We start from the raw sequence: 53,968 nt of genomic DNA, 5'->3' as shown, positions 1-53,968 counted from the left end.
ATACACACGCGTCGGGTGCGTGTGAAACGCTTTTTGGCACCTTCCCTTTAGTGTTCAGACCAGTGCGAGTGGAGCGTAAAGGGACACGCACGTGTCGTGTAGGGGTTTTTTTTCGGGAACTATTCTTTTTTTTTCGATGAGGGCGAAAGAAAGGGCTCCTGTGAGTGGTGAAGTGTTTCCAAGTTGCAATTAAACCGCCTGCGTTTTGCTTTCTGTTTGGCCGTTGCGTACATGGAGACGCCCAGTTTCTGGTGTTGTGGAAGTGTTGGCCGCAGTTGGTGAAGAATGAAAAGTGTTTACTTTCACGTGCCACTCGCACAGAAGAGGGCTGCCGTCGCGCTAGTGTGCGTGTGTTAAAACGTCAGCGGCAAACGACAGGTTGTGCAGTTCGTTATGTTTCCTGGAACCACCGAGTAAGCACCGTCGTACAGTTAATTTTGACAGTTTTTCCAATGTGTGTGTGTGTTGCGGGTGGAACACCTTGCAAGTTGGTGTACGTTTAAGTTGATCTAGGTTGGTGTTTGAGAAGCACGTTTTTCTATGAAAGAAAGAGAGGGGAGTAGGAGCGAAGAATGGGGGGGTATGAAGTAGAAGAAATAGGAGAATGACGTTTCGTACTTTCTATGTGCCAACACCCCCTCCCAGGTGTTTTTTTTTCTATCCTTTTTTGCTCACTTCCTTATTGCGAAGGGATGAACGAACTCGTGGCATAAAGTGGACGTTTCCCGTACGACGTGCACGCTTTTACTGATTGCGATTTTCCTTTGTTTTTCCTTTTCGTCCAACTCTCCAAGGAGGACCATTTACTGTGGTACCGCTTGGTTAGTGGATCCTTTTTTTCCCCGAAACAAAAGCTTATCGCCGTGTCGCATCAACTTTTCATCCCCTATTCGGCATAAACAGAGCAAGCCATGGTATACGGCACAGTAATTTGCAAAGTAAGCCAGTATGTTGTTACTGCGTTGCCTTACCTTTCCCGAAGGGTTCACTGGAGTTGCTGCTTCCTCCAGCTGGCCACGCGCTCGGTACATTGACCTCGAATTGTTCGAGTTCAAGCGGTGGAGCAATATTTATTTTATCGACGGACCCGAAACTCGAAGCGAAGACAGAGTGCAAACAGCGCGTTTCGCATACGGTGGTACACGCACGCACACAAACCACAATGGGAGGGAGGGAGAAGGAAATAAAAATAAAAAAAAAACACGTACAGACTCCACGCACAACGCACGCGGCCCACAGATGAGCTAATCACGCCGTACGGGCCTGCCTGCCTAGATCAAGATGAGAATCATTACGTTTTTATTCTACGCTTCCGTCATACCAGCTGGCCGGGCTATTATTTGGGCAAACGTCGATTCTTTGGCACACTGTTGTCCTTTTTCACCGTCGCGCATGTTTTAGTTGTAGGGTTTTTTTTATCTTTTGTGTGTGTGTTTTTTTTTGCGAGGAGATATTGACGTTGGGGAAATATTGGAGATGGATTAGCAATTGATGAAGCAACAACGCACCGTACCATTTCGCTGGGAGCCACGAGCTTGCTCCCATTTGTGTGTCCGTCTTTTTTGCGGCACCATCGCGTGTGTACAATCTGTTTTTCCGGTGCGCTTTTCACCTCCCCCCGCGCGATAGTTAATAGCTTTTTTATATCTTTCGTACACCGAGGCCGGTGACGTGCGCGGGTTACGCACGCCAGATCATTCCCACTTTTGGTAGCCGGACCTTTAGGCCGGCCACGAACGGGGTCCGGCAGGGGGGCCGTCAAGGACTTATGGGTTGGGTATGTATGCAGATGTTGTGTTTGTGTGTTTTCTTTTTCAACAGAACATGAAATAGATAGGAACGGTTGCCTTTCGGCATGTAATAATTGATTGCCGTGAGGGTTAAAAGGGGATTATGTACGACCGGAATCGTGTTTGATGTCTTCAGTTTGTTGCTTCTGCTGCTGATCGCTATTATGACACGTCTATTGACTTACTTAAATCGTTAAGGGAATGATGTTTTTAAATATTTTTTTTATTAACACATCGTGAAGCCTTTCTAATTCAATAATTGCGTCCCACTAACATTATACAGTGCGCAACGTAATTATACGAGCAACTGTTATTTTATTGAGAACATTAAAAACCCGTAAAAATAATTAAAACGTAGTATGTAAATAATGAAATACAAGGATTTCTTTTAATTTGTTCTCGTCTTTTCCAAATAGTATTACATATTTTGTATCAAAGCGATAAATGTTCTTGTATGTAATTTAATTACACAATCTGCAAAAAGCATCTTTTTTCTGTAAAATCGAAAAATAAACAAAAGTTCGTGTAGAAATATAAATCTATTTCGAGGAACTCTCATAAATTGTTGAACTCACTCTCTGCACTCTCTGGACTCTGTGCTTATCATGATTTTTTCCAAAAATATTTTGTTGGAAATTTCATTTTATTATAATTCTACGCAACATGGGAGGAAAAACATTATGTTTTGTGATCCAATGTTTTATTATTTTGCTTTTTTATGTATTTTTTTAGGACTGGAAGTGTTGAAGATTTTAATATTTTAATATTAGGCCAATGGTTGGTCAAAAACAAACTTTAATATTCTGCAACGGTTTATTATCAATTTGTGAGAGAAACACGTTTGATTGCAATTTCAAATGCTTACATAAGCTTTTGCTTATAAAAACCGCGTGTCCCTTACCCTAACCTTGCTTCCTTCCCTGCCCTTCCTGGACAGAGTTGATGCAGTTCCATTTCTGGAGTGTTAAAACATCTTTGCCGAAGCGGTGCAGCAGTGGCGAAAAAAAAGGAACACATAAAACTCTACCCAATTCTCACCCAATTTTTGCTTCCTTACCTAAGTCCCACACACTCACTCACTGTCTGTTACGGTGCGATGCAGGCATTCGTTGATTTTTAGTTTGGTTGCTCCATTCTCACTTTGTGCACCCCGGCACCGTTCGGCCCCCTCGGCCAGGTCGCTTTTGCCTCCCGAAACCTTTACACAGCTAGTCGGCCGCGGCGTGGAACACCGAAGCACAACCGTCTGTCGTCAACAATCCGTGGCGACGAAACCGATTCGCCTGCGCGTACGAAGCATGCTTGCATAGTAAATAAGGCATTGCCACCCCCGACTCACGTGCCGGAGGGGAGGTCAGAGGGTGCAACCCATCGACATAAACGTCGAAGGAAAGAAAACAAAAAAGAACTCAAAGCAAAAAGGGCCCTACCCCTCTCGGCCCCCCATTCGGTCTACCAACACCGAACGGCCTCTCCGTTTGTGTCGGGTGTGCGCCACCCAGAGTTCAGCTTTTATTCGGCGACCGGCATTTGATGGACGTTCAGTTGACGGGAAAGCTTCCATCGAGCAGGACGCATCGTGTGGCGCTCTCGGGTTTTGTTGGTGCTGTACTGATGTGTCCAACGTTTCTTCCAAAACTGGTGCAGCGTGACGGGCCAGCTCTGCAAGAGTAGTGTGAAGTGAACGTTTACATAGTGACAACCCTTTTTCCCAAGCAACACAATCGTGCTGAAAACCCTGAAAAGTCTGTCGGATGATCTGGCGTAGGTTCAAAGACATTAGGCCAAAATCGCATTAGGTTCGCCCTTTGATAAAGGGACCAGACCCGTCGTTCCATTCGGGAGGACTCGCGTTCTGCCACCTTTTTTTGGTATGTAAATGACAGGCAACGGTTTTAATGAATCTAGCCCAAGTCTAGCACGAGTTTGTACGCTAATAATCGTCAGGAAAGCCGCTGATTGCTCACTGCTTTGTGTCGTGCTCTAAACATATTGTGTGTTCGTGTATGTCCAGAACAGAACGTTCCACCGGGAATACGGTGTTATCGGTAAGCGACAATTTGGGTCAGTAAGTGTATGTTTTCGATGGATCAAAAGCTCACCCTAATGATGCCAAAAAAAAGACCCTTCCCCTTAATGCCTTCCGAGTTGAATAACCTTCTGATCGTTTAGTTAATGATTGGCGGCATGAAACCTGACTCACCTGAATGCCTTCCGCGTATTTTAACCACTCCTGAGCCCTCCCTTCAGTCACTGCAATCCCCCGGACAGCTTCGAAGCACTACAAATTGCGATTAATGTTATCATTATTAAACATCATTAAGCAATGCGTGCCGTGTCAGCTCCCCACCGACAGCTGCAACTAAAGCACCGAAACAGTGCTGTGTGAAAATTTCTGCACTGATTCAATCACCGTACACGATCGTGACATCCGACACCCCCCCGGTGGAGGTGTGATAAATGAGTGCGTTAATTCAATTAACAAACTATGGTCCGGTCGAATGCGACCCATTAGCATATGCTTCTATGCTGTGCCGTGTCCCGTGACAGGTCGCTCGAAACATAAGCTCGGTCGGACAATAGTGTATCATATTTAGGTTCGGATTCAAGTTCGCTAGCACCGGATGTGTCCATCTTTTATCGGTTTTGTGTTACACAATCGTGTATTTTTTTGTAACGAAAGACTATTAGGGGATTGTTAATAGTAATTTGCGTGGTTAAAAGAACGATATCGGACACCGAGTCGGTATATCCACCCAATATAAGACCCGTACTAAGCTGTTTACACGTTGCTGTTAAGCTTCAGATAAGGGAAAGTGATAAAAAGGTGTATAAATGGTGTTTTTATGGTTTATTTAATTCGTAAACTCGCTTCTCACTCGGATACCTGCATTATCAGCCTAAAAGTTCAGTGCCTTTCTTTGTGTCTTATTTCGTGTCATATCGTAATCATAAATTTCGCACATTTTATTTATTTCTTCTCATAACACCAAACTTTGCACACATTTATCATACAGAAGCAATGCTCCTCAACCAGTCTCGAAGTCGAGCAAAGCAAGCTTTTTTTTGCTCCTGTGCTGTCAAATCGTTGCAGTAAGATAAAACTGAAGAAATTATGAACGCCAGTGCTTTTAGTTGATGCAGACAAGTAATTTGGGGCAACTTTATTCTTTCGCCCTTTTATTATTCTGCACTCGGATGTTTTGCCTTTGATGCTCTCTCTTTTCCAGTGGTATGATGAATTTTAATTTCACCGAAAAGTGTTTCAACTTGCGCTTGGAACACACTGCGCCCACAATGTGCACTGGTGGTTTTACTGCACTTAGTCATGCAAATGCCTGTTGCACTGTCTGGATGTACCCCGTGCGTTAATTAAAACTCCTGCATGCAACAGTACATTTATCCGTAATGTTACGATATGCTTTTGGTTGAATGCATTTAACTCCAGCTAAACTCAGCTCTGTAGCACATACGCATACCTAAATTATTGTATCGTATTGAGTTATTATAAAATGTATAAATTATATAAGCTTAAAAATTTAAAGAAAAGCATAAGCATAAGCTTCAAAACATTAAGATCTTCACGATTTGCAATTATCCTTCCAAGTACTGCCCAAATTGTGGCAATATACATTGAAAAACAAGTCTTAGTAAACGCGATTATATTCGGAATGTCATCTTATTTCAAACAACATTTCATATTCTGCATAATGAATTCATGATCCTACAGTGCGTATCATAACTATACGAGCAGTTATCATTGTCATATAAACCATTGTTTTAATTTAGTTGAATGTATGCTTTTGAAAATTCCCCTAACTTGCTTGATAAGTTAAGTGCAGAAAAGGGACCCAACTATCTAACTTCGAAGTATAAACAATTTTACTTCCGGAATTTACTACGCGGAAATTCGAAATACGCAAAGATAGCGTATCTTGTGGAATGCCTGTACACGACATTGCTTGTTGAGATAACCAATAAAAACACATGATACTTCTGGCAATTCTAATGCTGAGCACATTGATCTGCTCCTATAGTTATGTTACACACTGTATATATCATACATATCTTCGCAATATTCAAAACGCTGAGCCAACCGCTTGGAAAATAATCAATGAATAATAAACAGCAGCACAGATTCGACGTAATGTAATTGAAACCTTCGTCAAGCGTGTTCCAACTGTGCTTTAAATCCTTGTTACTTTATACGTGGCCGGGACACAGTAAATCCTCCGAATTTTACGACACGAGGGCAAATGTTAGCAACCATGTGGCACTTCCTGAACTATGTTTCGACACATGCCTTCCTGGATGCCACTCACAACGGGCCGAAATCGATACGAAATTGACCCCTTCGCCCTCCCCTGGTGTGATAAAACAAGGCACCCTCAGAAAACTAGCCCCCATAAATAAAATTCTCCTTTTACCTGTGGTTTTTCTCCGGAAAAACTTGCGCCCTGTTCAACCTTGCAACGGTCGGCCCGAAAGCCGGTGTGGCGGTTTGTTGCTAACCAAATCCTAGAACCCCCCACACACACACTGTTCCTGCCTGATCCCGTAATGTTGTGTAGCAAAAAAACCGCGTGGAACATTGCTACCGGACCGGACCCAAAACCACACCGGAGGCCGGGTGTACTCATTACTCTATGAACGATGTAAATACTGTCCCCTTTCGGGCTTGCGCCTCAAAGGGAAAGCACAGCGCACCCACCTTCCACACAGCCAAGCAAGAGGAATCGATAAGGCGTAACACGTCCAGCACCAGTCGCAAGTCTTACCGAGTTTTGCAGCCGGTGTATTACATAACTGGGGAAAAATTACGCCACACGCTGCCACACGCTTCTGTGCCAACGGTACGAACAGAACGGATCCGATGACGCCAATGCCCGCCCAGAATGGGCCGGAAAGTGAAAGTGAAAAACAAGGTGAAAATTGCTTCCCTACCGTGGAAATGGTTGAGCAGGGAAATCGACCCGTACCGCGCAACCTTATGCGTTTAAACCACCCGTTCTGGTACGATAGCTGGGTCTGGCCGGGAACGGAAATAGCATCAGCAACCGAACAGATCCTGCCAGTGATACACCACGCGTCGACGGCATTAACCTTTTTGCGAAACATGTGACCGGTCTGCAGACAAAAGGTTTTGCTATCAGGATCATCATGCATTCACCATTATCTTCGTCGTTGCTGGGTCAGAATTTTCCATTCACAGACAATCGTGTTTTTTTCCTGTAAGGTTTTCATTCTGTAACACCGACAAGACAGTGAAATGGCATCCAGGGTTCGATTTTCTTTTGTTTTTATTTTTCCCCCGTTCGACCCTCCAAACCACCCAGGACCTGGCGCGTGAAGAGCTATCATATGTTTTTTTTTTTTGGGAAGGGTCGTAAAATTATACCACGTTTGCACACGCGGGACACCGTGTGGAGCAACGTTTCGGCAACATTGACCTAGTTTTCCACCCCAAAATGACCGGGCGGGAATAAAACCCACCCTCCTTCTTCGAGAGGCTTATATACTTTTACGCGTTTATTGTTGATTCGCGGCGTTCGAAGAAGGATTGCACACGCACGTTATCCTGCGGGAACCTTCGGGATCCGAATTCCAGCGGAGTTTTCAACATTCGTAACACGCAAAATGGGACGTTGCTTCAAGCGGTTGGTTTCGGTTCGGTTGCTGTGGGTTCATTCATATTCAAGGTCCGTCGCCTTGCAACAGCGACCTGGCGTTATGGAGGTCGGTTTCGTGCATGACTTAAAAGCGACATGTTGCGTAGCGAAGAAGCATAACCGTCAATTTATAATCTTCCTAATTCCGTTTGATGGAGCGGATCATTCCGTGGTAATGTGGGGCGTTCTGGGAGTCTCGAGCAATGAAACAATCTGGGTAGATTGTTGGAAATAGCAACGAGTTTGTGAGGTGTTTTTTTTTCCAAGAACTGTAAAAGAAAAGTGTGCTTATCGCACTCTTACAACCCAAACAACTTTCCCGGTAATATAATATAATCAAATAATTATGTCAATACTTACAATCACATTAATGACCGTCCGTCCGACCAACCGTCTAGGTTGTGGATTCGAAGTAATCTTTCATCAAGCAATAACAACAGAACGCAATGCCGTAATTATGGTTTCTGGTCGTTTCATGTTCAGATTACAGTTCCAAGAATGGAGCTTTTGGGAATTTACAAGCAGGTAACAGAGAATTCCAACTAGAAAACAACTGAAAATCAATATGTGGCCCTCAAGTTATGCAAAATCGTGTGCTGATCAGACTTTGCATTTTGATGAAAGTGTGAACAATTTGATTTTACGTCTTTCATTCTTAAAACGAAGGTTTAGGCGTTCAAAATAAATTAATTCTTCAATGATTTCCCAACAGTTATTTTAAAACCGTGCGATACCAAACATTTCTGTCTGAATACACAGTAGCATTATTACAACACGGTAGGCTGTGATTGCGAATTCGCCGCGTGAAGACAGTTAGTAAGACAAACCAGACGAGTACAGTTGGTCATAAAACCCGTAGCTGAGTATCTCTGTGATTAAAGCACACAGCCAAAACTAAAATGGCCGATCACGTAACGCACGAAGCAGCGGCAAGTTCCCCGTCGGTTCCATCGCCCGCGAACGAACCTTCGGCGGGGAGAACTGAAGCCTCCCTATTGCATCAAATATCTGTCATCGAGAAGCGCATCAAGGAAATTGAATTGGAGCAATCGGCCACGGCGAACCCAACTCCGCCGAACATTCAGGCCAAGCTGTACGCGTTGCGCAAGATCCAGCTGGATGTTGTTGACCTGGAGGTAAAGTTCCACTACAAGGCACACGCGATGGAAGTCGAATATCAGTCGGAGTTTACCGAATGTCAACGAAAGATTGCACGGATCGTCAATGGGGAGGATGTGCCCGAACTGCTGGAAGCGAATCCCGCCCCGAACGATGCGGCCGATCAACCGAAAGGGATACCGGAGTTTTGGTTGACCGTGCTGAAATCCAGCTTGCTCGACCACTTGATTCAGCCGGCGGATGAACCGGTGCTGAAACAGCTGCAGGATATACGCGTCCTGCTCGTGAATGAACCGGAGGCCGGGTTTGAGCTACAGTTTCACTTCGGCAGTAACGATTACTTCACGAACGAGGTGCTCACCAAGCAGTACTTCCTGCGCTGCGCACCCAATCCGGATGCACCGGCCAGGTTTAACGGGTTCGAAATCTACCACTGCAAAGGCTGCACCATCGACTGGAAGCCGGAACACAATCTGACGTTGACGCCGGGGAATTCGTTCTTTGATTTTTTCAATCCCGAAACGTTGTACAATGGCGACTACGATGCGGACTTTAACGAAGCGATACTGGAGTGCGATTTCCAGTACGGGTACCACATCAAGGAGACGATAGTTCCCCGGGCGGTGTTTCTGTTTCTCAAGGAAAGCACACATCTTGAACAAGGAGGACATTTTGCGTGCTGCTGTGATCGATGTGTTTACGTCGAATGTATGGATGATTTAATGGTCAATCCGTCCCTCAACGTGGAGAACGACGGAGATGGGTCGAAGCATGAATCAAGCACTGGGGCAGAGGTTGATGCGACACAGGACGACTAGGAACTAGTGTGTCGTGGTGTACTCTTGGTGTAAGATATCTTCAGCTTCTTTAGAACAAATTTTATGTAAAAATTGTAAAACATTTATAAGAATATTTGCAGAAAAATATGTACGAAATATATCTAGTTATTTAACGATGTGCCCCTATCTAAGTTCTCAGCTAAAGCAACAGCCATTCCTAGGTGTGGCAACAAGTTCCATATTTCAAACTTCCACGTTAATGACGGGTACCCTCATCAATGAATAAAAGCTACCGACTGTCACATTGCAACTTTCTCCCCCCAAACATCCGGTGGAGTGCCGCTCAGTACTACAGAGTGCGCGAGTGCAATCAAGCAATGTGCAGCGAAGCATTCAGTGGACACTATTGTAGAGGAAGTTCACACGCCACTCCCCAAAACACCGGTCCTACGCTCGTCCATTCGGGGCGGATGGGCGAACCATGAATCAATGCAAGACGTCCAGCGCTCGTACGTGATACGGTCAGTTCTCAGCTGCCGTATGTAGGCCATTGTGTCAGCCGGCCCATTGCAGAATGAATGGAACCCGGAAAGTGCAACCCGAATGTGTGCTGAATAGACGTAATCCCATTTGTGGGCGTTGTTTTGTTTGCGAAAAGATCCGGCTGTTCCGGGGTGATGGCGGTCGGTGTATTGGTGGAACCTTCGCTAGGTCGCCGATTACGTTTGGCCGTGCAAAGAAGCTCACGCATTCCGTGTCGTAAGTTTTTGCCGGGTCGAAAGTGCGTATTTCTACGAAGCCTCAAAGTGACGTTTTAAGATGCTAAGAACGCATTGAGGTCAGGAAAAAATGTATAGGAAATTGTTTAAAACCGAGTCTTTCAGAACTCTTTTTACGTTGTTCTATCGATCACACATCAAAGCTGTTATAGTCTTACAAATCTAGAACTCTTCAGTTCAGATAGATATCTTCAACTATTTAAGGAATTGTGATAACTTTAATTTATTCCTAGTTGCAAGGGACTTCAATTATACTCCATTTGCAAGAGAAATAGTCAAACTTAAGGAATTCCTTGTAACAAACTAATTTAATACTATAACTCTCCTGTTCCTATATAGATCTTCAACTATTCAAGGAATTGTGATAACTTGAATTATGTTCTAATTTCTAGGGGAGTAGTCAAACTTAGGGCATACCTTAACATACAAATTTTATACTAAAAATTAAATACAATTCCTACATCCATAATTTTCTTCTAGGCTTAACGACCTTCTAGGCTTAACGACAGGTCATGCCTGATATTTCTGGCCTACTAGACTTATTTACGTAGCCTAGACATAGACTAGGTTGGTCCGAATGGGATATTGGACCGGACTTGTCGTACGAAGACCGACGCCACTACCAAAACACCTTCAACCCGCAATCTTCTTTATTGTGCAAATATGTTCAATAAAATGTCCAATAACACTTCTGGTATGTCCATTGCCATCAACTCGCGTTTTGGAGGCAATCCACAGGATTCCCAAATCGATTCATTGGTGCTAGTAACACTTTCTTCTCGTAATCATACTTTATCTGTTTAATGATATCAAATATTACCAACCAACAAAAAACCGGTTTACCATCGGGTTGCCCAGTGGTAGAGGATAAAAGGTACAACATAGACGGTAGATTTCACGATCCTTTTCCCATACAAAACTTTCATACACGGTCACGATTGTGTTCACCGATGGTCCCAAATGAGTCTGCATAATTTATCATCTTTATCGCCGGTCTCATACGACGGCGTTTGCTGGTCGGTAGTTTCGCTGTGGATGAGCGTATCGAACACATGTTACGTCTCGTGCAATCATCCAGTTTATCATTCTACAATTCCATCACCTCCCACCAATTCCATCCGCACGATCTCCCTGTTGTCTTGTTCCTGCACTTGTCCTAGCTGCTACACATCAACCCGCTCTCCAAACGGCTCCGTAGCGATTCATTTTTATTATCTGTTTTGTTTATTTCTTTTCTTTCCGAAATAGAATCGGTCATCACGGTTAGTGCTCAACGGTTGTGTTTGTGTGCGTGTGTGTGTTTTTTCCACCCCATACAACTCCTCATCTAATGCATGCGAACATAAGTAGTTGAATACGGGTGGATACGGCAAGTTTTGTGTTTTCCCATCCAACCCAGCCGGGTTGACGTCAGTGGCGCGTGAAGTGAAGTGTCGAAAGACCGTGTCCACGGGTAGGATAGTTGGGATAGAGGCCAGATCTCGTAGCGCCTCGTGTCCAGCTATCCGGCGCGTCGCCAACGGCCCGTTCGCGACGGTGGAAGTTTCGTACCGAACGCGCGCCTGTGCGTAACGCCAGTAAAAGTGGATCGATCCTGCGCCTCAGCGGCTTCCGCGGCGGGTTCACCCACAGCTTCCCTGCACAGCTGCACCAAGTTAGTCCGATGCTCGCGACCTGCCTCGACGGACGTGCCGGATACAGCGAGCGTAGAGTTAGAACACCCCGAGCGCCTTCCAGTCGTCCCGACCGGGCGGTCCACAGCCTGCCAGCAGCAGCCTAAGCTTGCCATCGCACAGCTAGCATCGCTTGCTTCGATCAGTACTGCTGCCACCGCTACGCAACAGATCATAACCACCACCGTCGTCAACGACACCAGCCAGCAGGGCATTGCAGCAGGCGATTCTCGAAATCAGCAACCGCTACAAACAACCGGTGACGACCACGGAAGCTGCTCAAACGCTGCCCAACTGCAACCGGAAGTGTCTTGTTCGACCGCACAGCAACCTTCCGCTAGGGCCACCTCGCCGACACCTTCCACCTCGACGGCAGTTGCGGCTCCGCGCCGAATATGCACCTTGAAGGTGAAAATCTTTCTCATCAAGCATCTTTCTAAGCTGGTAGCGTGCAACAAGAAAATGTTCCTGCCCGTCAAATCGAACACGTAAGTTTGTCCCTCTGTTTTTTTTTTTTTGGTTTTGGTTTTGCTGTTCTCATGGACAAGTATGACGTCTAGACGATGTGAAGTGCGCGCGATAGCTCGCAGGCACTACTGGGACCACTTGAAGCACGCTGCACCAACTTCAAAGGGATGGTATCGTTGATCTGCATCATACGACGAATCAGAGGGCCATTTTTATGTCGATTTTTAACAGAATTATATTACACGAAGCACGTCCTTCAATTGCAGATGGTTGTTAAGTTTAGTAGACAACTCGGTGAATAAAATTTCCACATTTTTATCAGCCATTTCGTGCAGATCTCATGATATGTGATGGCAAAGGGAAGCAATTTGAAAATTGCCTTTAAAATGAGATTTATGTGCGAAATCTCATTTCCTTTTTTCGACTTTCTCTTCTGATGTTGATGATGATGCTGAAATGGCCTTTAGAGACTTAGATTCCTAAGGAATTCTGAGAAAGTGGATAGAAAATTCCGTTCAATCCACCTCCATTTGTGAAATGGGTAAACTGTGTGGTGGAAATACACGGGTGGTAATAAATAAATAATTCCTTTTGATATTTCTTACTATAAAAACGCGTGCTTTTAATAACCCCTGGAAGTGGTCGTATACTTGATGTATTTGGAATTGGAACATTTTTCTATTATTGAGATTGAAGTTATCATAAAGGAAATATTCATAGGATTTTGAAGCAATAATTGGTGTGCTTATGTGAACAACGTGTGGAATTTGATTCTAAATTGTTTAAGTCTCCGAGGCGTGAAATTCGTAAATGTTGGGATCAGCTATAGCCCATCCCTCATGAAATTCTTCCTCAAGAACTTTACTAGTTCTATTTTATTGTCTAAAATAAGGCATAGTAGCGGCTTCTTCCAGTTTTTTCCATCGGATCAAATGCTATAATCGACTATTTTGTTATGTGTTTGCAAAAGAAGTTTTATGGTAACTAATAAAACTAATATTCTATTCTGTCTTAAATGAGGTCGAAAAAAGTACTTCATGCATCACAAATTGTTTAATTTCTAGACATAACTTTCAAACATATGCAAAACTAGTAAATGATATGGTTTGTTTTCTAAATAATATTTATTCTACAAACTGTTCATAACACTCTACGAGTATTCTGAAAGTTTAACCTTTTATTGTTACTCTGATTCCATGCTTTGTAATACAGCGAGATAAGAGTATGAGAGCTTCATAATCTGGAAATAGGAATAAAATTTATTAAACGTAAATTAACAATTAAAAAACAAAACATGCCTTCATAAATTTAATGCCGTACCTGTAAAAAGGTGTGTAAATTCAATGTTACCTGCAGCACACTACCCACCTTAATGTGAACATCTTTTAATGTCCTGAAAAAAAAGAAATTAATTATCCTTGGTAATTAAGTTCTGCTAGAAACACCTCACATTTGCATGAAGAAAATGATAGCCTGACTGGTGAGCTTATCGAACCGAAAGTAGTTGGAAAATCCCACAAACTCCGTAAACTTATCCGTCTGCAAATGAACGCATTTTAAAATCGATCCTCAACCGATCAATCGATCTGCCCGCATTCGTGTTACGTACCGTGTAGGAGATTTCGTTTCCAACATAGCAAAATATAAACACCTGAGAAGTCATCACCAGCAGATAGAACGCACACCCAAGCAGATCGGCCATCGTGACCTCGTCCCCGGTGGCTTGCAGCAGTGTCATGCAAATGATAATTACCGAGGCGCACACTTGTGCAAAAATGGATCCCTGGAAAATGTCCTGCACTTCATCGCTGAAGCTTTGGTGAACATGAACAGAACTGTTTGTAACTCATTCCATCCCGAAAAGCACACTGCGAGAGAGTCCTTACCACAGGATATCCTTGTGGAATAGTACACACTCAGTCACTTCGGCGTACGTCTTCCCATACACTTTCGAGTGATAATTGATTCGCCTTCTCATCTCTTTCCATTCGTCATCAGTTGTTGCCGTGTCTATGAGAAACAGACGTTCTGGAGGTACTTCATGTCCTATCTAAAGTATTGCAATATGATTTTAGGAAAATTAAACCTTTAAAGTTAAACATTGCGTAGACCCTTTTACCTTCTTCACCATACTGCCAAGACGCACTATTTGTCCATTTACGTGCAACATCAAGCCGGAAAACATGGTGTCGGTGGAGAAGTTGTACGTCGCACTCATGACAATCCCGATCGTTTGATAGAGGAACAACACTCCGTACACGGTGTCCGAACGATGATAGTCCACCGGGAACCAGGCCGGAACGGGTAGTCGACGATCTTTGTCGAACGCGGGTGAAACCACCCACATGATGATGGTAAAGATGGCAACGAACATGAGAAAGATCATCAGCCAAAATACACCACTCATCGACCGTAGTACAGGCCTAGTTTGAGGAATAGCTTGCAGTTAGTTCCAACTTTTTCCAGATCCATCTTTTCACCTCATTACCCGTATTCTTCTTGCTGCTTCGGATGGTACAGTGTGCAGTTAAGTTTGCGCAAGCATGCCTGAATGCGGGATATGTTGTAATTAAACTTCTCCAGCTTGTAGATCAGTGTAACCTGTGTCATCAGCACAAACAGCGCATTAGCAATGTCCTGCAAGAGAAAGAACGCAAGTGAACTCTGAAACGCTGCGAAGCACAGCTTCACCACTCTCACATTGATATCCTTCACGTCCTTGAAGTACAATGCTTGCGTTAGTGCGTACAGGTGTAGAAACACGATCCGCAGGGCCCAACCGTACGCAATGTACCGCTTCCGAGTGGCCTGATCCGAATCCTCCGGTGGCCAAAGACCCAAATACTTCAAACACACCAACTGCAACCAGAACGAATCTCGTCGGTCGTACGCATCCCAACGGGGGTTCAACTTTTTTAGCTCCATCGTTATCCGTGATTGTAGGACTTCCAACGGATGGGACTAAAATGTGGTCCCGTGATCGTTGGGTGCCTGATTTTATAACTGAACGGTCTCTTGACTTGACGTCGGTTTAAAGTTCTTGATCACAGAACTAAAACTGTGGAGGGCGTTCCTCGTTAAACTAATAGGATGGAGCGTTGTTAGAAGTTGTACTATATTTTATTCCTAACGAGCCGCAAATTAAGGCAAAGTTTGTCAAAGCGCTGCTCCGTAATTAGTATTCGTTTGTTCTTCCTTTTCAATTCAAATGGATTGCAGCTGTATCTATTTCCTATTGAGGGCATCGGTTTCAGTTCAATTTAAATCAATAAATTGGGCTTTAAAGTATTCTTTTTGGTCTAATGATTGGATCATGTTTGTCATATACTAACTGTCAAGGCTTTTAAATTCTACGAAGTCGGATTATTGGTGCACGAGATCTTTGGATTGTTTAACCTGACGCCAAAATCAAGGCAAAATCTAGACTAAATTAGGCCAGGAACTTTACTCCTATTTCATATTTAATGAAAGAAGCTATAAAATAACTAAAAAAAAATGCTACATTTCTGTATTCTACTCAAACAATACATCTATCTCAAGCATCATTTTAAGAACTGCATCATCCCACCTGAGTCTGACAAGGCTACTTTGTTAGAAAACCGTGAATTCGTCGTGACTGAGATGTTTTCGCCATATTTGAACTGAAATCATTACTGAGAGGTAATGATGTAGGAATGTCACTGGGTATTTCAGAAAGAGTTTGTTTTATTATTCAAGATAAATTTGCTTTTAAACGACTTTAGTGTGCCATCTGTACCTATCTGCACAACACCACTTCATACAATGGCCTTATGACAGTAACAGGACTGCCGAAAATGTCACCATCATTTTGATTTTTGGCTCGTTAAACTTCAACCCGAGGTTTTCTGCCTCAGTGACCATATGATACATTAGAGTGCCGTAAATCAATTATGTCTATGCCGTCAGCTTATGTCAGGCACAGGAGTAACTAATAGAAGATGGCCTCCAAAGTTTTCACCCTCAAATCGGATCGAAAAGGAGACAGATGGTCATCGTTCTGAACCCCTCAGCAAGGAATAGCAAAGCGCTTCTGAGGTTATCCGTCGATTTGATGTTGGTTACTGCAATTTTTACAAGCTTGGTAAGCCTAACACAGGAGTTTACCACCGGGGCTATGCTATCGCATCCGACTTTAAAATTTATTAAACGACGGTAGAGCAAACCAACCATTCAGCTCTTTGGATAACTAAAGAATGACAACAGCTGTAGAGCTACTTAAAAAGAAGATTAGCCAAGTCAACAAGCAGGTTTATAATGATTTATATTTCCCTTATCATGATCGACACAAAGAAAGATTTACGAAATTCAGTAGCGAGTCACTTATCATATTTCCTGTTACGTAGTAAAGAAGACGGTGGCAATGAAATGGAAGTTTTGGTTGCAACAATCAATTACAATTGTCATAAACTCTGGTATACTAAACACTTTTTAGACTAAACGAAACTTAGACGAGAATCTCGAGTTACCCAAATTTAACCTCTCAAAGTACAGTCGGACATGGAATTCTCCCACTTGAGTTGAGTTTATTAAGTGAAGATGTCCTTATCAAATGCATCGCGAATCATGATATTCCACTATTGTTTCATTGTATTACTTCCCGTCCACCCCAAAGCGAACTCTCATGCTCCCGCAGCACAGCACAAGAAAAGCCCGTCAGCATCATTTAGTGCTGGCGCCAGCAAACGCTCTCAAGCGGTTTTACCATGACAAACAGATTCGACATACCGGAACAGGGCCAAATGTTTTGGTTTGAGTGGGCACACCCAAACACACACACACACCCAACAACACACATAAAAACCGAAACCACCCGCGGAAGGAAAACATGATGTAAAACTTGGACCGAGTGAGGTTCTTCCGTTTTTTTTTTTGTTGCTAGGCTGCGCTTGTACAACTTTTTTCAATTTGAGCTTCAGTTTCCTCCAGCCCATCGACGATCGGACGGGTATTGAATGCTCCAAACCCAGGAAACGTGCCATCGATTCGAAAAAGAGCCAGATGGTTCGTTCGAGTGGTCTGGGGTGGGTTTTTCTTTTTTTGTTTGCTCGCCATTTGTTTGGCACGGTTCCTAACAAAGCTTTGCGAGTATGGTCTGCCGCAAGGGTGGGATAAATTTTACAACTGTCGCATTTCACTTGCCATGACATGGAAGAACTTCCTACCATCGGCTGCTCCCTGGTAGTTGTACACCGTCCCACACCCAGGACCTGGCATTAAAACGAACCCCATCGGAAGGAAGTGCTCCAACGCTGGTACCGAAGTGGAGCATCTACTAATGGATGGCGTAAAACTTGAAACCTCCGGTTAGATAAGGGAAATCTCATGACAGACGGATTAAGATAGACGAGTGAGAAATGGTATTCTGATAAGAATGGGAGCGGACCGGGTGCTTTTTGCTTCCTTTTGCTCCCTCCATTTTTATTACTTGCCGAGGCTGCACGTACCGAGACGCAGCAACCAGGCGCCCGCTTTTACAAATGCAATTAAGCCAAAGCAAATGGAATGAAATTAAAACACTTGGCAACAACTGAATGGAGGTGCAAATGAATGGAAACTCGTTGGTTGTATCTGCCCGTCGTCGGTCACGGCGAGCAAAGTGCATACTGGGCAGAGGACATTCCTGTGGTAATTCGTTGGAGTTAAATGATGTAACAAGTTTGTGCTAAAAACTTCCCCCTGGTACGGCTTAGTAAACAGGGAGATAAATTTAAAATTCAGACATTTTAATGAAATTGAATTTGATGTTAAGGATTAAATGTTATTACGGGAATGTTGGACGAATTCCAAACACCTAACAACGATAATCTTCACCCAAGTAAGGAGTTCACTAAAAACGGAAAATCTCTCCCCTGTATTAGGTCTCCGGTAGGCAACGGTGAAACGGCAAATGGCGGCGAGGATGTCACCACTGTAACATGCAACTCCACGCAAACTCCCAGCGATCTCAGCCCACCGAACATGTCCAACGATGACATACTGCCGCAGGCCCACCACCAAAACCCTGGCCACTGCATAGCGTCCTTCTCCGCCATCAACCGTATGCGACAGAATGCACAGGTGAGTGGACCGAAATAGTACCTCCGATTTCGGCAAACAACCCTGCTCCCTGTGCCGGAAAGGTGTCGAAATCCAGGTTCAACAGTCAAATTATGACAATCAAATTTGCGGCCCAAATCCGCTTTACGCCTTTTGCATGCTTGCAAGCGTTGCACTCAATTTGCATACACCGGACACTTGAGGTTTTGTCGCCCCTGCACAAACTTGAGGTCAACGCTGAAACCTAAAACCAACTACCGAGGCACAGTTTGTACTGTCCGTTCTCCGAATAACCATTTACGTTCTCGCTTTTTTCGTTCGAATCTACCTTCCTACAGCTTTGTGATGTCACGCTAGAAGTCGGGGGTGAAACGATCAATGCCCACAAAGTCATACTAGCTTCGGTTTCACCGTACTTCTACGCCATGTTTAACGGTAAGTGTGGGGTAGAGTAGGCCGCCAGGATGTGTTTCGTCCACGGTACGCTGAGAGTTGTATGCAGGGTCGTGAATTCAATTAACAAACCCGCAGACAAATCCGTCCCATATCGGGTGCCGGGTACGAAAGGGATGGGCAAACGTTTGCATTAATGGACGGCATATTGAATTTTGCAGATGACATGCTCGAGCGGAACTGCGACGTGGTCACGCTGCACGATATTGACCCATCGTCCCTGAAGCAGCTCATCGAGTACGCGTACAGTGGCGAGATCACCATAACGGAGGACAACGTGCAGGTGAGCATCGCCATCTTAATCCACTTGATGTCTATCGTAAGAGAATTGGTTAGCTGGAATCCCTTCTATCCACTTATCATCGTACGAGGTTGTTGAAGTTCCTCTCCTGGTAGACTAAAGGCGGGTTGCCAATTATTCTATCCTACATCGTGCTTCAAATTCTTTCGGTTGGACATGGATAAGTTGAGATTGAGAAGATCTTCTGAACTAGCGCATACTCGGAGGTGCTCCAAACATGAGGTTGTTGTACTAATATTTCTTCAATTATATAACATTTCTGTGTACCAAGTGTTTCCTATTCGTATCATCGGCTATTGCCATCCATGTCATGTAACGTTCCAATAATGTCTTGATCCGGTCCCTGGATTGTCTTCCAGCTCTGGAGCTCGCGTTGTCGTTGTCTAATGCTACTAGGATGACAATCACACGTTTTGGAGTTGAATCATGAGTGTCCGGTATCTGCCCACCTTCCAGGCATGACGTTAAAAGTACATCCTCCGTACCAGTAGATATCTCCTTACCGAATACTTCTAATTCTTAACATAACTACACTCTTTACTTGATATCACTGAGAAATGAGATCTTATTAAGGTGAAGGCTAAGGCCTGAGTTCATGGAATCGCCCTGTTATTTAGCTATATAATTTGAAGATAAAAATTGCTAAGAATGTTTGAAGAATGTTTTAACATTGCTTCTAGTATATGGTTGAGTTAATATTGTTAGTCATGTTAGTATCAATTAAACGACGTGACATTTGAAGTTAGTCGTTATTTCTGAGTATTTTAATAATCAAATATTCATCCGAGTTTTAAGCGACTTGCTTTACCTTACCAAACAAACTCAATATCCAAACGATCAATCTTCATTATGCTCAACTTTTTTTTCCATGTACAATCAGCTATTTATGTATAAATGAATCGTCTGCCTCGTGGACTTTGCCAATCAACCCCATTAATCTTTATTAGCCTCAGAATGAAATTTATGTGAAGAATTTTGTTACTTTATCAGCAAATCATCGTTGCCTGTGGCATTAGTAACGTACCAACACATAATGCACCCGATAGTAATCAATATTTCTTCCTTTCCCACCCGACAGGTACTTCTTCCGGCTTCGAGCCTGCTGCAGATTCAATCGGTCCGTGAAGCATGCTGCAAATTTCTGCTTCGTCAGCTACATCCCTCAAACTGTCTGGGAATTCGAAGTTTCGCTGGTACGTACCGTCACAATCCTATTTACTGCCGATGATCACCGAACCGGGGGGGTCGTAGAACTTTCACGCCTGGAGCAACCATTGTCAGCCCAAGTGCAATCCGGCTGCTATGGTGCAAGTGACCGATTAGTTACCGAAGCGTACTTTCACACGACGGCCACCCGGCTTATCCGTATTTCCGTCAGAGCCATGCCGTTGACCGTTTATGGCGCCTAATTGCCGCGACGTCACCGGGGTTTGTAGCCCGTGGTACATAATTGCCCTCAGTCGCACTCTTCTGCCCTGCTATTACATCCCCTCCCTTGCATCGGGATTCTTTGGGCCGGTCAATTGCATAGACTGTGTGACGACGCCGGACACTTTTTGCGTAACACGTGTTGGTCGGTTCGTTTGTTGCTCACACCGACCGTGCTGTAACGGTTGCGTCGGGGGAAGGTGTCCATTATCTGTCCGCGACATCTTGTCCGCGACACGGTGGAACGTTTGGAACGTGCAATCGATGCATTTCGATTCGGTTTACTTCCGGCATTTGTTATGCATCTTAATTTGGTTCGAACGGCAGTCAGAAAACGGTGCCCGCGGAGAGCAAGCACGGAAAAATCGAGTTGATTGCTTCAGAACATTATTTTAATGATTGCTTTTGCACAGTTTGGGTCCATCCAGGTTGTTATATAATTGCCCTATTGGCTTTTTTAGAATATCCCCCTCTATTCTGAGCTGATGTTCATATCTGCTTGAACTTGAACTGAATGGTGCTATTAGAATAACAATTGTATAATTTGTCTCTGTCACTACTCACTACTAAGTACTGAAATAGTTATTCAAAGTATTATCTCGAATGACATTGTTTGAAGAAGAATTGCATATCCAGTCCACATTACTACTTCTAGAGCCTTCATGGTATCTCTTTGACCTACTGACCAAATGTCGCATTGGACAATGTCCTTCTACTGTCCAAACACTTTATATTCTGTCTACCTAAACAGAACTCCTAAATGCTAGAATAATCAATAGATATATTAGGTCCCAGGATGTCAGAAGCAAACCGGACAGTAATGATACAAAATTCTGCAACCGATTGGGAATGTGCACAAACAGCAAACCGGTCATTTCGACACCAAAAGTGGTTAAGAATTTCGTAACCAGAACCTTCACTCACTTCAAATTATCATAATATCGATTGGATCTTGAGGAGCTAAAAGATGAATTCTTGTACATTTAGAAGAATTTGGAGAGAAGTTTAAGATAGAAGTGCAAGAAGTTACAATTTGTTGGAATTTGCCGTCCTTTCTTTGTCACAAAACAAATATAATCCCAGCGTATAATAGAGCTCTAACGTCAATTACGCAACTACAAAATTTCCAGCAAAGTGGTCAACCGGATGGAAAACCATTTCATTTCCATAATCTGCCATCGGAAATCGCGCACGGTGCCGTTTCGAATAATCATCGTCGAATGTCGAATGTATGTTTCGTTCGTCCCTGTTGGTAGCCAACGCGTTCAATATGGCAGCTGACAACGCTTGTAGCCGGGTTTGTTCGGCGACCATCAAAACGATTTTCTCATTTTCATCGTTTGATCATATCGTTCATTGCATTTCCATTTCCTTTCCCAAAACATTCTCTTTCGGCAGATGCTCACTCGTGCAAGGAACTACACTCCCGATCCCACCGGTACGCGCTGCAGAACTTCCAGCAGGTCGTCGGCACGGAAGAGTTTTTATTGCTAGGATTTAATGAGGTAAATAAACATTCACTTATCCCAAATTGTGCAGCGCGCGGTGTGCCGTAGGTAGGTTGGTGGGTGTAGCGTATTGTATGACAATGTTACCATAACACGGCACAGGGACGAACCAAGTCATCCCGAAACGATTATGTCGCTCGGTGGTGATGCGTATCGCTGAGCATTAAATATAACACACGACAGGAATTTGGAGAAACAGGTCATCCTCGGAACTAGCTCTCCGAAGGCCCTCAAACTAGCGTGATATGAAAGTGGAGCGTCCTGTACTACCGAATTCCCTCGCGGCTATGAATCATACTACGCCTTCACGACTCGTCTTATTGCGTGGAAATAGCGATTGGGCAAATAGGTTTACGGCTTGGAGGGGGTTTTGTTTTGCCATCAAGGAACGACCAAGGTGCGTTTCACCGGAAATAGCAGCGAAAAACAATCGACAAACGTCTTCGGAATGGGAAAAGCGAACCCCACACATTCACTGGAAGTTTCTACCCGAAACGTATTTGACAATATTATGTTACCGGGTACACCTCGAACCACCAACCGAACATTGAATGTACATAAACTGTCCCCACTAACGACGGGTAGATGTGAAGTATCGAACGAACGGTGAAAACAACCCGACGATGCTAACAACCATGTCGACGCACAAATCCGCACTCCGTTGACAATACCGCAACAGCAATTGGTTAGTTTTCTCGGTGAAGAACCATCCTCAAAGCTACGGTTCTGGTACGGTTTATAATTTAATAGCAATAATGCTCTCGGCACACACTCTCAACAGGACAGGCTGTTTGTTTTGGAGTGAAAAATTAATTAAACCCCGGTTCGTTTGCCCATCTCCCAGCACCTTCCTGCATTTGCAGCGATGGAATACCCGTTCCCGTAAACCATCAAACCTGATAATTTGATATACGGCTCTTCTCGACTGCCGTGTCATGACGGTACACGGTAAATTGTTACATAAATTAAACAAACAGTCGATGGTTGATATCAGTAAACAATCGTTGAAATTAGATTTTGAACATGCAGAAAGGGACATTACAATTACAATACATACAATTGATCAATACTATTGCGGTAATTAATGGGTAGTAATACCTGATTTAGCCACACTTTCATTCGATATTCTTCAGCCTTTACAACCTGCAGAAATATTATGTTTTGCATTGAGAATAATTAGACGACTTTTTGCGCCACCGGGAGTTCTATTAGTTTTTGATACTAATTTAGATAAAGGTGCTAAGTTTCCCACATCTTGTTCAATCTGCGGACCATAACGGAACACCGGAGAAATAAGATGTTCTCAATGATATATCACTTGGACATTTTTAGAGCACATCCTTTTAGGACATACTTGAGATCCTTAAGATGTTCGTCTATTAACAATAGGACATGTAACATAGTGTCCCACCACTAAAAGGTAACTTTTTCTGTACTCCATAATTCAGAGAATAGGAAAGATGTGCCTGCAGATACTAGGACCAAAATTCATCCCCTCGATATTCCAATAATCTTGTACAGAATTACGTAAACCACAGCGACTCTTAAATAAATTAAATCTTCTTAAATCTTCTTAAATTATCTTAAATCCGGTAAATTCTGAACTGTCCTCAATGGCCCAAACTACTTTGAGTTACTTTAACTAGTTAGAACATTTCTGGAGTAACTCCCACACGCTTCAATTAGCGAAAATCTTCAGTAAGTGTCTTCTGATATACTATCAGCAAACAGTTTGAAGTTGACCTGAGATTGTTCAAGAATTTCGGAACTCACAAGCTACAACATATGGCTTTACAACACATCCGATGAGAATCTAGGTTCAAAGTTAGACGAACTCTAAATTTCAGAGCGATTGGAAGAAATAATATTCACACTGCTCACTTATTAGATGGTATTATCGCTTGGAGGTCTTATTCTGCCGCAGGAATTGGGAATTGGTCGTCTAATATCATTCGGAGGCTGGTAAATGTGCTTTGCTGTAAAAAGTTCCACAAAGTGATCGCATTTATCCTCCTTATACGTATACGGGTGCCAAAACCCTATTGCATCCCTAGCATCTTCCTCACCAAAGTCCACTAAGAGGTTTTAGTTAGCTTTGGACAAAAAAATCCTACGTTTGTGAATATATTTTCAACTAACGATCGATAAATCATCCCCTTCCGTTCTTTTCAGGTGCAAGATCTAATTTCCAACAGCCAGCTAAACATATGCTCGGAGGAAAAAGTATTTATGGCTGTGCTGAACTGGATCAAGCACGATCTCAGCGAGCGCAAAAAGCACATATCCGAGCTGATGTCACACGTGCGGCTTCCGCTAGTTAGTCGCGAATTTCTCATGAACTGCGTCGAAACGGAAGCGCTCGTGCGAGAGGAATCGCACTGCAAAGAGTTGCTGCTCGAGGCGATGAAGTACCATCTGCTACCGGAGCAGCGTAGCTCGCTGGTGAGTCAGCGAACGCTCGAACGTCGGCCGGAGGGCATGCGATCGTACATATTCGCCGTCGGCGGGGGCAGTCTGTTTGCGATCCACAACGAGTGCGAGTGCTACAACCCGAAGACGAACGCGTGGATGACCATATCGCCGATGATTTCACGGCGCTCGCGGGCCGGCGTTACGTCGCTCCGGAAGCTGCTGTACGTGGTCGGTGGGTACGATGGGGAGAACGATCTGGCAACGGCCGAATGTTACAACCCGCTCACGAACGAATGGACCAACATTACGCCGATGGGTACGAAACGGTCCTGTTTGGGAACGTGCGCGTTCGACGGGTTGCTGTACGTCTGTGGGGGTTACGATGGCGCATCGTGCTTGAGCAGCGTGGAGCGGTACGATCCACTGACCGGCGTTTGGACATCCTGTCCGGCGATGAGCACCCGTCGGCGGTACTGTCGAGTGGCGGTGCTGGACAACTGCATCTATTCGTTGGGTGGGTTCGATTCGAGCAATTATCAGTCGTCGGTCGAACGGTTCGATCCGCGTGTTGGTAGTTGGTCATCGGTACCGAGCATGACGTCACGTCGAAGCAGCTGCGGAGTGGCCGCGCTGGATGGATATCTGTACTGCATCGGCGGTAGCGACGGTACCATGTGCATGCAAACTGGCGAACGGTTTAATCTGCGTACCAACGCCTGGGAACCGATCAGCGCAATGCACTCTAGAAGGTAGGTAGAGTGAAGATTTCACGTGGATAAGGTTCGATTATTTATCGCCTTTGGTGTTACAGATCAACTCACGAGGTAGTGGAGGCTAACGGATTCCTGTACGCACTCGGTGGCAACGACGGTTCCTCGTCGCTCAACTCCGTCGAACGATACGATCCGAAGGTTAACAAGTGGACGATCGTCACTTCCATGCTTACCAGGCGCAGCTCCATCGGTGCGTCCGTGTTGGAGTGTTTCAACCTCGAGCGCGGACTGCTGCAAACTAGCATTTGACCACTGAGCTGTCCCAACACCACCATCAACGGTACAACAGCGTTGACAGCGGCCGATACTAGTAGTAGTGCGGGCATCACCACGACCACAACCGGTGGAACACCACCGAGCCAGTAAACGTATCATCTTGCGCTAATGAGCAATCCACCGCATCTACCGGCTTAGATTAATCGCATTTCATCGTGCACTTGAGCTGGTCCCGGGAAGAAACTCGTCCTGGTGTTGTTATCCTGCAAACAAAGAAACAAACATAAAGTCATTATATTTAGCTAAACTCATTAATTAAACAGCTAGCTAGCCAAACAGGTTGAAGATCGTTCGGGAACTGGAAGGTAAACGACTCTGATGTTCGTTACACGAAAGTACTATTGCGATGATGCGAAAGCTGCACGATTGTCGCTTACACGTAAGATGCATTTAGCAACTTGTTTGCATTATTGGTTAAGCTTACCGTACTTGGAAGAGAGACTCACGGTTTCGCCGCCACATTCGTGTCAATCGAATACAGCGGAATTAGTAATGAATGTGTCGTTGCTTGTGAGCAATGCTCTTGATGTGTAACGTACCTAACGTATCCTTATCATGTATTCGTTCCAATTTAGTTGACTATTCTGTATTTGTACATTGTATTTTTGGTAGCCCGGATGGTGTTTTATGTATGTTTAAGAACAAAATGGGAACCGTTTCATTCTCGACGGCTCCTTGTTTATTACTACACTGCCCATTTATTTCCAACTTATACCTCTTTGTTACGTATTTTTAAGCCTATGTGTAGCGTTTGTTTACAGTTTTTTCCCCGCCTTCGTTCCAAAGCTGTTAGTGCTTGGTTGCTACTCTCCCGGCAAATGGACCTTACTGTAACAGCTCTGTATACCGATGTTGCTTTCTTCAAACTTAAAAACAAACACTGTGATAAACTCTATTGTTAAGAATGCAATCTTATGCATCCCCCCACCCCCTCATTGTTGTGATCCTTCAGCGGCTCAACGATCAAGCGCATTGGGATTGAGGATCATCTAATCCTTTCGGGTGCATCCTTGTACATTGTTTTGGCCAATTTTGTTTCAATTTTCCTGTTACTCTCTCACTTTCCCTTTCTCAACAAAAAATCAAGCAGAAGAAAGCATAGCAAAACTGAATCAATTTGTCTTTTTTGTTTGTTTTACGGCTTTGCATTAAGATTTCTTCTCTCGTTTCTCTCTCACTCTCCCTCTGTCTCTAAACGTATTTGGTGTAGATTTTTTTTGTAGTCGGTGAATATGCCGTAGCGTGATACAACAATTATAGTTGATGTAGGTAATCAATTCAATGACGAGAGGTCCAAAATCAAATGCAAATCGATTAACACGAACGAACCGAACGGCCAATTGGTATAATAAATTAAATAGCATCACTTTCCAATTGCATCTCATCCTAAATGTGAAAGCTTCTCTCTGCCCAGCAAATTACACATGCCGTAGCTAACTAGAAACTAAACCCCCAGTGAAGAACATCTTCCGATATGCAATTAATCGTAAATATGCAGTTCCACTACATTCAATGACGGACTCACACACAGGAAACCCTTCAGGGAACGGGAGCTATTTATGGGGCTCGAACAAACAAACAAAACACTGCCATTTTCGAACCTCTACAGAAAGGAGTAGATGTAGTACATGTGTGTGCGTGTGTGTGTTTGTGTAAAATCTCTTTTTTGCCTCCAGTATCTCCAATCATAAACCGTATCAATTAGTAGGACTGACTGACTGATTATCAATCGTTTGGTAGAGGAAAACAAAACAAAAAACACAGGGATCAGGGATCATTTACATCAAACCAAAAAAGCAGACAGTTTCTGTTTTTCCATCCTTTATTCCGTAGTATCTACAATATTGATCGATAATCGATTGATCTTGTGCTTGTTAAAATTTCAATTTATAAAAAAGAACCATTTCAAATATGTGCAACAGTGTGCAAAAGAAAAGAACTACAACACAATTAAATTTGCTAAACATGAAACAGAAATGTAGCCATAATGCGTGACAACAGATAAACTAAAGCAGAATTACCACGTGTACGAACGTTTGTGTTACACAAATGCATTTAATTTTCATTCGCTTGAAAGAAATCTCATTCCTTTTCTCTTCCTGTAAACACCGTAGCGTGCAGCATTTACAACACATTTCCCTTTAACCGGTCGACCGTTTCTTCGGCAATGATTTTTATCAAACTTTCATCGTACTGCTGCTGATGCGGCCTATCCTCGGTTTGGTTGGTTCCGTTCTCTTTCACTGATGGTTTTGGTTTCGTTTGTCCTGTTGAGGCTGATGAGCTAAACCATCCACTACCTGACTGCCGCCCAGCTGGATCGTGCCGATTGTGTAACACACCACGTTTTGTTTCAAAAGCGGGAACGATCGGAATGATCGATAAAATGAAAATAAACAAAACATTTAAAAATGAAATGATAAATCAAAATTTTGCATAACAAAGTAAAAAATTTTGGCCATTTCCTCCTACTCCAGGCAAGGTGTACAAGCATACGATCCAGATAGTCGGAAATCGGGTTGTAGGTGCAAAGGATGCTCTTATATTTCGGAAACAACACACTAAATATAACGCTTCGTTTACTACTACCACACCACGAAATCGGTGTCCCAGGGAACAGGAATTGAGCCAATTCCTTCTACTTTTATTCGCTCACAAAATGCAACCTTCTTAACGACTAAACTAAACAAAAATGCAACCGGCGCTCAAACAGTAACTTCATCAAGATCTGTACCGGCGGCCTATTCTTTCCAGGTTTGATATTACCACACCACTTACTTCACAAACCAGACGAACACACGAAACTGTTCTTCCTATCCTGATACTCTTCTCCGACGATCACTAGCGTAAATTAAACATCGACGGCCCTACAACTCAACACAGTCCACATATCTCCCAAATATTACGCGGAAATTAACAAGCATTAATAAATCGAAGATTCATTGGTCAGTCTCCGCCTGTAATGGGATTTGCGGGCATACAAAAACCGAGATAAAGGAACACGAAATCGCTGCATATAATCCATCTAGCATATTTCTGGACCAATCATCCGTGTTTCTGTACCGCACACAGGACACACCGCCGTTGCCGGAGAAGGAGGAAGGATGGCCGATTCGCGTTATGGTTGTTTCTCGCGTTGAGGTTTGTGTTTTCTTTTGCTCATAGCTTTTTTCGGCAGTTTAAGAGTAACTAGGTTCGATTATCGTTTTGTTTTTTTCGCGGGCTATGGTATTATCAGTTTTAGGCAATAGGTTTTTAAACGCACCCGTGGTATGCGTACTTATTTTCCTAGGGGAAACAAAATAGATGAAAATGGTTAAGATTAGTTGAAGAGAGCGCTAAATATGCATCATCAAATATTATGGATTTGTGGTCTATTTCTTCTTAACAAAAAGAAGACTACTTCAAACATTGAGTTAGTATATCGGTTCGTTATCAGTAAACAAGGCAATTTATTAATACTACGTCATCGGTATATCAAAGCATACATGGCGTCTCGAATGACAATTGAACGTTTTCCGTTACCAAAGTGTACTAGATGTCAAGCAAAGACTTTTGCATCGAAGCATGCCATCAGAGGAGAGCTTGCTACTTGCCGCATCCTTCAATGAGGATGTGGTCAATTACTACTTTCTTTAATTGATGTTTCAGTCTACAGATTAATCTAAAAAGGATTCTCTTGTGCGTATGGAAATCCAGTGGTAGACGGTGGATGAAATCCTACACCCAACGTCAACTTTTCGTTAGTACCGTTAGACTTTGTTAGTGGTGCCTCCGTGACCGAAGGCGTTAGTAATTCTCATTTCTTACTTGAAACTTTCTTCGACATATCATCGAACGTATCATCCTGAATGTTCAGCATCAGACTGTTGGCAGAGAGGTAGACACGGTTCTGTGAGTTTGCGATCTGTGGTGAAAGAAAAGAAGGAATAAACAATTAGATAATGGCACACTTCATCGCCCAAACCGTAATCGTCCAACACGCACCGTTCTGGCAATGTTCTGTGCTGCACGAATCTTTCGAAGCTTGAGATAACCAGGATTTTCAGCTACGGCAAGACCCAACATTTTGGCCGCTTCTGCCTCACCCTCGGCCTGTACAATCTTTTGCTGTCGTTCCTGTTTTGCACGTTCCACCAAGAATGCAGCCTGCTGTGCTTCCTGCTGGGCAACCTGTTTGCTTTCAACTGCCGCCGTATATTCTCTGCCGAAGCTCAGCTCCGTCAGTGACACATCGTCAAGAATAATGTTAAAATCGGCCGCACGCTCTACGAGTTCACGGCGAATCAGTAGCGATACCTGCTGACGCTGGGTGATCAGCTGGGAAGCGTTAAATTTGGCCACCACACTTTTCAACACTTCGTTACAAATCGAAGGCAACACTTTTTCGTCGTAATCTTGGCCCAGCTGACGGTACATGACCGGCAGTTTGCGTGCATCGGGACGGGACAGGACACGGAGCGAAATGTTCACCATCTGCAGATCCTTCGAGCCGGTTGGGGATGAAATTTTGCGTGGCCGGGATCGGATGTCGTAAATGATGGGATACTGGAACCAGGGCACGCGGAAGTGTAAACCTTCGGTGAAAACATCATCACCCACACCGCCGATACGGTTGAATATAATCGCACGATGACCACCTTCAACTGTAAAATCAAATTGAAAACATGAACACAATGCCGAATTAATATCAGAAACATAAACATTAGATGTGGGGCACGTTGGGATAGTACCGAGTGTTATGTAATGATATGCAATGTTGCGGAACAGAATGCGATGGAAATTAGGTTGTGTTTAATAGAGGTTTTGCTAATATTGAATTCCCTAATACAATTTCCGTACATATTTACACACTGGCAAAGCTTTGATGTAGATCAATTATCAAATTCATGCTTTCTACACGAAAACCTTCTTCAACCGGTGCATCTAGCACGCAAAGAGAGGTTAGGTTGCATCATTCATGTACACAGCCCCCGTCCGGTGTCGAATTATTGCACAATATGATCCCGATACATACCGGTGTACATGGAGTTTTTAACGCCATACGCAACCGCTCCAAAGGCGGCCAACACCTTCAGACCCGTCGTCAATCCAGGAGGACCTCCTTTGCCGAACTTTCCAGCCAAATCATTCAGTTTGCTCTGTGCCATCTTGTGTTGATATTTGTTCTACAATGTAATGGAATTTGGAGATAGTTTAAGGCTTGAATTACACTCGAGGTCGATAAAACGGCAATAAAGAAATGCAGCGATGTATGGGAATAGTGAGCTTAGGAATATATTTTCCTATTTTAACACAAATGATTCCGGCGAACGAAAAACACGCACCTTTGCGCTGGAAATTTCTTTTGATTTTTTGTGCAGATTGGAAATGTCAATTTGACAGCATCGAAATCCTTGGCATTCTAGAAGAACTTGTAAAACGGGTCAGATCACAGTATATTTTCTTCACATTCATCAAATAAACACAAAATTTAACAATAACAACAAGCTTCATTAATCGGAATGTATATTTCACATACAATACATTTCACCCCAAATATATTTTAGACGGTACCATAAGCTCAAAGTAGGATAAATAAGAATTTCCAGTGATGGTTGGAAAACCACAGACGCGGTCGAACTGACGAGACCTCAGCCCAACTTTTGACAGTTGTTCCATCAGTTGTCAAGCAGGTCAGTATGAGTGAACCTTTCTTCCACTCACACATTGAAGCTGGTGCGATGAGCATGTAAAGGAAGAAGAAGAAATGATGTCAGCCGTGGAGCATCGCTGCTCTTTCGTTCGTGATCTATTTTATAAAATATATATCGGAAAGTGTTATTGTTTGCTTTTTGTGTAGGTTAGATTTCTGTCCAATAACAAATTGAATCGACCATTGGCGCTGTCGTACCGATCCGCGCGTCGCGAGTGCGTGAAAAATGTCGAAACACGATCGAGTGAAATCGGGTGGCTTTCTGGATACGTTGCTCGGCCGACCACACAAGAAGCTTGGTCGGCATGGAGGGAGTGGGGTGTACGGGAACGGTCCGAGCAACGCTGGCGGGAACTTCAGTGGATACGGAGGGAGTTACGGTAGCCTTAACGGGGGCCGTCCACTGTCCGGCCCGGACGCGGATCTGGTATCCATGATCGAACCGAACGAAACACATCGACTAAGCGAGGCGGAAGTCAACAAACTGTTTCTCGAAATACTCGAGGACATGAACATTCCGAAGGACAAGCGCGATCCGCTGCTGGGCAAACCGCTCGAGGAGAAGCGCAAGATGATCGATATGCATGTGAAAGGTAGGTTCAGAAGGTGAACGCACATACCGATACAACGGACAGCAGCAAACGACAGACCAAAAAGCGGACGTAGGCATTCAACAAAGACGCGGCTCGCGCAGTGTCGCGCGGCGGGGTCACGCCAAACGTGCAAGCGAGACAGGGAACGCGAGTAGAACTGCATTTGGATGGTGGTTTTAGGTTGCGTTTTGTTTATTTACATTGGCAAGTTTGGATGGAAAGGATGCGCGCAAGGTCTACCACAACCAACACCCCGTTGGCCGTTACTCTTTCGCAAGAAGAAGGCTTTTGATTCAAAGGTCTGCAGTGAGTGCAAGACATCGCATCCAAAGGCCTTGAAGTGTATTAACGCACACCTCTATTGGAAGTCCATCGTGACCCACTAAAACATCCTTCATACGTTACTTGCAAAATGCAGGGTGAAAACGGTAGTGGGGCGTGTACCCAGTGCGCTACAGATAGCGGCCCGTGCAGAAAGAGGGTTTGTGGGGGTGACCCTACCTCGTGTGCCGTACTCAAGCCGCCCGTGCAATTGTGAAACGAAAACACAACATCCACGATCGACAAGCATAGCAAGAAGAGTCGCCTCAAAGTGCATTAACGTATTGTGAGTAGTTGAAGACACGGGACCAACTCGGGGGTGTTTTGCACTTGGAATTCACGGCTATAGTGAAAACACGTTACTTCAAGGATGGTTCGTTGATGGGGATTCATCTACGCGGTTGTATTTTTAGAGCTGAAAATTGTCGGCGTCGTATCATTTACAAAATTAACCGGTCCAATATCCTTCTCCGTGGGGTGAACTGGTGAAGGTTGTACAACAAGCACGCTGAGATCATACCTTGGTTTGGAATTCCAAAAATATCCCTTTAGCGACGTCTCGTCCCTATTCGTGCCAAATTACCCGCGCATCAAGACGGGCCCAGCAGTCGTTGACTTTTTGTCCCGCAATAGCAGACAGGCATGCAGTAGGCGATGGAATACTCTTCGTCCGTGGATATATTCATCACTGTGGCCTCCTTTTATTCTTCTGTGGTTGAACTGTGGTTTCTTATCGCTCGCCGTTCCAAAGGCTGCAAGTCATACAAAGCCTTCGGGCAAACGATGCGTGTATAATTTGAGCATTTACATTACATTAGTGTGGCGCTCTAAAGCCGCTACAATAGCTTCCAAATGTTTAGTGTGACAGAAAAACAGCAACAAGAAAGTCTTTAATTGCTAACAGCTGATGCTATTACTGCAAAGACAAAACATTAACAATCCATACAAGGTGATAAGTTAGCATTAAACAGGGAGCCAGCATGCTAAACGACCTTATTTACGAAATGTGTAAAATAGCGGCTCATCTAGCAGTGTATGAGCTCATAATTATAATTGTCTTATCGCCTGTTGCGCGCTCGGTATGTGTTATCATGTCGTTTTCCACCCCAAAACACTTGTTCTGGGTTTACTTTTACGACAACTACAAAAAATGCGCCCACCTTGAACACTAATAATATCTTGGCCTCCTTTTCGTACCCGAAACAGGGATACAAAAATGATAGAGCGATTTCGTTTGTAAACAAAGCAACGGAACGCGTTCAAATGTTTCAATTCTATCGGCTGTAGTGTGTAATGACGCGAACCGCTCTAAGCTGCAAAGTACGATAGTATGCCCGGTTGCTGTGGTTACCGCAATCAGCCATTAGAAGCATTTAAAGTGGAAGTGGGAGAATATTCAACAGGTGGCACGGTTTGGGGTGCAGCAGGTCATGCGTACGAGCGCGAAGGGGAGGACCGGGTAACAATGTGTTTACTTTTAGGTCGCGTTTTACGCGCGTTCTGACCATGTGCAACAGAAGCGACGCCCCCGCTTACTATCAAGCGTACCACGCATGAGTGCATCGTCTCGTGCGAGTTCCGGTGAAGCCGAAAAGGAAAACGAACCGAGAATATGTACTTTATGTACTCACTGGTGAGGAAAGAACTTTGGACGATTGAATGTGATTGATTTGTCCAGAAAGAAGAACTCAGCAGACAGAGCGATACTCAATCGCGATGAAACGCCCAACAGTGGAAACTTTATCAACACGCAAGCGCGTTAAATGTATCGTATCGAGCGCGACGCAGCTTAGCCAAACAAGTTTCAATAAGTCGCACATACCCGAACCCATCACCAAAACCATCTATCAGATTTATTCGCATTCTTTGGAGTAAAAAAAGGAATTCGATCAATACCAAAATGTTCCTATCTTTATGTTCTCCACCGTAGGCTCCTCAATCCTTCGCTGCTTTCACACTGCAATTCAATTCTGCTATTGAATCAACGAAACCCGCCGTGGTTTCCGGTGGTCTTTTTGATTCTTTTTCTAACTGTTTCTTTTTCGTTTTATCGGTTGTCAGCATTCTAATACGAAGCTTCTCGGGACCGCCACCACTGTACGATCTTGCGTGTCGCATGTGCTAGAACGCTTCCAGAACTATTCGGGCAACGCACCGTGAAATGAGAAGCCGTCGTTCGCTCTTTGAAATAGCTCACTAATGTCGATGCTATTTTGCGCTGCGGCTGAACCACTCCACCAGCAAAGAAAGCTTCACAATCGATAATCAACACACATACGTTGACTTTGTTTCTTCGCTGTCGCTTGCGGTCGCGGACATAAAACCCTTGTGTGCTGCTCGATAAGAAAACGGTTAAACCCGAAGCAACGGGAGAATGTCGCCATGAATGATGGCCGGAAAGCGGAGAACGTGTTTGGCGGTTGAGCTTACGAGGCTGGTCACCATTGACTCATGGTCAAGTTCCTTATAAGCGCATACCGCGTCGTATCGCCTTTTGGGAGGGTGACTTTACACATCGTCCGCGCCCGTCGTCATCGTTCTGTTTTATTTGCAAAAATTGCTACCAACCGTTCGACGTTGCACACCGTTCTTTCACCTTGATGAGACAACAGGTCCATCTAACCGAATGAGCTGGCCATCGTTTGTTCGTTCTGATTCAACACCAACCTCTGTTGGTAAGTCTCATCTTTGTTTGGTCCCTCTTGAATGGTCAGCAGGGGAGATGATTCAAAAGCAAATAACAACTGCTATGTGACGGTTTGAAGTGAATAATGATCATCTCTTACCTTGTTTTGATCAGCGAATCCTTCCACTGGTAAATAATGGGCAATTTTATTGGAGAATTTACGATAGGACCTTGAGCAAAGTGTCATACATAAAATTGAGACATACTGCAATCTGCCCTTGTCTTAACAATATAATGAAGAGAGCAGATTTTTTGGTCTAAGAGAGACTTAGTACAACAGATTGAACTGTTACATTGGGTTATCATGTACATTTGTTAATTCGTTGGAAGATGTACCCAAATGTCCAGACAATGAGAGACAAAGCACTGATCAATAATTATTATTCCAACAGGAAAAGTCTTTGGAGAATAGTGGTTGAGAAATTCTACATCACTCATGCAGAACATTGGAAGATGCTTCTGTTTAACCGAGAGAATCACTAATTGGATCGTTCTCCGGACTGAGAAGGCCAGAATTTGTCTTAGTCTGGAATTCGTAATTTGTTAAAAAGTTGTAAAAGAGTTTGCAGCTCCTAATCTTCTAGTCTTTTTTTAATCTTAAAAAAGAAACAAGAATTTAAAGAATTATATTATTATTTTTTAATGAAAGAACCTTAAATATTGAGGGAAACCAAGCCAAATACTTGTACTTGTATTGTACATTGAAAAACCAAACCCACGGGAAGTAAAGATCAGGAATTAAATTTTAAGGAAGCCAGATGTTTTCGTGTAGACATCGTTAATGATCACAAGGACAGACCGTCCCTATCGCTATGCGCATAATGAAACGCTCACTATTTTCATTCGCGTCATTAAGTAGACAACCAGCTACAACACATTGTGCAATGGCACACAAATATTGCTACAGTTAATAACGATCTTTTCTCCACGCAAAGCGACGCTTCTTTGTCTTTCCCTATTTGCTATGGCAGCAATGAGCATCATACCGCTGAAAGATGATCATCACCGCCATCCCGCGTATATCGCAGGCTATTCGCGTGCGGTTCCTACGCTGCGTCCCATTTATCTACAAGGTGCGCCACGTGCTCAGCCAGGCCACATGCCTCACATTACGTCAAGCAGCAAAACAACCACTCGCTTGGCAGCCTCTTGGCGGCCTATGTGCCGCGCTGCATTCGATCGCCCGATCGCAAACAAACGCTTCACTTGATCTCGCACCTTCCTGTGCTCGCTTCATTCTTTGCCACGTTCCGGCGGCCAATGTTCTATCCTTTATTTGCCATTTCTGCACGTTTCTAGTCAGTGCATCTTGGGCGTTTTCTTTGATTATTTTCTTACACAACCATCAGCTGTTCATTCTTGCGAGCAGAGTAGAACCACTTAGAAGAAGGATCGCCGATCGTTTTTTTAACCGCTCTCCATTTCGCTAGTGAAGTGAATGTATGCCCAGAAGAAAAGCCACACATAGGCGCGAGGAAGTCTAGTCGTTCCGGCCGGCAAAACAGCAGATTCGTGTTTGAGCCTACTGCTTTGCTGCATCTTCTTTTCCCAACACAAATGACCACTTCTTATGCGACGGCAAGTTCAAGGTCGACGCGTTTGTTAAGCGTTTGAGGCTGGACAACAGATCGGAGGAACTTGCCCATGATGATGCCACGGTTCTCGAAAGCTCTTCACTCATTATCATTTTTCGCTCGTTTGCATTACATCATCGTGTGGTCCTCGTCATGATCCTGTTTTCCTGTTTTGAGCGCTGCAATGACGTTCATCGCTTCAACGCTGTGACTGTTGAATACCGCTTGACTGAGAGTATCGTGTCCATATCCATTTGGAGGTAAAATTCATACTTTATTCACAAACGTACGTAATACTGCACGCGTTGCTCTTTATGCACCTGCAGCACACAAGGAAGACGATCTTGTGCTACAGTGTCTCCACCTTGTTGGAAGAAAGCAATATGTACCCGGCCATGTTTTTGTCGATGACACCATCACGCTATAATTATCGCTCCACTAATGGTTTTTCAAAATATCGTCTGTTTATTCAATTTGCCGTGCGGAAGAAACGACGATTCTTGAACTGTTTACTGGAGGACGTGTAGCGGGGGAATGATCATTCGTGTTTCATTTGCCCCATAAGACACGATTTACGTACTAAATGCGCTTGTACTTCCTCTTTGCTCGGGAAGAATTTTTAATACCACTGCTCAGCACGAGAATGAGCTATCGCGATTTATGCTGTAAACACTGCTTTAAAAATAGTACCGGTCTTGTTTTGTAATCTATTTTTCCGCCCCATCGATTGGCATTGGATGTACACACACACACGCGCAATTGAATCTCATATGTGGGTCAAAGATTGATGTGGTGTGGAAATGCTGGGATTATCTTTTTTTAATGATCGATCTACTAGAAGAATTTGTACGTAAGTGGTCTATTGGTTCACTCAAGCATCCACTCGTAAACTATTAAGACTAACTGTTACTATTGTTTTTTTTTAATACCAACAGATAACTCAGTCCTGTAGAAGCTATGAAGGGGAAAGGGAATGAACATCACCTCTAATGCAGGCCTGTCCAACAATTGGCCTTATAGTAAAAGTGTTTGCTACGCCAACCAGTATTTAAGCTCCTCGAACCATGATCACTGTATTTGGTCAAAAATCAAGATAGACGATCGTCCCAAAACTTGTGTTGGGACTCACAAGCCACTCATGAAGTTCAATAATGATTTTACAGAGTTGTGATGTGTACAATTGTTTAAACAGATGAACCAATACATTTGTGTCCCGGGTTCTTCAGAATACCAGACGGTTATTTACTGTAGAAAAAATACGTTTAATTCATTAGCCTAACTGAATCTAATTCCTATTTCCGGTATCGCTCTTTCATTGGCAGGTAAAATATCCGCCGAACATCGCGGTAATTCACGGTTCGAAAAACCCTCGGACTATGTGCAGTACCTTCACGAAGGCGACTATTCAAACCGATCAAGCAAGCTGCTCGGATGTTTGGAGAGTCTTCGCGTGGCATTGACCAGCAACCCCATCAGCTGGATCAAGGACTTTGGCGAGGATGGCATCAACGAAATCGTTACCCTGCTACGGTACTGCAAATCGGGCCCGCGACGAATGTACAAGATCGAGTACGAATGTTTACGATGTCTGAAGGCGATCCTCAACAACTCCTGGGGTCTGAACGTTATTCTCACGCCGGATCAGCACGCGGTTGTGCTGCTGTTGGCGCAATGTGTCGATGCCACCAACCCGCAGACGATGTGCGAAGCGATAAAGCTACTGTCCGCCTTAACACTGTTGAAGGATCGTAACGGGTACGAGAAGGTACTGCGAGCGATCACCAATGTCAGCTCGATGCGAAAGCCTGGTTCGGATCGATTTCGTCCGATTGTGGAGGGTTTGTTTTTGGATCACGATCGTAACTACGAGCTGACCTGCAGCACGATGATCTTCATCAACTGTCTCATCAACTCACCGACCGACATTAACTTCCGGCTTCATTTGCGGTGTGAAATGATGCGCGCCGGTCTGTACGAACGGATCGATCAGCTGTCGGAGATGGTGGAGAAGAGCGGTAACGAGAATCTGGTGAATCACTTCAAGATCTTCAACGGCTACCGGGAAGATGATTTCGAGGAGTTTTCCAATCGGTTCGACAATGTGCGGCTCGAGCTGGATGACATGAATGATTGTTTCGAACTGCTGCGGAGCCTGGTCGTGGACACGAGTTGCGAGCCGTACTTCCTGTCGATTCTGCAGCATTTGTTGTTTATCCGTGACGATCACCAGTATCGGCCGGCCTACTTTAAGCTAATCGAGGAATGCGTTTCACAGGTCGTACTGCACAAGAGTGGGTACGATCCGAACTTTGAGAGTCGCGATTTCCACATAGACACCAGCACACTGCTGGACGATATGGCGGAAAAGACGAAACAGATGGAAAGCAAAAAGTCGGAAGACTTCGAGAAGCGTATGACCGAGCTGCAAACTGCGCGACAGGAAGCGGAAGCCCGTGTAGCCGCCCTCGAGGATCGGCTGAAAGAGATCGAAGCGACCGGCGTTGTCGTGTCGCCGAAGGGTAAAAGTAAACTACCTCAAATCAACATTCCTCCGCCACCGCCCGGTCTGCTACCCGGTGTACCTGGAACGGTGGCAGCACCACCTCCTCCACCCTGCCCGGGAGCAATTCCAGTTATGGTAGGTGGTGCACCAGCACCACCACCTCCACCCTTCCCGGGGGCTAGCGGTGGTCCCCCACCTCCCCCTCCCATGCCCGGTATGGGCGGTGGTCCACCCCCTCCCCCGCCGATGATGATGATGGGCGGTGGTGGATTCCGGCCACCCGGTATGCCGCCGCCCTTCCCCAATGCCGCCCCGAAACCTCTGCCGTACGGTTTGAAGCCGAAGAAAAAGTGGGACACCGATGGCCCGATGAAGCGGGCCAACTGGAACGGTTTGGATGCGCAAAAGCTATCGGAGAACTCGTTCTGGGTACAGGTGCAGGAAGAGAAACTAGCCGATAATGACATTTTCGCACGACTCGCCATGAAGTTCTCCTCGAAGCCGGCCAAACCAGTCGACAAAGATGCCAGCGATCGGCCACAGTCGTCGAAGAAAAATATCGATCTGCGCGTGCTGGACGGCAAAGCGGCACAGAACCTTTCCATCCTGTTAGGCGGGTCGCTGAAGCACCTTTCATACGAGCAGATCCGTACGTGTCTGCTGCGCTGCGACACATCCGTGCTCAGTCCGAGCGTACTCCAGCAGCTCATCCAGTATCTTCCGCCGCCGGATCAGCTGAAGCGACTGCAGGAGATACGGGCGCGCGGTGAAGATTTGGCCGGTGCGGAACGGTTTGCGGCCACGATCAGCGACATCAAACGGCTCGGGGCACGGTTGCAGAGTCTCAGCTTCAAGATCGACCTGCCGGACATGGTGCAGGATGTGAAGCCGGACATAGTGGCCGGAACGGCCGCATGCGAGGAGGTGAAAACGAGCAAAAAATTCGCAAAGGTGCTGGAACTCATCCTTCTGCTCGGTAACTACATGAACTCGGGATCGAAAAAGGAGCTCGCCTTTGGGTTCGAAATGAGTTTCCTGCCGAAGCTGTCCAATACCAAGGACTACGAAAACAAGCAGACACTGCTGCACTATCTCGCCGAGGTAATCGAGAGCAAGTTCCCGGAAGCGCTCACCTTCCACGAGGATCTTTCCCACGTCGATAAGGCATCGCGCGTGAGCTTGGACACGATACAAAAGACGATGCGACAGATGCAAAACTCGCTGAAAAACCTCGAATCGGATCTGAACAACAACAAAGTGCCGCAAAGCGAAGACGATCGATTCCTCGAGGTGATGGGTCAGTTTGCGGTTGAGTGTCGGGCGCAGGTCGAAGTGTTGGGCCGTATGCTCGCGCAGATGGAATCCCTGTTTACCAGCCTGTCCGAGTACTACTGTTTTGATCCGGCCAAGTACACGATGGAAGAGTTCTTCTCCGACATTAAAACGTTCAAGGATGCGTTCGTCCAGGCACACTCAGACAATCTGCGGTTGCGCGAGGAGGAAGAGAAACGGCAACGGGCGCAGGAAGCGAAGGAGCGTGCCCAGCGGGAACTGCACGAACGCCAGCAGCGCAAGGTGGATCTGATCAGTATCGATCCGGGCCAAACGCAAGAAGGCGTTATGGATAGTTTGTTGGAAGCGCTCCAGACCGGTTCGGCGTTTGGCAATCGGGAGCAGCGTCGACGACGCGGACCTCGACCGGCCGGTGCCGAACGGCGTGCACAGCTTAATCGTAGTCGATCGCGAACCGGCATCACGGCGAATGCGTTCTCCAGTCGGGAAATGCTTTCGGAACTCCTCGGGCCGGCGTAGTAAGGTAGTTAGGGTGTGCTTTATTTAGAGTGTTATTTTATGAATTGTGTTATCGTGGGTGCCAGGCCCAAAACACAACCCAGGGGACGTACAATTGAGATTTATTTGCAATTAATCCGATGAAAGGAACTTTTACAAAAAAAAAAAACATTACCGAATTGGAACGAAACAATATGAAGAATCAGTATTTCTATTTCTACTTTTTTTACATATACACGCAATAAGAGGGCACTAGGAGAACTGATTTGTGAACGTGTACAAAAATAGTGTTGGGACAAAGGGGAGAGAGTGGTGTGTGCGTAAAACTTTATTTCCCCCACTCGTCGTATGTCACATCGCGTTTGTCAATTTTGCGTATGTTTCCGGATAGTTGTATAACATTCTTACAAATTAAGCCATGGTACGAGAGAAGAAAGGAAGAGAACGTGAAAGCCAAACGCGAAGCGCAATTGACCTAAAACAAAAAAAAAACACCAGACTACACACAAAAGACTACAAAAAAGCGCCTTAAATAATGAAGCAAGTGAAACAAACGTGATAATGAACCGAGAATGCACAAAACCGCAGCACGCAATACGCGATCGCGATTATGCACACACACACAAAGCACACGATACATCAGCCAGGATTTAGGCTTAGGAACTTAGTCGTGATTATAGCGCAAACAGGCAATATAGTGGGCGCTGCGACTTTCTACAGAGTTGTACAAAAATTGATGATAATGTCGCAATTGTTGGTGGGGTAAGGCGAGCGCCATAAAACTTATTCAGACATTGTGAATCGGAGAACGAAAAATGAAACCACTTGTATGAGTATCTGAGAAGAAATAACTGCGGATATATGTAATCCTACCGATACAAAACAAAAAAGACACCAAGGCCAGAGCGTCAGGTTGGCTTAAATGGACAACGATTTATAAAATCAATACTCCATTTCAAATATTTTGTCGAAGATGAAGCAGATGAAGCGAATTCAACAAAAAAAAACCACACATAAGTCTGCCGAAAACCGTCGGGTACAATATACACATATTCAACGAATGTTAATACAAACATATTTTTGCTAATTGTGAAATTGTTACAAAATAGACGCGATATAGCAAGGGGTCGTCGTCATCACACACACACACATGCAAGTGAAGGATGCAGATTTTTTGTACGGTGTTTCCTTTCTTTTTTAAAGCTTTTTAGCGCCTAGGTAGATTTGTTGCTATACATTTACGATATATTTTCTCTATTGTTTAGCCGATAGATATCAATTGTACAGATGTCCTTTTGTTAAGAAAAACAATAAAAAACCTCACATTTCTTTAGAGAGAGAAAAAAAAAACATACTGGTGTTTGTGTGTTGCACTTAATAGAGTAATTGTTGTTTGTTATCAACTTTCAAAAGTTTACTTACTTATCCTTGGCCTGCTGCAGGAATCCTGAAACGGTTCTACCACGCCTCTTTATCCCTGTGGATAACCTGAAATAACTTTGCGGACTTTACGGGTTGTCCGGTGGCATTCTCATGACATGACCAGTGCCTGGCGAGTCTGATCCACTGTACGAAATACATAGTACATAGTGTGTGTCATCATCAGCATTGAGTCATTGCTTAGAGAAGTGGCTGCAGACTGTAGAAAGTCCAATTGGGCTGACCTTTGAGCCAAAAAGGTGAAATTTTGTACAACCTCAAGTCGAGGTGGTTTACTCGACTACTCACTCACCTTTACACAAAATTTGATCACATTTTGCTTAAAGCAATAATTTAAGGTGGAAAGGTTATGGTTTTATTTGCCAACAAATTGTCGATAAAATTACATTATTCTCCATGTGTTGGGGAGTTATAGTACATTAAATAAATTAAATACAGTTATAAATACACATCAAAATGTTGCAAACACATATTTAAATAATGGATCTTGTAAATAGTATCGATAAATATTAAACTCGTTTAAATTAGAAATGTAATTGATTGCATTGCGAACCAGCGTTCCATCGAGCTAGAATCAATGTTACGATAAGTTATGATAGTATGTAACTACTATTTTCGTTATGTAGTTATAGAGTTATTCTTCCACCGCAAAACTATACCTCAAACTGGGGTAATTAAGGTAGCATCAGAAACATCCACCTGTGGCAACTTTAAACTAACGTTACAAATGTAATGGTCAACGTTACTCTCAACCGTCAACAGATTGGCCTGCTTCAGTAGTATAATGTTTTTGAATAATTTCGCAGCGCTTAAACAAGAGTTTGCCTGCAATAACTGTCGTAAGCGTTGCAATGAAAGCGGATGTCCGAGTTGCTCCTCATTATTCATTGCGCCCTGCACTGTGAGCAATATATCGACGACCTGGAAAACAGCAAAGGACGTTTCCAATCATGATAGGCGGCGACTAAAACCTCATCGCGTAATACTGCCATTACATACCATTGTATCGATTGGTAACATCTCCTCTACAGCTTCTTCATTGGTCGCTATTGTTTCGAGCTCCTGTGCCTGATTAAACAGCACAGAACTCACATCCGGCATGGGATCATTTTCGTTATGAACTGGCTTCTGTTGCTTCTAAAAAAAGGTAAGCAAAACATTATGTTAGCAAATTGTACGGAGTTTACGGAGGCGGGTATGCCTACTGTGATGTATTTTGATAAAAATCTTACCGTTTTCATGTTACGATTTCCTCGTTTAGGTTTTTTCTCCGGTCGTGAGTCCGTTTCGACTACCGGTTGTACGACGTTATCTTTCAATGATTCCTTCAATACCGTTGGAACATTTTCTACAGGTTGTAGCTGTTCAGTCGCTGTCTTTTCTTGGCCTGTGGACTAAAAAGAAAATTAATTCAATGAGGATATTAATTACTAAATATAAAGCGATAATATTTAAACTGTACGTTACCGTCCCATCCGTAATAGGTTTCAAGTGGAAACGTTCCGACACTTCCGTCAACTTTCCATCAATTGAACCCAATGCCTCCAGTTCATTCGGATGAATGCTCGCTACCATATCGGGCGTCATTAACGTATCTTGCTGAATCGATTGCACGTTTGACTGTTTACCGCCTATTTGGTTGATCGCAACTAAATTCGATGTTTCAGTCACGCTCATTGTAGGTGGACGACTAGTCAATTCGTAAGGCGTTTGTTGGAAGCCTGAGTCAATTCTCTGCGCTTCTGGTGCCACCTCACGCATGACCAGTAGTTCGCGCAATTGATGCTGCTTGTAGCTTTCAGACAATTGATTCTGGACGTCCTGTATCGCTTTGTTCCAGATCGCATGATACGGAAAGCTAAAAATATCGAAATTTCGTCTCGGCTTTGGAAATGATACTGTCATTTCGAACGGTTCCAAACGTTCCGTAAACGAGCTCTCTTGCTGGATACGTCTTCGACGCGGTGCAGGTGCTGCTAACAGCTCTGAAGAGGAATTACTTTCTACTATTGCTGGTCTGGCTGACACCCTTGAACATGACGGTCCAGAATTCTCTCGCGATGGTCCTGGTTGAACTTCCGTTGAAACCGCTGCAACAGTCGCTGGAACCGCTGCAACAGTCGCTGGAACCGCTGCAACAGTCGCTGGAATCGATGCAACCGCCGTGTCCAGAGGAACGGCATCAGTTGGACTTTCGGTTGGCCCGCCAACTATTTCTTCTGCAAGATATTGCGGTAAAGCAGGTAGTGGAATTTGTGCATCTAGATTAGAACCATCCAGACCCATTTGAGCAACTTGACCCGTTACGAGCGGTGTGCTGGTCCCCAACGGTCTCTTAAACATGGGCGTATTAATGCTTTTCAAGTCAAGCTCTTGAAAGTTATCCGCAAGCGGTGGAACTATGGGAATGCTCGGCAGTTGTGAAAGCAACATGTCCCGTGTCATCGTCTGTCTCATCGACATTGGTGGCAACTTCTCGCCGGTGCACAGTTGCAAAAAATCCCGCGCCCCATCCACATCGTTACTACCAAAGTTCTCATCATCTGGTAGTACTGCTAATGGCATTACGATCGGTATGGGTGCAATTTCTTCGCGCAACTGATAGGGATCGTTCGGTGGTCCGTGTGATTCGTTTGATCTGGTTGGTTCCATCACACCTTCAGTTGCAATAAGCTGAGCCGAAGGTTGATTATTGCGGGTGGAAGGCAGATCATCAACAGTAACTGTTTGTGTATCGTGAGAAGGTACCACTTGCCTAACAGTACGCGGCTGTCCAGCACCCTTCCCAGGTTTGCGGCTCAGTTTCACGACATCCCGTTTATATCTTTCTAAAAGTAGATACGAGCCAGCAGCAAGAGAATTACTAAATATGTGGGAGCACTCTTAAAACATACTTAAAACTAATACACACTCTCTTTCTGTTCATAAAATTCAGCCGTCTGCAGTTTTTCCCCTTCGCAAATCCGATCTAGCGCTGCAGGGTGGGTTTCGGTCTTGAGTAAATCGTTCAATTGGCAATTCCTGAAACCAATCGTTAAAACATATGATAATCTGAAGCTCGATTGAAGGATAAACATTTGCCAGGCATACTTCACGATCTGGTATTCTTCATCTGTTAGAAGATCTGATGGTTTTATGTGTTCGTTACTTGTAAAATACTTTTTTACTATTATTTTATTAAGCCTTTCCATGCTGTTACTGCTCACTGTCACTACGTTTTTCAAAATGGCCACGATTGTAACAAGCACCTAGAGAAGGATTTCTAACAAACTCCGATTTCATAATGTTCTAAACTGGCAGCACTGCCTACCGTTGTCAAATGTGCACAGTGGTCGATCACAACGTACATCCTGACCAGTTCGTTTATTTGTAGGCTTTGTTTTTGTAAATTTTACAAATTACGATACAGTAAACAGCATTTGCGTATTAATGCAAAGAACATGCCATGCCTGAATATTTCTTAGTTGGAAAGTCGTAAAAAACACAAATTTGCGCTTCAAAGTTATTAATTTTACGGTCCTTTGTAGTTCCGTGCGCGACCTGAGTGCGATGTTTATTTGAAGCATGACTGATTCACAACAATCAACAACACAGCGTGTTCTAGCAGCGCGACCGCCGAGTGATATACGAGCTAAAATTCCTTTTTCTCATTGCAACTAGCTTCCACTATGCCGATATTAGCTGAGGTAAAAAATGATTAATATAACTCCAGGTTTAATTAGCTCTAATCAAAGTTATTCTGCCCTCCTTCGCACAGCTTACAGGCGACGAGAATACAAGCGAAAGTTCACGCACATTTGTTTTCGAAAACGAAGGCCACACGTTGGGAAATGTGCTTAAAAGCATCATCTGCAAGTAGTAAGTTGAACATGGGAGATTCTGGTGTGTAGAAATTACAGTCTATTCCATGCATTTGCAGCCCCGATGTAAACTTTTGCGGCTACACGGTTCCACATCCGGCAGAAAACAAAATGCATTTCCGCATACAGGCTGCCAAGAACGTCCGAGCAATTGATGTCCTGCGACGTGGCCTGGAAGATTTGGAACGCGTATGTGACCATACGATAGATACGTTCGAAGCAGCAATAGCATTGCATCAGGAGGAAGCTTAACGAAATTTCGATTGTACTTTACTTACGTTTATGTATAGGGCCCAGCTGTACGTAGCAAAGATACACAATTTTGTGAATGGTAATTGCATATTTTACATTAAAATATAACGGCATGGTAATGAGGCCAAACTCATGCATTGTTTCGGATTGATTAATGGTCAATGGTACGCATGTTGCATCACACCACGAAGTGTTTTATTTATGAGAAATTCGAACCAAGTGTAGATGGAGGATTGTGTATTTAATGTTTTATATAAGAACACTATCGTTCTGTTAGATCAGCTATGGGCAACACTACAAGTATTGTAGCATCATCGCCACTCATTTCGTCTACCCGACGGTATAATTATATAGCATGATAATCTATATAAGTAACGCAAAACACAGTCGCATGTATTAGCAAAACGTACGACTGGCATTGGCGTATTACCACTCACCACACGAACACATTTTAAATTGTGCTGTTGGGTAGGTGATTCGTTAGTTCTTGCAATTAGTAAAAAAAAACACCGTACAGTGAATTCAACTGAAACAGCTATACACTGCAATGATCTATTCCAAATCCCACACTAAATTTGTTTCGGCGGTTCATGTACGCTTGTAAAAAGTTGTGCTAGTATAATTTACAGAAAAACAAATAGAAAGGTTGTTTTTGTTGCAAGCAGTAAGAGAAGAAAAAGATCCATTTAAGAGAAAGCATAATGGATTTAAGAAAAGAATATGCTTATCTCTAAGTTAAACGTATAATAATACCACCGCGTTATCTATCCCTTCCGGTCACAACCATTTACTGGTCAAAAAACGAAATGGTATTTCCAAAAACAAATATGGAGCAATGGGTAGGTGGCCCAAGTACTTACAATGCTAGCGACAGGGATGTTAATGCTGCACATTGTCATTTAAGCTCCACGCCAAACGGCTCCATTACGATCAGACAGACTTACACGCTGGAAGAGAATTGCTTCATGTGACATTGGTGGTCGGCTATCGATGGTTTCTCCCTCTGGACGATGGGCGACGAAATTGTAAAAACAGGTATGGTTTATAATTAAAAAACGCGAAGGTACAGAGTGTACAATTGAACGCTGAACCTATTGTGTTTAAGACACATCTAAACCCTAAAAGCTGTTTGGGATCATTTGACTTCAGGACGTTACTCGAAAGCAAGGAATGTGGAACTGGGAGAGGATAGTTATGGGAGTTGCAGTGGGATACACGTTAGGAACGCTGATGAAGACAAATCGTTGGAAGAGCATTATCGCTGGTTGGTGTCTGCCATTTTGCTGATACGTTGAGTTGTTCAACTTGTTATTCATCGTTGCTTTTCTTCGTTCCGTGGCCGTCGCTGTTACCGGGTTCGATCGGTGTACCGAAGACATATTTATTTTATGTGTGTACGCGATGTTTTCCAAGTCGTTGTTAGAAATATTTCGGGAAGGGATATTAGCAAAGGAAGACAATTAGTAACACGAATCGTAGCTCTACAACCGAGTGCCCTTTCAATATGCCTAGGTTAATGTTTAATGGATTAAATTTGGATTAAAGTTCTTCTATCAACCCATAACGGACTAGTCGCGTTTTAAATCCTATAGATGAATTTCTAAGGTCATTCATTAATGACACTTTTTCATCGACCTAGTAACAATGATACACAACATTATTACGGATCATAAAGGAGCATTACTTGATGTAATAATTATTGCAACCAGATGAACAAAAGTGCATTTGCATCAAACACAAAGTCTGTAAATATAACTTATATCAGCAACATTACAGTAATGTTGCATTAATTCTAGCTTCCTATGTTTGACTGCATGATAATAAATCAAGTGTCCTAAAAGACTTGATTGAAAAACACTCGTTTCTACATAAAACCATATAAAACTCAAATTAATCGTATGTCTGTTTTGACACTGTTGTCAAATCACTACGATAAAATTGCAAAAAGGGAACATTTGCAGAGAATATCATAAATTATCAATGCAGACGAACTGTCTTAATGGTAAAGTGAGTGAAGAAGCGGGCGAAAATCCCACCTGATTAGAACTGTGTGCATTCTGTACCTTCGCGCCCTTTGCAAACCATACACGCTGTGTCACAATTTAATACTTCCTTTTTCCTCCATTGTTACGGCCACCACCACCACCGAAAGCTGATCCATAACTGCCACGGCGAGAATTGCCACCGCCACCACCACCGCCGCTTGAACGTCGGCCACCGCCATTTCGATGCAGCTTGCCGGAATATTTACCAGACGGTGGGGTATACATTTTCTGTGAACCTGGGCCTGATTTGCCGTGCTTTGGCCCTTTGGTGTCGGGGGCCGTTTTGCCATTGCCATCGAACGTGATCGTTGCGTGCCGTTTGTTTCCGGTCTTGGTAGCATCTTCTTGCTTCTGTTCTAGTCGCTGTTGTTGTTGCTGTTGAAACAATATACAACAATATAAACAATATACATTGATACAATATTAATGTGTTTTCTACGAGTTCTTACCGCTTTCTTCCCTTTCGGTACAACCCAGGACAACTGTACGACTGACTTGAAGCTTGGTGGCGAATGAAATAGGTCACGAATCAAAGTGCTGATGTTAGAAGTAGTTTTCAGTGCAGTCACTTTAATTTGGTTCTCGTCGGACTTCATCTCTTCTGCACTTTTACCCTTGACGGCTTCCTGAAGTTTCTTGATGTACCTAAAATACGAACCGGAAAACGATATCAGTTTACAATTTGCATACTGTTTTCGTGGAATGTTCTTTGCAAATAACCGAAATTCTTTAAAGTACAAGATGGACAAGACAGTTAATTAAACAAGAAACACAACTCACCCCTGCGTACCCCGCGCCAAATACTGTAGCCGAGAACGGAAATCTTTCAGCTTTGCTGGATTGTCAGGGAACGTGAGAAAATCGGCTGCCTGTTTACCCAGGGTGTGCAGCGCATACAGCAGACATTCGGCATGTGAAAAATGGAACGAGGGTGTTTCGTTCAAATCGGCATCAAGTGGTGGCAATGGCATATATTCCTGGAATGCGTTAATAATGAGTTTTGTTATTTTCCTGTCCTCTGCAATGGTCGGTAATATGCTTTTGTTTCGATACAGTACCAGTAACACCTCATAAATAGCTTCCACTTTCTCGGAAGCTTTCTCCAATGTTCCACAGAACGCAGTCATTTCGGCAAATACTTTCAGCAAACGCTGTTGTGTCTGCTGCTGGTCATCTGCAGCACCGATCAAACACCATACGCTCGGTCGCAAAAACTTCTCACACATGAACTTTACAAATAGAGTCGATTCCACCTGAGACTGCGGGGAACAATCGATCAAAAATTGATTATTAGTCTTAGCGATATTTATATAGTGATACAATAGGCTGAGTCATTCGTAAACTTACCGAAAAGTACGGCATGGCCTCAGTCGCACACTGAATAAAACGTTCCACAGTTTCATCGTCCGATGCGAGCGCACCGGGATCGCTTTCCAGATCTGCTTGTTCGGCAGCCAGTGTTACCAGCTCCACATGACCGGGTAGAGTTTTGCTAAGCTTCGTTTGGTTCAGGATAGACATGCACAGGTGAAACTCGTCCGAGCTTACGTCCTAATTGAGAAAGAGTACAAAATCAAACCGTTTACCATACCGTTTACGGCAATATTGCAATGCGTTGCGTTGGTGCCATTTACCAGTGTGATTTTTTTAACCTCAGCAATAATGAAATCTTCCACCAGTTTCGTCAAAATTTGAGTCTCAAGTTTCATTATTTTGTTGTTTATAAACTGAAAGCTGCGAAAACGTGTCGTCTCCTCACCGCCTACGATTTGACTGAAAATTCCAGTCAGCGTTCCAATTGCATCGTACTAAGAAATAGAAATTCGTGTTTATTTAGATATTAAAAAAAAAATGAAGCAACCTTTGAACGTAGGTTACCATACCTTTGCCAACGTAAGTAACGACTGATGCACTTGCAGCAACTCGGCTGAATCTTCGGTAATGAGCAATTGGGCCAAAATGTCACCGATTCGAGGCGTATGCTCCGTTGTATCACGACACAGCTGTGGCAAATCCTTAATTGCTTGCCTTCTTATCTGGAAACGTAGATCGAATAGTTGGCAGTAAGTTCCCGTTCCCTCATTCCCGTTCATGATGAATCAGAAGGTTCGACATTTTGTATTCCTACCTGCGTATCCTCGTCCTCACATAGATCCAGCTGACTTTCAATGGCGAGATCCGCCAAGCTGGGAAAATGCTTGAAGAATTTCCCAATGAACTGGGACGCAAGACGCTTTTCCTTCGCCGAACCCTTCACCGCATCCAATATTTCCTTATATTCGGCCTCGTGCTGAACGGAGAAGAACAACGAAAAGTGTAAACAACTTTTTCCGGCACTATTAAGAGATAAAAAAAATGTAGCCAAACCTCGCCGATTTTTTCCTTGGCGTCACTCAAGATTTCATAGTTCTTGTACAGCTTTTCTATTCGATCGCCGGAGTTGTCCATGGTGAGATATCCTTATTGTCCGCGGAAGTGTGAAAACGATAGGCAAATTTTACTGAAGTAATCAGTAAAAGTCTAGAAAAAATTATTCACAAATGCACGAAAAAGTCCTAAACGCGAATGTATGTGCGTGTGTGTACGTTGGTTTGAAGTCGACATTGACAGATGGTCAAAACTAAAGCAAACCTTAAATTCCCACAGTTCATTATGGTCAATCGCCCGGATATTTAGACCATAGTTCTAGAGAAACGGGGGTTTTGGCCAAAGTACATCGTTTGTCACCCACTGTTCTACCGTGGAAACGGAAGTAAAAAAATCTACAGGGTGAATCTTTTCGAAGATAATTTCGAACACGGTCAAAACGGTTTTCGAACACACTGTTTAAATTTTCAAGCGAATTTTATGTTTTTTTTTGTATGAATTGTAGACATTTATTTTTATATTATTTAATGTTTCAGAGAATTGAAAACTATTAAATCGTATATTTTATATTTTAGATACATTTTCATAGATTTCAATGCTCGTATCCGTCCATAGATTTTCAAACAGGTCCAACATACTTAGCATTGCTGTATGATACACCTATTTGGCAAAACTATACATACACGTGAACAAGTTATGCACCAAAACGCAGTTCTCCCTTACATTGGGGTACATTGTGTATCCAGTATGTGTACATAGTGGTATGGAAAATATCTATGTCGTGTAATCGGTTTATACATTGTCTGTTTATTGTCAAGTTTATTTGAAAGTTATCCATCTTCTTCCTTCCTTTTACTGAAGGTGTTTCTCAGCTCTACGCAAGTGTTTAGTCCATGGCTAGATAAACAATTTTGAGTACAAGGGATTTGCCTCCACAGTTGACAATTTTTGTTATCAGATGGCTATTATATTTAGATTATTTGAGCCTTAAAGCAAATTTTCAATACATAGTTTAACAGTGTATACTAAAAAGAAATATTCACAAACAGAGTTTAAACAAGCAGTTGCATTGACATTCCATATTCACGTCTATTTGAATATGAAACTATCAATTGCTAATGTCGGAATCGAGTGAAAGTTTGTCTCCTTGTCCGTAATCGACTTTCCTCTGGATGATTTCCTTTTCGAGAGTGATAGCGAATGTTTCTTATCGTAGACTCCACAAGCGCTTCTTCAGTTTTCTCTACGCAACGCGCAACTAAAGCGAACGTTATATATTTTGCCGCCTTTCGGGAGATCCATAAAAAGAGTGGACGAAAATTTTATGCCTTTATTCCTATATTAATTTACTATCCGCTCCACACAGCGAGCACACGGTGGCCATACGGAGAAAACGGACCGGGGGCCCGGTGTAGATTGACGGCCATACACCGTCTAATGAGTTGCAGTATGAAGCCGCCGAACGTTGTGGTGAGAGGGTAGAGTGAGACAATACCCCGTTCCGATATTATCGCGCTATTAGCACCGGTTTTCGACCATTTGCCGAGCGCATCATAGCAATAATCATTAGAATAATGTCGATGGTTATTGCGCGTATTTGTTGATTAATTTGATTTTTACACTTATTTCATCGGTCGCGCTTTCCTTCGCGACGCCAAGCCGTAAAGATCTTGCAAGTAGTACTCCACAAGAATTGACGATAAAGAACTGTGCTTGAGAAGTGTGAAGAAAACCACTTCACAGAGCTTTACGAGCTTCTTCGTCACATTTTTTTGTTTGCAAACAAAATACACAAAGAACCTGTGGTGACGGTAATTCAACCAACGCTTGAACCGCACATGCACATGTGCAGCAAAAGCGCGCTATAAAACTAACCAAAGAAAGCATTAAGAATGTCGCAGCACTGTCGACAGGTGATTATAAAACCATCAAAATCAAAACACCACTTCAATTGCAGCGCAAACTGTTGCACGGCCGACATACAACTACAGTTCTACTGATAATTCCCGTCCTGCGGTTGATCGTACACCAAAAGCACGAATGCATTGCGCCCACTTTTAAGCCCACCGGAGAATATGGCTGTCGATCTAAGCTGGTTGGGAAAATTTATGATGTTTCTACCGGGACACCCCGCCACCACCTTTGAATTAATATGGTGACAACGACCACAATGTGCACGAAATCAAACCGTCAAAGGTACTACGTCGCTAGAGTCTTCACCACAAGCTGAAAGTGTGTTTGTTCGTCGTGCGCCGTTCTGAATGCGTCACGCGGTTCTATGTCATATGGTCCCCGACTTGTGTGTGTGTGTGTGCTTTTTTTCTTATTGCTTTCTACGCAAATAAAACCTAGAGCCCTTGGCACACAAAACGATGAGTAAACAAAGGTTAAATATCAGTCGCTCCGATATGTGTGATAGATATTTTCCACCGTATTGTGAAAGAAGGAACTACACATCTAACAAATTGGTTCATATGACGGCAAATTGAAGCCGTATTATTTATACAATTTATCTATCAACTAGCTTAAAAGCTTTTATTGAATATTTTTTAAACTGTTTTAGAGTTATTTTTGGGGGTGGCCCGGTGGCATGATGGTAGCGGCGCCGGTCTTCACACGAACGGACCGGACCAAAATCCCATCCGGACCAATCTCTCGTACGCAGGACTGACTATCCAATAAAGTCACAGAATGCCAGAAATGGCAGGCCTAGACCTTCTGAGGCTGTTGTGCCGCTTAAAAAGAAGTTTTTGATTTAAGGAAAGACTGAATCTTTTTGTATAAAAAAGTTCTATACGTCCTTACGATACAAATGAACCATGTTCTGCTGTTCCTTTGGCCAACAAATTGATTATTTTATTTACTATTTATCTACTTTCTTACTAAACTTATCCGGTGCTAGAGTTTCATGGTTTGGCCTGCTGTAGAAGTCCTCTCGACGACTCAACGCCATCATTCCATCCATGTGGATAATCTAAAAGGACTTTACGGACTGGATTGTCCGGTGTAATTCTAATGACATGACCAGCCCATAGCTACCTTACGAGTCTACTTCGCTGTGCGACGGTTAGTTCGGCGTACAGCTCGTGCATTGTAGCGATTCCTCCACTGTCCTTACACATAGACGAGACCAAAAATCCTTCGAAGCTTCTTTCTCTCGAACGCGATCAGGCGTATTTTTTTGTTCATTACTTTTTTTAGTTTTTGAATTCTTGAAAGAGTTAGTTCCTCAAATTCTTTATTCTCCAGTTCCTTAGATTTTAAAGTTCCTTTGGAATTTTATCACTACATAGGATAAAAAAACCCCAATATAACCGATTCGAATACGAGCAGGATGTTAATGGTATCTCCTGAGA

General features: G+C 43.7%; 8 protein-coding genes across 9 annotated transcripts; 4 read left to right on the top strand and 4 right to left on the bottom strand.

Moving 5' to 3' along the window:
• Window positions 1-8,358: 8,358 nt before the first annotated feature.
• Window positions 8,359-9,396, top strand: LOC128715480 (nucleosome assembly protein 1-like 1-B). The gene has a single exon (XM_053810386.1). The coding sequence runs from the start codon at window positions 8,359-8,361 to the stop codon at window positions 9,394-9,396; it is 1,038 nt and encodes a 345-aa protein (XP_053666361.1).
• A 2,875-nt stretch (window positions 9,397-12,271) lies between these two features.
• LOC128715860 (kelch-like protein 17) lies at window positions 12,272-25,458 on the top strand. Its single transcript, XM_053810777.1, has 8 exons — window positions 12,272-12,297; window positions 18,157-18,355; window positions 18,673-18,769; window positions 18,949-19,070; window positions 20,167-20,281; window positions 21,915-22,021; window positions 24,197-25,185; window positions 25,248-25,458. The coding sequence occupies exons 1-8, from the start codon at window positions 12,272-12,274 to the stop codon at window positions 25,456-25,458; spliced, it is 1,866 nt and encodes a 621-aa protein (XP_053666752.1).
• LOC128715861 (odorant receptor Or1) lies at window positions 13,461-15,202 on the bottom strand. The gene is made up of 8 exons (XM_053810779.1): window positions 14,978-15,202; window positions 14,766-14,914; window positions 14,397-14,700; window positions 14,164-14,327; window positions 13,887-14,091; window positions 13,728-13,816; window positions 13,598-13,670; window positions 13,461-13,517 (listed from the first exon to the last, which is right to left on the bottom strand). Exons 1-8 carry the CDS (start codon window positions 15,200-15,202, stop codon window positions 13,461-13,463), a joined length of 1,266 nt encoding a protein of 421 aa, XP_053666754.1.
• Window positions 25,459-27,609: 2,151 nt separating the features above from the next.
• On the bottom strand, window positions 27,610-30,635 carry LOC128715818 (prohibitin-2). The gene is made up of 4 exons (XM_053810735.1): window positions 30,503-30,635; window positions 29,473-30,131; window positions 29,296-29,392; window positions 27,610-27,800 (listed from the first exon to the last, which is right to left on the bottom strand). Exons 1-4 carry the CDS (start codon window positions 30,633-30,635, stop codon window positions 27,610-27,612), a joined length of 1,080 nt encoding a protein of 359 aa, XP_053666710.1.
• Window positions 30,636-31,406: 771 nt separating this feature from the next.
• LOC128711323 (protein diaphanous) lies at window positions 31,407-40,669 on the top strand. The gene is made up of 3 exons (XM_053806192.1): window positions 31,407-31,501; window positions 31,565-31,773; window positions 37,677-40,669. The coding sequence occupies exons 1-3, from the start codon at window positions 31,407-31,409 to the stop codon at window positions 40,667-40,669; spliced, it is 3,297 nt and encodes a 1,098-aa protein (XP_053662167.1).
• A 2,079-nt stretch (window positions 40,670-42,748) lies between these two features.
• On the bottom strand, window positions 42,749-45,288 carry LOC128712421 (uncharacterized). Its single transcript, XM_053807314.1, has 6 exons — window positions 45,179-45,288; window positions 45,000-45,109; window positions 43,556-44,916; window positions 43,321-43,482; window positions 43,088-43,213; window positions 42,749-43,009 (listed from the first exon to the last, which is right to left on the bottom strand). Exons 1-6 carry the CDS (start codon window positions 45,277-45,279, stop codon window positions 42,749-42,751), a joined length of 2,121 nt encoding a protein of 706 aa, XP_053663289.1. The 5' UTR covers window positions 45,280-45,288.
• A 468-nt stretch (window positions 45,289-45,756) lies between these two features.
• LOC128712420 (probable DNA-directed RNA polymerases I and III subunit RPAC2) lies at window positions 45,757-46,200 on the top strand. Its single transcript, XM_053807313.1, has 3 exons — window positions 45,757-45,774; window positions 45,846-45,946; window positions 46,008-46,200. The coding sequence occupies exons 1-3, from the start codon at window positions 45,757-45,759 to the stop codon at window positions 46,198-46,200; spliced, it is 312 nt and encodes a 103-aa protein (XP_053663288.1).
• A 2,102-nt stretch (window positions 46,201-48,302) lies between these two features.
• On the bottom strand, window positions 48,303-50,693 carry LOC128713678 (apoptosis inhibitor 5 homolog). 2 transcript variants are annotated; one of them, XM_053808541.1, is made up of 9 exons: window positions 50,613-50,693; window positions 50,374-50,535; window positions 50,129-50,281; window positions 49,880-50,053; window positions 49,593-49,796; window positions 49,304-49,504; window positions 49,026-49,222; window positions 48,696-48,890; window positions 48,303-48,627 (listed from the first exon to the last, which is right to left on the bottom strand). In XM_053808541.1, exons 1-9 carry the CDS (start codon window positions 50,691-50,693, stop codon window positions 48,303-48,305), a joined length of 1,692 nt encoding a protein of 563 aa, XP_053664516.1. The 2 variants fall into 2 exon arrangements, with proteins under 2 accessions (XP_053664516.1, XP_053664517.1); XM_053808542.1 differs by having other exon boundaries at window positions 48,303-48,620; window positions 48,698-48,890.
• Between the last annotated feature and the right edge of the window lie 3,275 nt (window positions 50,694-53,968).

Source organism: Anopheles marshallii, chromosome 3, assembly GCF_943734725.1.
Source record: "Anopheles marshallii chromosome 3, idAnoMarsDA_429_01, whole genome shotgun sequence".
Classification (NCBI taxonomy): Eukaryota; Metazoa; Arthropoda; class Insecta; order Diptera; family Culicidae; genus Anopheles; species Anopheles marshallii.
The sequence above is the reverse complement of the archived record's forward strand: the minus strand, read 5'-3'. Positions and strand labels throughout refer to the sequence as shown.

Excerpts from the sequence above, each read along its gene's own strand:
- LOC128715818 (XM_053810735.1), bottom strand. The coding sequence starts at position 30,635 with ATGGCACAGAGCAAACTGAATGATTTGGCTGGAAAGTTCGGCAAAGGA. Across the intron at positions 29,393-29,472 it reads CACAGAACATTGCCAGAACG|ATCGCAAACTCACAGAACCG; the intron begins GTGCGTGTTGGA and ends CTTTCACCACAG. Across the intron at positions 27,801-29,295 it reads TATGTCGAAGAAAGTTTCAA|CTGGGCGGCAGTCAGGTAGT; the intron begins GTAAGAAATGAG and ends GGCACGATCCAG.
- LOC128715860 (XM_053810777.1), top strand. The coding sequence starts at position 12,272 with ATGTTCCTGCCCGTCAAATCGAACAC. Across the intron at positions 12,298-18,156 it reads CTGCCCGTCAAATCGAACAC|GTCTCCGGTAGGCAACGGTG; the intron begins GTAAGTTTGTCC and ends CCCCTGTATTAG. Across the intron at positions 19,071-20,166 it reads TAACGGAGGACAACGTGCAG|GTACTTCTTCCGGCTTCGAG; the intron begins GTGAGCATCGCC and ends CCCACCCGACAG.
- LOC128711323 (XM_053806192.1), top strand. The coding sequence starts at position 31,407 with ATGTCGAAACACGATCGAGTGAAATCGGGTGGCTTTCTGGATACGTTG. Across the intron at positions 31,502-31,564 it reads CGGCATGGAGGGAGTGGGGT|CCTTAACGGGGGCCGTCCAC; the intron begins GTACGGGAACGG and ends GAGTTACGGTAG. Across the intron at positions 31,774-37,676 it reads GATCGATATGCATGTGAAAG|GTAAAATATCCGCCGAACAT; the intron begins GTAGGTTCAGAA and ends TTTCATTGGCAG.
- LOC128712420 (XM_053807313.1), top strand. Across the intron at positions 45,947-46,007 it reads AAAAGCATCATCTGCAAGTA|CCCCGATGTAAACTTTTGCG; the intron begins GTAAGTTGAACA and ends ATGCATTTGCAG.
- LOC128715480 (XM_053810386.1), top strand. The coding sequence starts at position 8,359 with ATGGCCGATCACGTAACGCACGAAGCAGCGGCAAGTTCCCCGTCGGTT.
- LOC128713678 (XM_053808541.1), bottom strand. The coding sequence starts at position 50,693 with ATGGACAACTCCGGCGATCGAATAGAAAAGCTGTACAAGAACTATGAA. Across the intron at positions 50,536-50,612 it reads CCAAGGAAAAAATCGGCGAG|CACGAGGCCGAATATAAGGA; the intron begins GTTTGGCTACAT and ends TTCTCCGTTCAG. Across the intron at positions 49,797-49,879 it reads AGGTTAAAAAAATCACACTG|GACGTAAGCTCGGACGAGTT; the intron begins GTAAATGGCACC and ends TTTCTCAATTAG.
- LOC128715861 (XM_053810779.1), bottom strand. The coding sequence starts at position 15,202 with ATGGAGCTAAAAAAGTTGAACCCCCGTTGGGATGCGTACGACCGACGA. Across the intron at positions 14,915-14,977 it reads AGGACGTGAAGGATATCAAT|GACATTGCTAATGCGCTGTT; the intron begins GTGAGAGTGGTG and ends TTTCTCTTGCAG. Across the intron at positions 14,701-14,765 it reads AAGCAGCAAGAAGAATACGG|GCCTGTACTACGGTCGATGA; the intron begins GTAATGAGGTGA and ends TCCTCAAACTAG.
- LOC128712421 (XM_053807314.1), bottom strand. The coding sequence starts at position 45,279 with ATGGAAAGGCTTAATAAAATAATAGTAAAAAAGTATTTTACAAGTAAC. Across the intron at positions 45,110-45,178 it reads GAAGAATACCAGATCGTGAA|GAATTGCCAATTGAACGATT; the intron begins GTATGCCTGGCA and ends GATTGGTTTCAG. Across the intron at positions 44,917-44,999 it reads ATTTTATGAACAGAAAGAGA|AAAGATATAAACGGGATGTC; the intron begins GTGTGTATTAGT and ends ATCTACTTTTAG.